Consider the following 72089-nt stretch of genomic DNA (forward strand, 5'->3'; position numbering starts at 1 on the left):
AATTGACTGAGTTAATTAAGGCAGAATCCTCTTTAATAATTTGAGATGCACTGTTCCAGATTATCTGCCATTTTGATTAAGCTTCAACTCACTGTTTTGCTGATTGTTTGCTTTCCAGTCTTTCCCACAAATTTCACAAACATTATCACAAGTTTTGTCCTTGTTTCCTTTGAGTGTTCATTTGCACCTCCTTTGTTCTTCAAGGCTCCAACCCTTCTGTTCTTCAGCAGAATCTCCTTTTCTTTCTCTAAGTGTTTACAACCTGTTTCCTATGCTAGGCCCCAAATCTATTTTGGAGCTTCAGCATTGAGAATACCTTTGATGTCCTTTATTTCTGATTGTCGCTCTCAATTACAGCATGCTCTTTTGAGTTAATTATATTTCCAAAGAAGGATTGCTTATATTGTCTGTTCCTGAGGCAATGGCAGTGTGGTCTAATTGTCACATCTCACAATGTGGCAGTTCACAATGTAAAGCTCATGAGATTTTCTGACCATGTTTAGGCAGATTTTTCTATTGGTAACATTCAATTCTGAAAAGTTAGCTATCTTTACAGAAGTAATAAATGTGTTATTCCTACATTTCAGGAAATTCTTTGGCTGAACATTCTTCAAGTTCAGAGAAAATAATGCATCTTTTTTAAAAAATATGTGAAAGATTCACTTGCCAATTTTCTAAGTTTATCTCTCTCATCTACATCTACATCTACATCTACATCATCTATATCTATATCATCTATATCTGTACTATATCTATCTATATCTGTACTATTATCTATCTATATTTTGATCATTATCTATCTATCTATCTATCTATCTATCTATCTATCTATCTATCTATCTATCTATCTATCTATCTATCTTCTATCTATCTATCATAATTTCTATTTATTAATTTCTAACTTCCCATTTTGTTAATTTTAAAATAATTTAATCTTATTATTAATTTAAATTTTTAACGTTTCTTTTTTTAAAATTATTGAAAGCTACCCAAAGTCTCTTCCAAGTGAGATAACTGACAGTGGAATAAATAAATAATCATTTTGTCATGCTTTGGCTATTTTTAACATAATATTTGCTTATGTTATTTTCAATATTTTCCTATGTTATAGGTTGCTCTAAATGTAGAGGTTAAACTCTAGAAAGTGGCTCATTCTAATTGTCTAATATTTTGTCTTTAGTCACTTTCAAGAAAATAGTTTGTTTGAATAAATCATTATTGGAAACATTGTTATATGGTGTGTTCAGATATTGTACACACATTTCCTTGAAATAAAAATCCATAAGCGCGTGCATGCACGCACACACACACACACACACACACACAGACACAAAACATGCATGCATGCATATATACATATGTCATGAAATTAACAGCAATTAATCCACATCAAATCATACATAGTCAGAAGTTTCAGATGTTTGGGGCACAATTTTTGGATAGTATTTCTTAAAGTTCTACTTTGGATTCAGGGATATGTATGAGTGCAGTTCAACAGGCATGTTTTCATCTGAAATATTGAATGTTTTTGCTATATTTTGCAACATATTTACATTCTTCATTCTTAATTGTATTCCACTTAATTGCACAGACACAAAAGTCTAAAGGAAAAGAAAAGATTGGATGGTGCATGAGATCATTGCTATACTTTAAAAAAGAATATATATTGAATTGACATTTCAAAAGCTGAATCAGGAAAACCAGACTCAACTCTTGAAATGTTGCCAAAAATGTTGAGTAATTTGTTATTTCTTGCTGTGAATGAATGAATTTTAAAATTAAAAAGATAAACATTTACATGGTGCCTGTTATGAACTAACTTAAACGTATTTAATAAAGCTTGACAACCTTGATAGAAAAGCAGGCTCGTAATCCTGCACTTTTGATTGGTCCATGAATAGCGAGCTGGGATTGGTCCTCACGGAGCAACCTGATTGGCTATTAGCGGAACGTCTCTCATTGGGTACCATTTAAACGTTTTAACGTAAGTCATTGGTTAATGGGACAGCAGCCAGCCCTATAAAAGAGCTGCTGCTGCCCAGGGTTTTTGCTCTGTTCCTGATCGTTAATAAAGAGTTGAAGTTCACTGTTCACTGCCTCGTCTCCGTTCCTTGCGCCCATGCTCAGAATATAACACTGGCGACGAGGATGGGATGCGGAGACATCAGAGCTGTCTGAACACTTACAGAGCAACGAACTGAGCACGTGGCTGAAGAAGCACCTACAAAGGCAAGATGTCCGGTGGTGCCATACCACCTGCTCCATTTGACCCGGCTAATGAAGACTGGGACTCGTATATGGACCGGTTCCAGATGTTTCTGGAGACCAACAACTTAAAGGACGCTACGACTGGCAAGAAGCGAGCAGTATTCCTAACCCTTTGTGGGCCTGCCATTTTTAAGATGGCGAAAGCACTTGCAAAACCGGCTGAGGTGAAGTCAATGGATTGGGACACCCTCGCGCCCATTCTACGGGCCCACTATGCACCCGCCGTGCCAACACTTGTTCGAAGACACGAGTTTTACCAGAGGGACCAACGGAAAGGCGAGAGCGTTGCAGATTTCATCGCTGACCTCTGGAACCTGGGAGGCCTCTGTGGGTTTTCAAACCTCGAGGAAGCCTTGCGAGACCGCATAGTTCTGGGATTAGATGACGACACGGTGCAGAGCAAGATCATGGCAAAAGGGGACATCGATCTTGCCGATGCCATCACAGACGCTACTGCAGCAGAAGCAACCAGGAAGTCGGCCGCTCGAATGCGCTGCACCAACGCACCGCTCCGTAAACTCGCAAATGATACCTCGCCTCGTCCAGAGAGGCACTCAATGACGGCACACCATGAGGACCTCGAATCCCCATCAGAAAGTGAAGATGAAGAGGTCAACCGGCTCCAGTCCGAACGTGACCAACGAGAACAACGAAACCAAAGATTCCCGTGCCAATGCGCTGGTTGCGGGGCAAACCACCCGCGATCAGGTTGCAAATTCCTTGACGTGCTCTGCCGTTCCTGTGGAAAGAGAGGCCACATCGTAAAGGTCTGTAGAAGCAAGCGAGGACCCAGTCCAAACCAGAGGGAGAACAACTACCGCCAGACCACAGGAAATCTTCCTGTGAGTCGGGATCGCCTGAACCACCAATGGAACAATCACTCCTACAGAAATAAAGCACCTGCCACTTCAACGAGACGAGAAGAGGCACACCAAACCATTACCATCGGCCACGCTTCATCCTTAGATGCAAGAAAGATCCGAGTAAGGGTCGCCATCGCGAACCAACCTTGCGTGATGGAAGTCGACTCAGGGTCGTCTCTCTCGATGGTTTCCTGGAAGACCCTCAAACAGCTAATCCCTTCCATCCGTCGTCAGGACCTCAGCCCCCAAAGAATCATGCTCAAAGATTACCAGGGCAACAGAATTCCAGTCGTCGGCTCCAGCCAAGTCCAAGTCTCCTTCAAAAATCGTACCGCATCACTACCGCTGACCATCGTCGATTGTGACCGGCCTAGTTTGCTAGGCCTACAATGGTTCACCCCGCTCGGGATCAAGGTAGCCGGCGTTCACCGAACCGAGAGCGACAACTGGGAGGAGTCTATCATCCAAGAATTCCAGGACATTTTTTCAGAAGAGCTAGGCAAGTACAAGGGGACCCCAATATCGTTTAGCCTTAATCCTGAAATAGCTCCCATCCGCCTTAAGCCTCGTCGGGTGCCGTTTGCTCTCAAACCAAAGATCAACGAGCAGCTCAATAAATTAATAGCCCAGGGTGTTTTAGAACCAACCGACCACGCCCGTTGGGAAACCCCAATAGTAACACCCACCAAACCGGATGGGTCGTTGAGAATTTGTGGGGATTATCGGGCTACCCTGAACCACGCACTTCAGCAGAGTGCTTACCCGGTGCCGGTGGTTCAACATCTTCTCCACTCCCTGGGTGGCGGGAAAATATTTGCAAAATTGGATTTAGCGCAGGCATACCAACAGTTACCCGTTGATGCGGAAACTGCGGAAGCACAAACTATCGTTACGCACAGAGGCGCTTTTAAATGCAATAGACTCCAATTCGGAGTGAGCGTAGCCCCGGGAATTTTTCAAAGTCTGATGGAGAGACTTTTACAAGGCATAAAAGGAGTCGTGCCATATTTTGATGATGTGTTAATTGCCGCCCCGAATAGAGAAGTTTTAGAAAGGTGTCTCAAAATGGTTCTCCAAAAATTCAAAGATGCCGGCCTCAAGGTTAAAAAAAATAAATGTCAACTGTGTACTGAGAGGGTGGAGTTCCTTGGATACCTTCTCGATAGTCAAGGAATCCATCCCTCTGATAACAAGCTAAAAGCAATAAAAAACGCCCCAACACCTAAGAATAGAACAGACCTCCAAGCCTTTCTGGGGCTCATTAACTTTTACAACATCTTCTTTCCCCAGAAGGCGACCGTAGCTGAGCCCCTACACAGACTTCTTGACAAAAGAGCAACCTGGGTCTGGGGACAGCGAGAGGAACGCGCTTTCCAACAAGTGAAAGACTTACTAACCTCTGACGCTGTATTAATGCAGTATAACGAGACTTTACCTTTGACTATTACATGCGACACTTCACCGTTTGGAGTAGGAGCAGTTTTAAGTCATGTATTACCAAACGGAAATGAAGCACCTGTTGCGTTTTTCTCACGTACATTATCAAGGGCCAAAAGGAACTATAGCCAACTCGATAAAGAGGTTCTTGCTGTTGTATCATCTGTAAAGTGTTTTCATGAGTACGTGTATGGACGACCATTTACTATAATTACGGATCACAAGCCATTGCTTGGTATTATAGCGGGAGACAAACCAACCCCCTATATATTATCGCCAAGAATGACTCGCTGGTCAGAGTTCCTAGCTGCCTACAATTATCTACTGCAACATCGCCCGGGGAAAGCCATTCCCCACGCTGACGCTTTAAGCCGTTCCCCACTTCCGAAAGCCGTTGACGACCCAGCTCCAACCCTCACGACACTCCAAATTGAAACGCTACACTTGCCGCCACTAACGGCAAGAGACATCGCCATCGAGACTAAACGGGACCCTGTCTTAGCATGAGTTCTCAGCTGGGTCGAACGAGGATGGCCACTCGACCAACTCCACGACAACTTCGCGCCGTTCAAAAACCGGCAGACAGAACTTTTCTCTCAGAAGGGCTGCATTCTCTGGGGAGATAGAGTCGTCGTCCCAGAGAGGCTACAACAGACAGTTTTACAAGTACTACACGATGGACATCCGGGCATTGTGCACATGAAGGCACTCGCACGGAGCTACGCATGGTGGCCGGGCATCGACAAACAAATTGAGGCCTAGGTAACCACGTGTCGGAAGTGCCAAGACGTCAGCAACGCCCCACCTAAAGCGACGCCAACCGAGTGGGAAACCCCTCGGGGTCCGTGGTCCCGCATCCACATTGATTTTGCGGGACCCACCAAAGGACACACTTTTCTACTAACAGTGGATGTCTATTCCAACTGGCTAGAAATACATAAAATGAAGACAACTACAACTGAGTCAGTCATTAACAAACTGAAAAATTGTTCGCAACGCATGGGTTACCGGACGTTTTAGTTTCTGATAAGGGGCCCCAGTTCACTGCCCTGGTATTTGAACAGTACCTAGCAGACCGGGGCATCCACCATGCGCTAACCTTGCCGGCACACCCTGCGGCCAACGGAAGGGCGGAACGAATGGTACAATTCGTCAAAAAAACACTACAAAAAATGGAGTCTGTAAACGACAAGCTGAGCCGAATCCTGCTTCTTCAACACATCACCCCACACAGCGTCACGAATAAAATGCCTGCCGAACTATTAATGGGACAGAAACTTCGCTCCCACCTCGACCGTCTACATCAGGGGAGTCCAACCTTTCACCTTCCCTGGGCCACATTAGAAGATGAAAATTTGGTTTGGGCCGCACATAATTAAATTAAATAATTAATTTAATTAAATTAAATAATTAAATTAAATTAAATAATTAAATTAAATTAAATTAAATTAAATTAAATTAAATTAAATTAAATTAAATTAAATTAAATTAAATTAAATTAAATTAAATTAAATTAAATTAAATTAAATTAAATTAAATTAAATTAAATTAAAAATAAAATAAAATAAAATAAAATTATTATTTATTATTTATTATTAATTATTTATTAAAAATTATTTATTTTTTATTTTATAATTTTCCGGCCAAATTTTGCGGGGTGGAGGGGGAAGCTCGCCCGCCTCACGCCTACCTCTCCTCCTGCAAATGCAGCAGCGGTGGCGGCGGGTGGGGCAGAAGCAGCAGCGGCGGCGGTGGTGGGGGCAGAAGCAGCAGCGGCAGCAGTGGGGGCAGAAGTAGCAGCGGCGGTGGCAGGGGCAGAAGCAGCAGCAGCGGCGGCGGTGGCAGGGGCAGAAGCAGCAGTGGTGGCGGCAGCGGCGGCAACAGCAGGAGGTGGCGGGGCGGGACTTTTGGGCTACGGCTGCCCGCCTTTTCTGTCGCTCACCTCGCCCGCCTCGCGCCTACCTCTCCTCCTGCAAATGCAGCAGCGGTGGCGGCGGGGGCAGAAGCAGCGGCGGCGGTGGCGGGGGGGGCAGAAGCAGCAGCGGCGGCGGGGGCAGAAGCAGCAGCGGTGGCGGCGGCGGCAACAGCAGGAGGTGGCGGGGCGGGACTTTTGGGCTGCGGCTGCCCGCCTTTTCTGTTGCTCGCCTCGCCCCGCCTCGCACCTGCCTCTCCTCCTCCTCCTTGCTGGATCTTTCATGAAGGTTGGGGTGGGCGTTGGGCCGCATTACGAGGTGACCTGGGCCGCATGGGCCCATAGGCCGTGGGTTGGACAAGCCTGGTCTACATCCTTCTTATTCACCAAAAAAACCCTTCAGGTCTAGCGGGAAGTGCCGCGAATTCAAGGTAGGTGACTTGGTGTTTGCTAAGAATTTTTCCGGCGACTCATTGTGGGTCCTTGCAACCATTACCCAACCCACCGGCCCCAGATCCTACCGCCTACAGACTAATGACAGGAGAGTTTGGAAACGCCATATAGATCAGCTTCGCTCCAGATTGCCACCCATCTCCCGCGACTCCCCTTATTCGCAAACTGAGGGGGGAGGGGATATCGAGGGGACCGAAAACGAAATAGATAATGATGTAAGCGGGGTAGCTTCGCCGCGGGGAAACACCACGAGGGAGGCAAGCCCACCGAACCCGGAAGTAACCCTTGGGGACTGGGATAACAACAACGGCAGCCGCGTCGAGTCCTCCCGCAACGAAACGGAACCACCCGTACCAGAAAGATATGGAAGCGTTCCACCAGAATCAGACTGCAGACAGAAACCGGTGGAACAGCGAAAATCAAACAGGCAGGTGAAATGACCTGCATATCTACGTGACTATATCACCACATCCCTCAAACAGAACCTAGGGGGGGAGGGGTGTTATGAACTAACTTAAACGTATTTAATAAAGCTTGACAACCTTGATAGAAAAGCAGGCTCGTAATCCTGCACTTTTGATTGGTCCGTGAATAGCGAGCTGGGATTGGTCCTCACGGAGCAACCTGATTGGCTATTAGCGGAACTTCTCTCATTGGGTACCATTTAAACGTTTTAACGTAAGCCATTGGTTAATGGGACAGCAGCCAGCCCTATAAAAGAGCTGCTGCTGCCCAGGGTTTTTTGCTCTGTTCCTGATCGTTAATAAAGAGTTGAAGTTCACTGTTCACTGCCTCGTCTCCGTTCCTTGCGCCCATGCCCAGAATATAACAGTGCCACATAGCTTTACTGTAAGTCATTTCAAAACAAATCTTCACAGTTATTTTTATTATCCTTACTGCTTTGGTTCTCATCTATATTTTGAAAAGCAAAGAAGTTTGCAAGGTTCTAAAATGAGTTTGCAGCAAACTAACAATTCATGCTAAGAGTCATTGAGAACTATCTGGAAGTTTTTAGTATTTTTATTGTCTTAAAATGTTTTTAGTATTTTTAGTAGTTACAAATACAGACACAAACACACACACACAATTGTAAATGCCCAGAATCATTGACTGAGATGTGCAGCTATAAAAATTAAAATAAATAAATAATCTGTGCATATCCTTTCCATTCTGCAAATGTTCCCAAGCCTGAAAGTCCTAAGAATATTCCTTTCCCTTTGCCTCTTACTTTCCCCCTGTTCATAACACACACACACACACACACACACACACACACACACACACACACACACGTAAATGGTCACTCATTTACTAGTCACCTGAGACATAAAAGTTCCACCCTTTGTTCCCAAGCAAACAATAACCAAATAGAAGTTTTCAGGGAAGACAGGCTTCAAGAATTGCAATTTATGTCTTTATACATCATTACTGGTTATATCATATTTTAATTAATGCATCATTTTGAGTTTCTGATTTATCGAGACAGCCATCATAAGGATATAATGATTAGGATCTTTTTAAAGAACAAATTAGCAGAATAAGATCACAGAGGTCTCCTATACAGTGGTATAAAACATACAAAATCTAAATAAGTTGTGAGGAGCCAAGGAAGTTGCAGGCCACTAGAGAGCAGAATGTACAATGAAAGACAGGACATTCATATATTTCTCTTGGCCATTTTGTAATTCCACAAATGCAAAAACACCATAAATCAAGTAAGGAACATGTGCCATTAATTGTAAGAATTTTATTTGTATTTATTGATGATTAAGGAATATACTTCTGATATGCATGCAGCATCATACAAAGGGCTTTGGTCTGGAATAATTTAATTGCTTGCGAGACAAAGTTGTTTCCACCACTAGCTAATTGATTGATTTGCTAAATACTTTTTGAACTTTCAGAGCTAACTCTATTTGATTACCTAAGCATGTAGAAGATTAAAATCTGATACCTATGAATTTAAATAATTTCACCTGTTCTGCCATTAGCTGTCTGGCTTTATAGAGTATCAGGGTGTCTTCTGGAAAAGACCAAAACTTTTGTTTTTTCATAGTTTATTTCAAGGCATTCTTTAGCACTACATTTTGAAAGCTGCTTAAGATCTCTGCCATGCAATCACGAGGTTAGAACTATGCTTCATCTCATTTGAGATCCGGGGAAGATTATGTCAGTTAAGGTTCTGGGAAAAATAAATTATATGGGAAATTTCATTGGTCCATTTAATTCCACATTCTACTCATTCATTCATCATCTACATGATATATTACTCTGAAAAAAATGAATATATCAGGATCTGAAACAGTCTGGACTGTCAATATCAGCCCTCCTCAGCTTTGACTTGGTAAAATCTTGGTAAAACTTAGCAAAGTATATGGCACTTAGAGTTTTAAGTAAACAGAGCCAAATTCTGTTATACATACATATCCGAGGCTAGAAAGTGGAAGACCATGGGTTCTGGTCTTGCCTTAACTATGAAAATCAGTTGGGTGATCTTTGGCCAGTCACTCTTTCTTAGCCAACTCCCTTAATAGGGGCCAACTCCCTTAATAGGGTTTCTGTTGTGATAATAACTCTATTATCTTATACTTAAAATGGGTTTCTTGACCCAAAGCACCACATCCTGCCAAAATGGTCAGGATCAGATACAACTAACTAATTTATCAGAAACCACAATGTTCTTTGCCATTTTCTTTCTTTATTTCCAAGTGTTTTACATCTTTTCCATTAAAAAAAATCTAAACACATTACAAAGATGGTATACAATATAAAATAATACATAAAATAATAAACCTATCATGATAATAATAACAGTAATATAAACTGTTATAATAAATCATAGTAATATAAACTGTTATGTTAACACTATTAAAAGTGCCCATATAAATTTTACTTCTCCCTAACTGCATCATATCAAAACATTTTTATAAAGATGTACTGGAATGAACAAACTAATTATGACTTTGCTATGAGGACTGGTAGGCCCAGACACTGTTTTGAAACAACAGTGCCAGAACCTAACTTATGGTTTTAAATACATTTTAAGATAAAATAAGGTAAAGGATCTAATATAGATCAAGTGAGGATCTATTAGGTGGATTAACTCTTTATAGCAACAAAACTGTTATATCCCATTTTCAATATACTTTACCAATGGCCATTGAGATGTTATATTATAAACCTCTTCTGTTGTATTTTCTAACAATACTTAGCTACAACAAGTAGAACAATAAATAGGTTTCCCACAATAGACAAACTGTATATAATTTTAAAAAAAACAGTATAAAGAGGAGTATTACAATTTGGGGAAGATTTCTGAATCCCAAAAGAATGAATGTTGTAATGTTGCCAGAAGATAACATTCAGTGGATGCTAAAAAAACAAAGAAGTAGTATTGTGTCATATACCCGTAGATAGATATAGTTTTATCCCCAGTTATAAAACTAGCCAGCATTCTGGAAAAGATGGTTGAAATGTAACATGTCTCCAAACAAGACAAATTCACAAGGAAGAAGTACATGGGAGTATGAAGATGTTGATTAGCTACAACAAGTAGAACAATAAGTAGGTTTCCCACAATAGACAAACTGTATATAATAAAAAACAGTGTAAAGAGCAGTATTCCCATTTGGGGAAGATTTAATCCCAAAAGAATGAATGTTGTAACACTTAACTGATTTATTTCCATTCTTTCCTGTTAATGACTATCAAGGTAATTCTGAAGAGCCATCTGAAGTACTTTAGTCATCTCATTTCCCTTTCTCTCTCTCTCTTTCTCTGATGATTAAGACAAATGTTGACATACATTCAGAGAACTGTTGGTTTACATATCTAGACTACAGAAAGAACAGAAAATGTTGCATTTATTAACATACTAACCATATCATAATAGAAAAAATCATATATTAATGTTTTGTGCTGTTGACAGTAACAAACAATATTCCAATAATGTTCAGTGCTTTCTTGGAATGTGTGCATTCCAGGAAAGGGAAGGTATGAAATTTAGTGGAAATCAACATTCATGGCAAAATGAGCAGCAATAAACCTTTGGAGCTACCTTTTTTTTTTTTTTTCACATATGGTATGTATTTCCTGAAAAATCAAACCCAGAAAACTGCATATATTTGTGGTAGTTGCTCTATCATACTTTAAAATGATACTTGGGCACATCTAAACAAATAAAATTGCATTTAAAAATAACATATTTTGCAAAGTTTAGTGAAAGTTCTATGTATTAGTAAAATGGATGCAATTATAGTGGGATTTCTTGCTGTTTGAATATTAGCGAGGACAAGAACTTTAGATACCTTCAGGCACTAATAACGATTATATTTGAATTGTTCCTATATCCCTGCTTTCAGGATATACCAATTGCAAATCTTTAAAATATAATTGTAGAGATAAAGCATAGGGAATATTTTGGTGGAATCGGATGAAGATTATATGAATGGTTGAATTTTTAGAGGACATTAACATTGCCAAATTTTATCCAGATGGCTTCAAAGATTTTAACCACAATAAATCATTTTTAATCTTTCCCAATACTTACTTCACAACTGAAAAAGGAAAGCTAAGAAAACAACAACATAAAAAGCCTTGAAATTCTATGTGTAATCAAAATTTGGCTGATCCAATGTGGTGTCTTACTTCAATTTAAAAATGCAAATTGTACAATTTTTTAAAATCCAGTCTATTTATAAAATTTAATTTTCCTATGTTTTTCTGGGGTGCCAAAAACTTTATTTTTGCCTTTCCTATTTGTTTTTCCTCAATTGTCAGGAGATCACAAAGGACCACATGAATACTGACTTTGGAAGGGGCTATCAAGCTGTGCAGGTATTTTGACTAAGTTTAGACGCAAGGCAGGACTTGACAAACTAATATCAACCTATTGTGTTGTATATCTTTTCTGTCTTAACCCTGATTTTTCAAGGGAGCACTTGAAATAGTGTGACTATTAGCATACACATAATCCTTGAAAATGATTTACTCAGTCTGTTTTATTGTTAATGTTCATTTTAGAAAAAAGTCAAACTGAAATCATTATTAATAATATCTGAATAATATGTGGGTTTCTAGTCTGAAGCCTTAAGCACTGTACCAAATTTCAATGCGTTCTTTAGCACTTTGAAAGTTCCTTAAGACTTCTACCATGCCATCACCTGATAAGAGCTATACAGCATTCAGATTTAGGTAGGCATAGCTAAACTTTCCCATATCACTTACAGATGAATTGCTCTCTCTCCTTGGATGCTCTTCAATTACTTTTATAAAATTCTATATGCCCCACATAAAAGAGTATTTTCATATAATGTACTTCTTACTAAGGTGATAATTGATCGATATTTCAAACTCCCATATGAAGATTGAGTATGTATTTGTTCAGATAAAGAGTTGAATTCCTTTCATACATCCTACTAAAGTGTGCACTGTACTCTCATTGCAATCAGAGCTAATGCAACCCCTCTTGGGTCTGATAGACTTCATTTATGAAGAGTAAATTGAGGTATTTACTTGGGAAAATGGAGACATTCCCATAGGAAGTTGGTTGGCAAGTTTGAAAACACTTCTGGATCTCTCAGCAGGGTTGAAAAGTTCTTCCAGAGCTTTTCAAACAAAATTTCAAAAAAATATTTCAGGAGAAGGCAAAATTAGTGGAGGGAATGGTGGTGACCCCTCCTAGAGAGAACTGGATCTAGGATAAAAAATACCCAATGACTCAGTTATGATAGAGATAAAAATATCTACGATTGAAAACATCTAGTGACAAATTTATGTTGCTTTCAGTCAATCAAATATGAGATTTGGGAATCATGGACAATGGATAGGTGTGATAGAATGTCTAGGGCTTAATTCAATTCTTAAATGAAATAAAATAACACAGTCCTAGAATAAGATTTAAAAGCAATAGCATTTTTTTAATCTACAACCTTAACTTATAGAAACTATTTGGTACATCTAATGACTCATTTTTATAGGATTTCATGTGTGTGTGTGTGTGTGTATGTATTATTACATAGGTAAGCATTACAGGTATGCTGTACTTTAAATTTTGTGATTTAGTTTGACTGTAAATAAATGAATACATAAAAATAATAATAATTATTATTTATTTATTAAATTCACATAGGTTTCCATCTTAAATGCATGCCTGAAATAAAGTTACATTTAAAATGGGCTTATAGATCCCAAACATTGCACGCCTTTTTAAAAGTGTAAATTGTACAGTAGAAATATACACAGACTTAAACCAGCAAGCATATTAGTAATTCTGTGAAAATATTTTAAGTACTTCATGAAAGTATTGCAATGAGAGAATGTGGTAGTTCATAAAATGGCTGCCAGAGTGGCTCGGATCAGATAGAGTCAACCAATTTACCAGAAACTGAAATCTTCCTTGATATTTTCTTCATTTATTTACAAGTGTTTTGTGTCATTTCCATCCAAAACCAAATTTAAACATTATAAAAGGAACATACAACATAAAATAATACAGAAAACAACAAAGCACTATCACAATAGTAGTAATAAAAATATAAACTGTTCAGAGGTGCTATTCAGCAGGTTCTGACCAATTCTTGAGAACCGGTAGCGGAAATTTTGAGTAGTTTGGAGAACCGGCAAATACCACCTCTGACTGCAGATTTTACAGTATCCTTCCACTGCCACGCCCACCAAGCCACGCCCACAGAACCGGCAGTAAAAAAAATTTGAATCCCACCACTGAAACTGTTACTACAATAACATGTGGCCAAATATTTTTAACACTCTCATAATGACCCTTATAAGGGCACTTTTGTAAGGATGGCTAGAATGGACATTTTTGAAACTAATTATCACATTTATATTAGGACTATGAAGGTCTGGGAACTGTTTTGAAAACAAGTGATGTCAGATATATTAAATATTAAAATAATATCTATGGTAAAGTAAGGTAAAGAATCATGTATGAAATGAGGGTACTTTGACGACATTAATCTCTGTAGCACCAAAGCTGTTATATATACCCCAACTTTAATTCTACTTTACCACTGTTGTGGAGCTGAGGTAGATACGAGGCAGACACAGAGCTAACAGCGAAAAAGCTTTATTCAGTGAATAAAGGGTTGCCGTGGCTGCTGGGGCTAACAGGCAGATCAGCTGGCGGCAACAGCTGATGCCGTTTGACAGCTCCTTTTATAGTTGGCTGTCAAACGGCATCAAACAATGGGAGCGATCGGCGCTCCCACCAGAAACGCGGACCAGATTGGGAACTGTCGTCAGTTCAGTGAATACAACACTCCTTTCCCCTGGCCAGGAGCATGCATAGTTCTTTAGATAGGCCGGCCGCCTGTGCTGGCGGTCGGATCGCCTTAGTCTGGGTGGATCTTCATCCGGGTAGGAGTCCTTTGCCTTTCAGGTCATGCTGGAGCTTGCAGGAGCTGGAGTCTCATCGGTGAGGGCCTCTGCCAGAGGACCTGGCGGCAGTCCACGTAGGCTCCTTCACTCAGCTCGCTCCGGGAAGGTCTCGATGCGCGGCGGGTAGACCGGTTCGCTTGGCAGGCAGTGGGGGTCGTCAGTGGCCACTCTCCAACGCCTTCTCAGCTGGTCAATGTGCCGGCGCCAGGTACGACCGTCGTCCAGGAGCACCCTGTAGGACTTATGCCCCATTATAGCCACAACTTGCCCTGGCACCCATAAGGGATGGCCAGAATAATTCCTGGCATAGACCAGGTCCTGCAGGGCGAACTCCCTGGCCTAGCTGTCAGATGCCAAACAGGTAACTGGGGTATAATGTGGGTGCAACCTATCCAGGGTGGTTCTAAGGCGTCTGCCCATTAGGAGCTCTGCAGGGGATTTATTGGTGGTGGTACAGGGGGTTGTGTGCTGGGTCAGTAGGTACCTGGAAAGTTTGGAGTGCCAGTCAATTGGGCCAAACCTTTCCAGGGCCTCCTTTACTGACCTGACTGCCCCTTCAGCCATCCCATTACTAGCAGGGTAAAAAGGGGCTGTGAGGGCGTGCCTGATGCCCAGGTTGGCTGCAAAGACCTCAAATTCGCAAGAGGTGAACTGGGGACCATTGTTGGATACAATGGTGTCTGGGAGGCCATGGGTGACAAATACTCTGGTTAGGGCTTTTGTGATAGCAAGAGTGGTTGTGGAGGGCAGCAGGGCCAGGTCAATCCACTTTGAAAACGAATCCACAATAACTAGGAAAGTTTGCCTGTTCACAGGGCCTGCCAGATCAATGTGCAGCCAGGACCAATGGGCCCCAGCGTCTTTCCACCTGGTAGGAGTAGATGATGGTGGAGCTGGCCTGGTAGCCTGGCAAGGTTGGCACGTGCTTACCCAGCTGGAGATCTGGGCATCCATGCCTGGCCACCATATGTAGCTGCGGGCCAGGGCCTTCATCCTGACGATGCCTGGATGGCCTTCATGCAGGACCTTTAAGACTGGCCCTTGTAGTTTAGCAGGGATGACCACCCTTGTCCCCCACAGTAAACAACCCTGTAGGGATGGCAGCTCTTGCTGGCGAGTCTTGAAAGGCAGGAATTCAGGGGTGTAATGAATTGCTGGCCACCCCCTCCCCACCCAGTCCAGAACTTGGGCGATTACCTTGTCCCTTGAGGAGTGAGCAGCAATGTCAAGGGCAGTAATGGGCAGGTTGAGATCGTTGACCTCGAAGATAGTGTGCATGGGTGCAGGATCTTCAACCGGAACAGGCAGAGGGAAATGACTGAGGGCATCAGCGTGGCACAGGTTCTTCCCCGGGTGATGAATCAGCGTGTAAGAATAAGCAGCCAGGAATAGGGTCCATCTGGTCATCCTTGGGGATAGAACCTGAGGGGTTTGTTTGTCCCCAGAAAAAAGGCCTAACAGTGGCTTGTGATCTGTTATTAGATCGAAATGGTGCCCATATAGAAATTCATGAAATTTTTTAACAGCAGCAACTGCAGCCAAAGCCTCTTTGTCAATTTGGCTGTAGTTTCGTTCTGCTGAAGAGAAGGTTCTTGAGAAAAAGACAATTGGTGCCTCGAAGCCAGTGGGCAGCCTGTGGCTCAGAACAGCCCCTACGCCAAAGGGGGAAGCGTCTGCAGCCAGGACTAAAGGTAGCTGCTGATTGAATTGAATTAATACTGCATTGGATGTGAGCAAGGACTTGACGGATTGGAAGGCATGGGCTTCCCTTGGTCCCCAATGCCAGGGGGATTGTTTGTCCAAAAGTCTGTGCAGAGGTTCTGCTATGGAGGCTTTATGTGGAAGGAATGCAGCGTAGAAATTTAGAAGCCCTAAGAAGACTTGAAGCTCAGTTTTGTTGGAAGGTGTGGGTGCCTCGTGGATAGCCTTGACTTTGGACTCAATTGGGTGTATACCAGAGGCGTCAATTCTATAACCTAAAAAGTCCACTTGCTTAGTGGCAATGGTGCACTTGTCCCTTTTAAGTTTAAGGCCATGCTGTCTGAAACGCTCAAGGACTGCTCTAACTATGTATTAGTTGTGGCTTGTCCATGGCTGAAACCAAAATGTCATCAAAATAGGGGACTACGCCTGGGAGTCCTTGGAGAAGTCTCTCCATTAGAGACTGAAAAATCCCAGGGGCTACACTTATGCCAAACTGGAGGCTCTTGCACTTAAATGCACCCCTATGGGTGACTATGGTTTGTAATTCTGCAGTTTGGTCATCTACAGGGAACTGTTGGTATGCCTGTGACATATCCAATTTTGCGAAAATAGTCCCAGGCTCGAAGGAATGTAAAAGATGTTGAATGACAGGGACAGGGTAGGCACTGATTTGTAGAAACCTATTCAGGGATGTCTTGTAATCAGCACAGATTCTCACGCTGCCATCTTTCTTAAGCGGGGTGACTATGGGGGTCTCCCATTTTGCAAAATCTACTGGTTCTAATACCCCTTGCTTTAGTAATTTATCTAGCTCCATATCTAATTTGGGGCAGATAGCAAAGGGTACCCTACGCGGTTTCAGACGGATGGGAGTTGCCTGTGGGTCTACATTGAATGAAATAGGGGTACCAGAGTAACACCCTAAATCTTCGCTGAATACATCAGAATAGTCTCTGAATAGGGTATCTACTTCAGAGGTTGAAACAGCGTGAATACCGGTTATGCTGAGACCAAGATCAGGGAACCAGTCTAATCCTAGCAAACTAGGGAGGGCACCATCTACCACTACTAAAGGCAAGTGGCCTTTGAAGTTGTTGAATTGGATTAAAAACTTGCCTTTCCCAAGGACTGGGATGGTCCTGCCTTGGTAATCACGCAGAGTCAGGTGGCAGTTCAGGAGCTTCTTCTTAGACATCGTTGGAAGTATCTTCTTTAGAGTTTCCCAGGAGATGATGGAAAGTGCAGAGCCCATGTCAACTTCCATATTGCAGGGCTTACCTTCTAAAAAGACAAAAATACTTATTTTGTTAGAGCCAGTGGTAGTGTGATCTGGTATAGCAGTCCTCAACTTGCCTTTGGAAAATAGGAGTAGGCTGAGGTCTTTGTGGAAAAGTTTTCCCAGCTTGGCAGACCCTAACTAGGTGGCCCTTTTTCTGACAGTTCAGGTAAATGGCATTCCTGAACCTGCAAGATGCCCTGAGATGGGTTCCCCCACAGCTTAGGCAAATGGGTTGCTGCCTGGGGGTAAAGTTGATTTTTTGTCTTGGTTCTTCTAGAGGGGGCTTCTGTTGTCTGAGGCGGTTTACCTTGATTGGGTCCTCAGAGTTCTCATCTAGGGAGACTTCATCAAAATGAATAGTTGAGCTGCCTTGTCTAATGGGGTTCCCCTGTATTTCTGCTGCTGATAGAGCAGATAGCTCAGCAGCTTGTGCTTCCTCGATGGCTATAGCTAGGGTTAAGTCTTTTTTGGCTAGCAACCATCTTTGAAGTCTCAGGTCCTTGACCCCATAGACAATTTGATCTAGGAGCATATCCTCTAGGTAATCTCTGAAGCCACATTGTAAGGCAGCTGACCTTAAGGCTGCCACATACTCACTAACTGACTCCCCTTCAGACTGCATTCTCCTCCTGAAAGAGTGTCTCCTAGCAATTTGGGATGGCTTATGGGAGTAGTGACTGGAGAGGATCTCCTGTAACTCCTCCCAGGGGACAGCGCTAACAGAACGTGGAGCGACCAGCGTCATGGTGGCTGTGACTAATCAGCTCTTGGTGGCTTCGGCTCCTTTTGTAGTGACTGAGCTCAGCTGTGTTATGTCCGGTCGCCTCTTGTTTGTATCCCGCCCAAGTCGCCAGTGTTGTGGAGCGGCGGTAGATACGAGGCAGACACAGAGCTAACAGCGAAAAGGCTTTATTCGGTGAATAAAGGGCTGCCGCGGCTGCCGGGGCTAACAGGCAGATCAGCTGGCAGCAACAGCTGATGCTGTTTGACAGCTCCTTTTATAGCCGGCTGTCAAACGGCATCAACCAATGGGAGCGATCAGTGCTCCCGCCAAAAACGCGGACCAGATTGGGAACTGTCGTCAGTTCAGTGAATACAACAACCACAGCAATTGAAAAGTGATGATGTTATAAAAAACTACTGATATATTTTCTAAAAGTTTTAAAGAAGGCTTCCTTCACTTCCCTGTTTCTTAAACTGTAGATGATGGGGTTGACCATTGGAGGCAGGACAGTGTAGAACAGGGAAAAGATCTTATGTAGCTCCTTCAGTCTTTCTGTTTCAGGGACAACATAGACAAGCAATAGTGAAAGGAAGAAAAATGAAACTACAGTGAGATGAGATGAACAGGTAGAGAAGGCCTTCTGTTGTGCTTTTTTAGATTTCATTTGGAACACAGTATAAATTATACAGATGTAGGAGGTCATTGTTAGGATAAATGTGGTCCCTATACCCATGGATCCTATAACAAATGTAGCAAGCTTCACAAAGTGTGTATTGCTGCAGGAAATATTTGCCACTGGATTCACATCACAAAAGAAATTGTCAATTTCACTGGGTCCACAAAAAGTTAACTGTACAAGAAAAGCTATTATGATAGTGTTGGTCAACAAACCATTCATCCAAGATGTGACAGCTAACTGGAGACAGAGTTTACCATTCATGACAGATGCATAATGCAGAGGTTTGCAGATTGCTAAATATCGATCATAAGACATCATTGCCAGAAGATAACATTCAGTGGATGCTAAAAAACCAAAGAAGTAGTATTGTGCCATACACCCGTAGATAGATATAGATTTATCCCCAGTTACAAAACTAGCCAGCATTCTGGGCAAGATGGTTGAAATGTAACATGTCTCCAAACAAGACAAATTCACAAGAAAGAAGTACATGGGGGTATGAAGATGTTGGTTAGCTACAACAAGTAAAACAATAAGTAGGTTTCCCACAATAGACAAACTGTATATAATAAAAAACAGTGTAAAGAGTAGTATTCCCATTTGGGGAAGATTAAATCCCAAAAGAATGAATGTTGTAACACTTGACTGATTTATTTCCATTCCTTTCTATGAAAGATTATCAAGGTGATTCTGAAAAGAATTTTAGTAGTCTCATTTCCCTTTTCTTTTCATCTCTCTGGTGATTAAGCCAAATGTTGAACAGAGGTGATCTCCCTCATGTGTTGGCAATACCCATGCAGAAATATATTATTCTGTTAGCAGAAGACAAAACAACACTGAAATTTTAGGCTAAAATTGCTAAAGTAAATGAACCTAAAAGTAAAAGTATTATTACCCCAACAGCTTTCAAACATGCAGAAAGTTTAGTGAAAACTTCAACTGACTACCTGGCTACTTATGTCTGTATCAGAGACCATACCATATCACTTCAATGCTTCCAGTGTTCTCCGTGTGTAGGATAAAAGTTTTAAGACTATACAGTTTTTAAAACTCACACTAAATTTTAGGTTTCCTTGCGTGCAGGTGAATGTAGAAAACTAAAATGTGTTTATCTCTTCAAAATTAATAGCTCTTCTCTTCTTTATCTTCTTAGATAAAAGAAAGACTACTAAAGTGATTAATGTTTCAAATAAGAAAGCCAGGCAGTGCTGCTAATTTTTTGAAATAAAACATCTAGAAAATTCATGTTATAATTTTATGTTACCTTGCATTTTCAGATTTCAGGAAATGGAATGTTCATGATCAATATTTTTTTTCTTTCATTTCTTAGTTGAAAAATTTGAGGATGTCTTGCACAAAACAGCTAAAGTTTTTCTGTTTTTCATAAATAGGTAGCCTGACTTCTCTTAATGGACATGATCATAATCTGTCATTTTTCATTTTTAATAGATTCATTTATTGCATTAGCAAACATTTCTTAACAACTATCAGGACGGACAATAAAATTGTATGTTTGAGTTGTGACCTGAGCTGTAGACCTCTGACTATTAACTTACACATAATGAATGCATTCTGTTTTGCACAAGAATATTTTATTTGACAATTAATATCTACATAATATAGATTACATAAAATTATTTTCTAAATTATCTTTTAGATTCCATAAGTATGTATTTTCTGAAAGAGGATGTTTTGGTAATTTAAATCTTAATTCATTTTAAAATGATAGATTCATTTATTGCATTAGCAAACATTTCTTAACAACTATCAGGACGGACAATAAAATTGTATGTCTGAGTTGTGACCTGAGCTGTGGACCTCTGACTATTAACTTACACATAATGAATGCATTCTGTTTTGCACAAGAATATTTTATTTGACAATTAATATCTACATAATATAGATTACATAAAATTATTTTCTAAATTATCTTTTAGATTCCATAAGCATGTATTTTCTGAAAGAGAATGTTTTGGTAATTTAAATCTTAATTCATTTTAAAATGACTTTAGTATTGTTGATCTTTGGACTATTTCTCATATTTCCCATAATTGCAGTATTTTTTTAAAAATCCTCATCAATAATATGGATAAATTCACACAACAGGGTTATTTTCAGCTCCATCATTATAAAGATATGTAAATCTCTCCAAAACCTACTAGTTTCTTCCTAAAACTTGCAATTGATTTTCAGTTAGATTGATTCTCTCACTTTCATAGCGATGATTTATCCAAAAAGAATTCATCAGATTTATGTAATCTGTATCTCATTTTTCAGTAACTAGTCCCCATAATATATTAAGCTAATGGTAATACATTTTTAATGAAATAAACATTCAATATGTCTTTCTGAGTACCAAACATAAAATAAAAATCTGAATGATACATGCAGAAATACTTACTCAAAAATTATGATGGTCCTAGTCAACATCTCTTTCATTTTTGTCCATGGAATACCTGCTTATTTTCTCTATCTTCCCCATGCTATGAGAGTATTGAGGAGTCTTCTTTAATCATGCAGTCTCTTAGCAAAAAACAATCTGCAAGGTTTATATGTACTCCAAAATATATATGAAGATGATATCTTTATCCTCATATATTCAAATTGGTTTGAATCTATATTAATCAGTTCAACTGTTTTTGCTTTCCTTATTGGTAACAAGTAAAATAATTAGTTGGGAAAAAACATGACCTTTTCATACTAGGGCCAGTCAAGGAGAGAAATGGGGTGGATAGGAAGAAAGCAGAAAAGCTGTAACCTTTGAGATTATATTATGATTACAGATGTCATATGTGGGACTTTTTAAAGGTTTTTTAAGTAATGATTTCAGCTTGTCTTTTTTCTAAAATGAACACAATAAAACAGATTGAGTAAATATTTTTCAAGGAAATATTTAGAAACAGTATTCTAATTATAAATTTTGACAAGGGACACTGCATTATAATTTTCTAGAGACTTGTCAATTATGATTGTTTTGGTCATTTTTTTTCTATAGAATAATAAAATCATGTATCAGTGCATGTCTTAGGCATCTCCTTATGTTAAATTTATATTGCTAATCAAGAGGTAGAACTTTAAAAAACAAAAACAAAATAAGTATTGGATAGATAGAAAGTTCATATATCTGCCTTAAAGATTATCACTAATCTTTAAATAAGATTGTGTGGAAAGAGTTCATAGTTTTAAATTTCTAGGAACTCATGTTTCTGACAAACTTACTTGGTCGGTTCACACGATGGTCACTGCAAAGATGGCCCAACAGCGCCTGCACTTTCTGAGGTTGCTGAAAAAGAGTGGTCTGGGTGAGAAGTTGCTGTTTACTTTTTTATTGTTCTACCATCGAGAGCATTTTGGCATACTGTGTAATGGTGTGGTATGCTGGATGCTCTGCAGTGGATAAGAAGATGCTCCAGAGAGTTATAAACACAACACAAAAATCATCAGTTGCTCTCTTTCTTCTCTGGAAGAGATTGCGAAGACCAGACTCCTCTCTAGAACTCTAAAAATCTCCACAGACCATTCTCATCCTGGACATTCATATTTCGAACTGTTACCATCAGAGAGGTGTTATAGGTATCTTAAAATGAGGACTAATAGATTGAGAAAAAGTTTCTTTTCCAAGGCAGTAATTGTCTTGAACCAAACAGTGCATTTGTGGTTCAGTTCTCTTATTATTATTATAATTATTTTATTTTTTAAATACTCTGTTGTGTGATTGTGATGTGGTGTTTGGGGCACTGTGCTGGAGTAGCTTTCAAATTTCATTGCATTTGTGGAATGCAATGACAATAAAGGTATTCTATTCTATTCTAAATAAACATTTTTTCAGCTTGCCCAAAATTCACAAAATACACTTCTCTTGAATATTTCATAATTTAATGGATGAAAAAAATACTATATACTATTTATGAGAACTTCATAGTAATACTCTTTTTCTGAAAGAAAGAATTATGACCATTCTTGTACAGTCATTATTAAGGATAAAAACAAAACATCGTATTTGTGAAATTAGCAGCTATGACAAACACCAGTCCCTTATCAAATGCACGATTCATTTTTTTGAGAATGGAACTTATTTCAACATAGAAAATTGTCCTATAAATAACTCAAAGAGGTGAATATACCTAATACTGTTCCCTCCTCCTATTTTCTCCACAATAACAACCCTATGAGATGGATTTAGAAAAAGTGACTAGCCCAAAGTCACCTATTTCATCCCAAAGGTAGGACCACAGTCTTCCAGTTTCTAGTCTGAACCTTAAGCACTACACCAGATTTCAATGATTCTTTATCATTGTAAAGAATCCATGCCATCAACAGATATATTTAGTATACTTTGAGTAAATAAATGTAAATCAAAGACAGTAAGGACTGTCAGTAGATCTTGGTAAAATGTAAGCAAAATATATGAAACTTAGACATTTAGGTAGGCATAGCCAAACTTTCCCATCTCACTTACAGATGAATTGCTCTCTCTCCTTGGATTACTTTTATAAATTTCTCTCCTTCAATTACTTTTATAAATTTCTATATGCCTACATAGAAAAGTCTTCTCATATAATGTACTCCTTACTAAGGGGATAGCTGATTGATACTCCACCTCTCATTTGAAGATCGAGTATGTATTTGCTCAAACATAGAGTTCTTTTTCATACATCCTTCTAAAGAGTGTATTGTACTCTCATGGCAATCAGAGCTAATGCACCCCCTCTTGGGTCTGACAGACTCCACTTATGAAGAGTAAATTGAGGTTTTTAGTTCCCATAGGAGGTTGTTTGGCAAGTTTGAAAACATTTCTCAGAATGGGATTGGGGGGTTGAAATGATTCTTTTCCCCCCAGGTTAGTCATATTGTAGGAGAAATTGCCTAAAGCTATTCAGGCAATGTAGTCTGACTTGTTATATAAAAATGATTGCACTACAAAGCAGGTATTATGATTCTTAAAAGAACATCTGCTTAAAGTTCTTCCAAAGCTTTTAAAACAAAATTTCAAAGTTATTTCGGGGGCAGGCAAAGTTAGTGGATGAAACAGTGGCAATCGTTCCCAGAGATGATTGAATCTAGGATGAAAAATACCCATTGACTCAGTCATGGAAAAGGAAAAAAAAATCTACAATGATTGAAAACATCCAGCAAGCAAATTTCTGTTGCTTTTATCCAATCAATGATGAGATTTGGGAATCATGGACAATAGATAGGTGTTGTTGTGTATTTAAATAGAGACTTCTAGGGTGATGTTCCTACTGGTTAACAGAAGCAACGATACGATTGGTTAGTAACGTTAGTACCTGATAGGCTGCCAATAGCGGCGGGAAGTTTAACTAAATGTCATTGGTTGCGAGCCATGGAGCAGCCGCTATAAAAAGGGCTGCTGCGGTTGAAGTTACTGTTATTATTAAAGAGCTGAATTCAACTCCGGTCTGTGAGTTTCTTTACTGGCGACAGAACAGGTGTGATAGAAAGTCTAGGGCTTTATACAATTTATAAATGAAGTAAAATAACACAGTTCTAAAATAATATCATTTATCCTTTTTTTAAAATGGCCAGTCACATGATAATGATTTAATAAATAAATACAATATTCTAAAATATTCCTATACTAGAAGCAATCATCAGCAATGAATTCAGATGGATGCTAACCAGTGGTGGGATTCAATTTTTTTTACTACTGATTCTGTGGGCATGGCTTGGTGGGCATGGCAGGGGAAAGATTCTGTAAAATCTCCAGTCAGAGGTGGTATTTGCTGGTTCTCCTAACTACTCAAAATTTCTGCTACTGGTTCTCCAGAACTGGTCAGAATGTGCTGAATACTAACCTGCCATATGATAATAAACAGAAGGATAGTTAAAGAAACTATTTAATCTTTATATTAGAATAATAGATCTCATTCATTTATTTTTCTACTGTTTTAGCTGCAAAATTCCCTGAGTCAATGACTAATATACAGGTATTTTGAAACCAATAGATTTTTTAATCTATAGTCTTAACTTATAACAACTATTTTGTACAACCCATGACTCGTTAATTTTATAGGGTTTCTTTCTCTTATATATATGTATTATTACATAGGTAAGTGATATAGGTATGCCGTACTTTAATTATTTTGATTTAGTGTGAACTGTAAATAAATGAATACATAGAAATAAAAATATTTTTTATAATTATTTATTTATTAAATTCAACAGGTCTCCATTTTAAATGCATGACTGTAATAAAGTTACATTTAAAATGGGCTTATTGATCCCAAACCTTACACATCTTTTTAGAAATGAAAATAGTATAATAGAAATATACACAGATTTGAACTAGCAAACATATTAGTAATTATGTGAAAATATTTTAAGTACATCATGAAATTATTGCAATGTGGGAATATGGTGGTTCATTAAATGGCTTTCAGGGTGGCTAGGATCAGATGGAGCCAACCAAGTTACCAGGGACCAAAATGTTCTTTATTCACAAGTGTTTTGTGTCGTGTCCAACAAAGACCAAATATAAACATATTACAAAAGGAACATACAATATAAAATCATACAGAAAATAATAAAGCAATAGGACAGTAGTAATAACAGTAATATAAACTTCAATTGCTTTTGCCCAAATATATTTAGCCCTCCCATGATGGGCCACATAATAGCACTTTGATAAGAACGGGTAGTAATGGACACTTTTGAAACATAAATTATGACGTTTATATTAAAACTATGCAGGTTAGAGCCCAGTTTGAAACAAAGTGATATCAGAAGCAGAAACATTATTTTAAATATTAAAACAATATCTAAGGTAAAATAAGGTAAAGAATCTATCATACATGACATGAGATACTTTGGCCACATTACTCTCTGTAGCACCAAAGCTGTTAAATATATTTATTTTTATTTATTTATTTTATTTTATTTTTATTTATTTGATTTGCCAATTGTTTACAAGATAATAAGTATAAGTGTATACATAGTTGTGAATACATGAAATGGGTACATATAAGAAAAATAAAAGAAGAATAAGAGAAACAATAGGACAGGGACGGTAGGCACGTTGGTGCACTTATGCACGCCCCCTACAGACCTCTTAGGAAAGGGGTGAGGTCAATAGTAGACAGTCTAAGGTTAAAGTTTTTGGGGTTTGGGGAAGAAACTACAGAGTCGGGTAGAGTATTCCAGACATTGACCACTCTATTGCTGAAGTCGTATTTCCTACAATCAAGTTTGGTGCGGTTAACTTTGAGTTTGTATCTATTGTGTGCTCTTGTGTTGTTATGGTTGAAGCTGAAGTATTCATTGACAGGTAGGACATTGCAATGTATGATTTTATATACCATGCTTAAATCAGACCGAAGACGGCGTAATTCAAGGTTTTCTTCAACAGTATTGCATCCAGTGAATAGAGATTGCCAATCAAGGGATGAGAGATCGTTGTCTATAAGATCATAGTTGCCTTTTTTGAAGTTACAATTGGGGATTACATCATTGTGGTGAATTTTGTTTGGGCGTATGTTGAGACAAAAGTCAATCATATTGTGGTCACTGCTGGAAAAGGGTTCTTTAGTTTGTATTCCGTAAATTAAATTCAAACTATTGCAGAAGATGAGATCGAGGCAGTTGTTTAGTCAAGTGTTGTTGGTTACTAGTTGTTCCAGTCCCAGATTTGTAATAGCATTGTAGAAGGTTGTGTGTATGATTTCAGTTGTACAATCATTTAGAGTCCAGTCAATATGAGGTAGATTGAAATCGCCAAGAAAGATAAAAGGGTATGGGCAGGATGCAGCCCATGTTAGTAATGTATTTAGCTTGTTTACATGATCGATGTCATAATCAGGTGCTCTGTAACATAGTAAGAATCGAATTGTGATATTTAAGGATAGTTCACAGATGATGGTCTCAGGAAGATCAAGCTCCTGGGTAACTTGGATATTTTTTTAGATGTAAGGACTTTTTATAGAAGATAGCAACACCACCTCCTCGACGAATTTCACGATCTGATCTGTAAACATGATAGTCTCTTACTGTGGTAATGGAGTCAGGGAGAGATGCATTGAGCCATGTTTCACAGACAAATATAATGTCGAATTTAGCCATATTTAGTAGGAGGAAAAATTCAGGTATTTTATTCACGAGGCTTCTTGCATTGAGTAGTTTGCATTTAAGGCCAGCAGTAGTTGGAATTGAGGTAGTTAGGGGCGTGCATGCCTAGTCTTGGGTGATGGTGGATCGGTTGAGGTAGAGTTGTGGTTGAGGGTTAAAGCTGAGTTGCGGGTTGTGTGGCTTACTTTTGATACAGTCAGCATGGTAGTCAATGTACAGGTCCTTCTCTCCATTGTCTAGACATTTTTTGAGTTCGGTGCGGAGTACACGGGAGCGGGCACGTTGCTGTATGGTTAGGTCAGGGCGACAACGGAGGTTCTTATGGTTGGTGTTGGTTTTGGCGTGTGAATTTATAGTGTAAATGAATTTATGTTTGCTTGATTCATTTTTGCAAATGACCCTGCACAAGTGTGGGGCCACAGAGCCGTCTCTGTTTTTGAGCTCTCGGCCAATGCGGGAAATGTCAAGTATTTCATCAGCGGAGATGGTTGATGCTTGATAATCACTGATGATGTTTCGGACAGTTGTGATGTCATCATTGTCATTGATGTCCTCTAGACCAAATAAGATGGCGTTTGGACGTTTCCGTTCACGTTCAACAGCTTCTCTGATGAGGATTGGGATATCAATATTTGTCTGGGTTGTGTTTATTTGTGGATTGGTTTTTGGATTGGGTTGTGGTTGTTGGGTAGAGATGTGGTTAGTAGCTATTGGATGTTCAGGTTTTTGCGTTGTGTCTTTTTTTCAAGGTTGGATATTCTTTCTTTTACGGCGTCCTCATCTTTAATTTTAATTTAATTTAATTTAATTTTAATTTAATTTAATTTTTAATTTAATATACCTCATCTTTAATTTTGCTTTACCAAAGTCATTGAAAAATTATGATACTATAAAACTCTACTGCTGTATTTTCTAAAAGTTTTAAAGAAGGCTTCTTTCACTTCTTTGTTTCTCAAACTGTAGATGATGGGATTCACCATTGGTGTTAGGATAGTATAGAATAGAGAAAAGACCTTATGTAGCTCCTTCAGTTTTTCTGTTTCAGGAACAACATACACAAGCAATAGTGAAAGGAAGAAAAATGAAACTACAGTGAGATGAGATGAACAAGTAGAGAAGGCCTTCTGTTGTGCTTTTTTAGATTTCATTTGCAATACAGTGTAAAGTATATAAATATAGAAGGTCATTGTTAGGATAAATGGGGTCCCTATAACCATGGATCCAAGAATAAAAGTAGCAACTTTCACTAAGTGTGTATTGCTACAGGAAAGATTTGCCACTGAATAAACATCACAAAAGAAATGGTCAATTTCATTGGGTCCACAAAAAGATAACTGTACTAGAAAAAAAGTTATGATAGCATTAGTCAACAAACTACTCATCCAAGATGTGACAGCTAACTGGAGACAGAGTTTACCATTCATGACAGATGCATAATGCAGAGGTTTGCAGATTGCTAAATATCGATCATAAGACATCATTGCCAGAAGATAACATTCAGTGGATGCTAAAAAAACAAAGAAGTAGTATTGTGTCATACACCCGTAGATAGATATAGTTTTATCCCCAGTTACAAAACTAGCCAGCATTCTGGGCAAGATGGTTGAAATGTAAGATGTCTCCAAAGAAGACAAATTCACAAGGAAGAAGTACATGGGAGTATGAAGATGTTGATTAGCTACAACAAGTAGAACAATAAGTAGGTTTCCCACAATAGACAAACTGTATATAATAAAAAACAGTGTAAAGAGCAGTATTCCCATTTGGGGAAGATTGAATCCCAAAAGAATGAATGTTGTAACAGTTAACTGATTTATTTCCATTCTTTCCTGTTAATGACTATCAAGGTAATTCTGAAGAACCATCTGAAGTACTTTAGTCATCTCATTTCCCTTTCTCTCTCTCTCTTTCTCTGATGATTAAGACAAATGTTGACATACATTCAGAGAACTGTTGGTTTACATATCTAGACAACAGAAAGAACAGAAAATGTTGCATTTATTAACATACTAACCATATCATAATAGAAAAAATCATATATTAATGTTTTGTGCTGTTGACAGTAACAAACAATATTCCAATAATGTTCAGTGCTTTCTTGGAATGTGTGCATTCCAGGAAAGGAAAGGTATGAAATTTAGTGGAAATCAACTTTCATGGCAAAATGAGCAGCAATAAACCTTTGGAGCTACTTTTTTTTTTTTTTTTTTTACATATGATATGTATTTCCTGAAAAATCAAACCCAGAAAACTGCATATATTTGTGGTAGTTGCTCTATCATACTTTAAAATGATACTTGGGCACATCTAAACAAATAAAATTGCATTTAAAAATAACATATTTTGCAAAGTTTAGTGAAAGTTCTATGTATTAGTAAAATGGATGCAATTATAGTGGGATTTCTTGCTGTTTGAATATTAGCGAGGACAAGAACTTTAGATACCTTCAGGCACTAATAACGATTATATTTGAATTGTTCCTATATCCCTGCTTTCAGGATATACCAATTGCAAATCTCTAAAATATAATTGTAGAGATAAAGCATAAGGAATATTTTGGTGGAATCGGATGAAGATTATATGAATGGTTAAATTTTTAGAGGACATTAACATTGCCAAATTTTATCCAGATGGCTTCAAAGATTTTATCCACAATAAATCATTTTTAATCTTTCCCAATACTTACTTCACAACTGAAAAAGGAAAGCTAAGAAAACAACAACATAAAAAGCCTTGTAATTCTATGTGTAATCAAAATTTGGCTGATCCAATGTGGTGTCTTACTTCAATTTAAAAATGCAAATTGTACAATTTTTTAAAATCCAGTCTATTTATAAAATTTAATTTTCCTATGTTTTTCTGGGGTGCCAAAAACTTTATTTTTGCCTTTCCTATTTGTTTTTCCTCAATTGTCAGGAGATCACAAAGGATCACCTGAATACTGATTTTGGAAGAGGGTATCAGGCTGTGCAGGTATTTTGACTAAGTTTAGACACAAGGCAGGACTTGACAAACTAATATCAACCTATTGTGTTGTATATCTTTTCTGTCTTAACCCTGATTTTTCAAGGGAGCACTTGAAATAGTGTGACTATTAGCATACACATAATCCTTGAAAATGATTTACTCAGCCTGTTTTATTGTTAATGTTCATTTTAGAAAAAAGTCAAACTGAAATCATTATTAATAATATCTGAATAATATGTGGGTTTCTAGTCTGAAGCCTTAAGCACTGTACCAAATTTCAATGCGTTCTTTAGCACCTTGAAAGTTCCTTAAGACTTCTACCATGCCATCACCTGATAAGAGCTATACAGCATTCAATTTCGGGGCAAGATTTAGGTAGGCATAGCTAAACTTTCCCATATCACTTACAGATGAATTGCTCTCTCTCCTTGGATGCTCTTCAATTACTTTTATAAAATTCTATATGCCCCACATAAAAGAGTATTTTCATGTAATGTACTTCTTACTAAGGTGATAATTGATCGATATTTCAAACTCCCATATGAAGATTGAGTATGTATTTGTTCAGATAAAGAGTTGAATTCCTTTCATACATCTTGCTAAAGTGTGCACTGTACTCTCATTGCAATCAGAGCTAATGCAACCCCTCTTGGGTCTGATTGACTTCATTTATGAAGAGTAAATTGAGGTATTTACTTGGGAAAATGGGGACATTCCCATAGGAAGTTGGTTGGCAAGTTTGAAAACATTTCTGGATCTCTCAGCAGGGTTGAAAAGTTCTTCCAGAGCTTTTTAAACAAAATTTCAAAAAAATATTTCAGGAGAAGGCAAAATTAGTGGAGGGAATGGTGGTGACCCCTCCTAGAGAGAACTGGATCTAGGATAAAAAATACCCAATGACTCAATGATAGAGATAAAAATATCTACGATTGAAAACATCTAGTGACAAATTTATGTTGCTTTCAGCCAATCAAAGATGCGATTTGGGAATCATGGACAACGGATAGGTGTGATAGAATGTCTAGGGCTTAATTCAATTCATAAATGAAATGAAATAACACAGTCCTAGAATAAGATTTAAAAGCAATAGCACTTTTTAATCTACAACCTTAACTTATAGAAACTATTTGGTATGTCTAATGACTCATTTTTATAGAATTTCATGTGTGTGTGTGTGTGTGTGTGTGTGTGTGTGTGTGTATTATTACATAGGTAACCATTACAGGTATGCTGTACTTTAAATTTTGTGATTTAGTTTGATTGTAAATAAATGAATACATAAAAATAATAATAATTATTATTTATTTATTAAATTCACACAGGTTTCCATCTTAAATGCATGCCTGAAATAAAGTTACATTTAAAATGGACTTATTGATCCCAAACATTACACACCTTTTTAAAAGTGTAAATTGTACAGTAGAAATATACACAGACTTAAACCTGCAAGCATATTAGTAATTCTGTGAAAATATTTTAAGTACTTCATGAAAGTATTGCAATGAGAGAATGTGGTAGTTCATAAAATGGCTGCCAGAGTGGCTCGGATCAAATAGAGTCAACCAATTTACCAGAAACTGAAATCTTCCTTGATATTTTCTTCATTTATTTACAAGTGTTTTGTGTCATTTCCATCCAAAACCAAATTTAAACATTATAAAAGGAATATACTTATTTTATTTATTTATTTATTTATTTATTTGATTTGCCAATTGTTTACAAGATAATAAGTATAAGTGTATACATAGTTGTGAATACATGAAATGGGTACATATAAGAAAAATAAAAGAATAAGAGAAACAATAGGACAGGGATGGTAGGCACGATGGTGCGCTTATGCACGCCCCCTACAGACCTCTTAGGAAAGGGGTGAGGTCAATAGTAGACAGTCTAAGGTTAAAGTTTTTGGGGTTTGGGGAAGAGACTATAGAGTCGGGTAGAGTATTCCAGACATTGACCACTCTATTGCTGAAGTCGTATTTCCTGCAATCAAGTTTGGTGCGGTTTACTTTGAGTTTGTATCTATTGTGTGTTCTTGTGTTGTTATGGTTGAAGCTGAAGTATTCATTGACAGGTAGGACATTGCAATGTATGATTTTATATACCATGCTTAAGTCAGACCGAAGACGGCGTAATTCAAGGTTTTCTAGTTTTAGAATTTCAAGTCTGGTGGCATAAGGTATTCTACAACGAGTAGAAGAGTGGAGAACTCTTCTTGTGAAATATTTCTGGACTTTCTCAATTGTGCTAATATCAGATACGTAATGAGGGTTCCAGACTGATGAACTGTATTCGAGTATTGGTCTAGCAAATGTTTTGTATGCTCTGGTTAGTAGTGTGATATTACCAGAGAAAAACTACGTAGGATTAGGTTAACAACTCTTAATGCCTTTTTGGCTATGTAGTTGCAGTGGGCTCTAGCACTTAGATCATTAGAGGTGAGTATTCCAAGGTCCTTTACAGAGCTTGGGTCATCAACAAGATCTTGACTATTCAGCTTGTATTTTATTTTCTGATTTTTTTTGCCAATATGTAAGACAGAGCATTTATTTGTTGAGATTTGAAGTTGCCATTTGTTTGACCATTCAGATACATAGTCAAGATCTTTTTGTAGGGTAGCAGTATTGTCTGTGGTATTGAACAGCTTTACATCATCAGCGAAGAGAACGCAATTGCTCTTAATATGATCACAGAGGTCGTTTATGTAGAGTATGAAGAGAGTTGGTCCTAGAACACTGCCCTACAACATAAAATGATACAGAAAACAACAAAGCAATATCACAATAGTAGTAATAAAAATATATTTATTTATTTATTTATTTATTTATTTATTTATTTATTTGATTTGCCAATTGTCTACAAGATAACAAGTATAAATGTATACATAGTTGTGAATACATGAAATGGGTACATATAAGAAAAACAAAAGAACAGGAGAAACAATAGGACAGGGACGGTAGGCACGTTGGTGCGCTTATGCACGCCCCCTACAGACCTCTTAGGAAAGGGGTGAGGTCAATAGTAGACAGTCTAAGGTTAAAGTTTTTGGGGTTTGGGGAAGAAACTACAGAGTCGGGTAGAGTATTCCAGACATTGACCACTCTATTGCTGAAGTCGTATTTCCTGCAATCAAGTTTGGTGCGGTTTACTTTGAGTTTGTATCTATTGTGTGCTCTTGTGTTGTTATGGTTGAAGCTGAAGTATTCATTGACAGGTAGGACATTGCAATGTATGATTTTATATACCATGCTTAAGTCAGACCGAAGACATAAACTGATCAGAGGTGCTATTCAGCAGGTTCTGACCAGTTCTGGAGAACTGCTAGAGGAAATTTTGAGTAGTTTGGAGAACTGGTAAATACCACCTCTTACTGCAGATTTTACAGTATCCTTCCCCTGCCACGCCCACCAAGCCATGCCCACAGAATCGGCAGTAAAAAAAAATTGAATCCCACCACTGAAACTGTTACTACAATAACATGTGGCCAAATATTTTTAACACTCTCATAATGACCCTTATGAGGGCACTTTTGTATGGATGGCTAGAATGGACATTTTTGAAACTAATTATCACATTTATATTAGGACTATGAAGGTCTTGGAACTGTTTTGAAAACAAGTGATGTCAGATATATTAAATATTAAAATAGTATCTACGGTAAAGTAAGGTAAAGAATCATGTATGAAATGAGGGTACTTTGACGACATTAATCTCTGTAGCACCAAAGCTGTTATATATACCCCATCTTTAATTCTACTTTACCACAGTAATTGAAAAGTTATGTTGTTATAAAAGACTACTGATATTTTTTCTAAAAGTTTTAAAGAAGGCTTCCTTCACTTCCCTGTTTCTTAAACTGTAGATGATGGGGTTGACCATTGGAGGCAGGACAGTGTAGAACAGGGAAAAGATCTTATGTAGCTCCTTCAGTCTTTCTGTTTCAGGGACAACATAGACAAGCAATAGTGAAAGGAAGAAAAATGAAACTACAGTGAGATGAGATGAACAGGTAGAGAAGGCCTTCTGTTGTGCTTTTTTAGATTTCATTTGGAACACAGTATAAATTATACAGATGTAGGAGATCATTGTTAGGATAAATGTGGTCCCTATACCCATGGATCCTGTAACAAATGTAACAAGCTTCACAAAGTGTGTATTGCTGCAGGAAATATTTGCCACTGGATTCACATCACAAAAGAAATGGTCAATTTCACTGGGTCCACAAAAAGTTAACTGTACAAGAAAAGCTATTATGATAGTGCTGGTCAACAAACCACTCATCCAAGATGTGAGAGCTAACTGGAGACAGAGTTTACCATTCATGACAGATGCATAATGCAGAGGTTTGCAGATTGCTAAATATCGATCATAAGACATCATTGCCAGAAGATAACATTCAGTGGATACTAAAAAACCAAAGAAGTAGTATTGTGTCATACACCCGTAGATAGATATAGATTTATCCCCAGTTACAAAACTAGCCAGCATTCTGGGCAAGATGGTTGAAATGTAACATGTCTCCAAACAAGACAAATTCACAAGAAAGAAGTACATGGGGGTATTAAGATGTTGGTTAGCTACAACAAGTAGAACAATAAGTAGGTTTCCCACAATAGACAAACTGTATATAATAAAAAACAGTGTAAAGAGTAGTATTCCCATTTGGGGAAGATTAAATCCCAAAAGAATGAATGTTGTAACACTTGACTGATTTATTTCCATTCCTTTCTATGAAAGATTATCAAGGTGATTCTGAAAAGAATTTTAGTAGTCTCATTTCCCTTTTCTTTTCATCTCTCTGGTGATTAAGCCAAATGTTGAACAGAGGTGATCTCCCTCATGTGTTGGCAATACCCATGCAGAAATATATTATTCTGTTAGCAGAAGACAAAACAACACTGAAATTTGATGCTAAAATTGCTAAAGTAAATGAACCTAAAAGTAAAAGTATTATTACCCCAACAGCTTTCAAACATGCAGAAAGTTTAGTGAAAACTTCAACTGACTACCTGGCTACTTATGTCTGTATCAGAGACCATACCATACCACTTCAATGCTTCCAGTGTCCTCCATGCGTAGGATAAAAGTTTTAAGACTATACAGTTTTTAAAACTTACACTAAATTTTAGGTTTCCTTGTGTGCAGGTGAATGGAGAAAACTAAAATGTGTTTATCTCTTCAAAATTAATAGCTCTTCTCTTCTTTATCTTCTTAGATAAAAGAAAGACTACTAAAGTGATTAATGTTTCAAATAAGAAAGCCAGACAGTGCTGCTAATTTTTTGAAATAAAACATCTAGAAAGTTCATGTTATAATTTTATGTTACCTTGCATTTCCAGATTTCAGGAAATGGAATGTTCATGATCAATATTTTTTTTCTTTCATTTCTTAGTTGAAAAAACTTGAGGATGTCTTGCCCAAAATAGCTAAAGTTTTTCTGTTTTTCATAAATAGCTAGCCTGACTTCTTCTCTTAATGGACATGATCATAATCTGTCATTTTTCATTTTTAATAGATTCATTTATTGCATTAGCAAACATTTCTTAACAACTATCAGGACAGACAATAAAATTGTATGTCTGAGTTGTGACCTGAGCTGTAGACCTCTGACTATTAACTTACACATAATGAATGCATTCTGTTTTGCACAAGAATATTTTATTTGACAATTAATATCTACATAACATAGATTACATAAAATTATTTTCTAAATTATCTTTTAGATTCCATAAGTATGTGTTTTTTGAAAGAGGATGTTTTGGTAATTTAAATCTTAATTCATTTTAAAATGACTTTAGCATTGTTGATCTTTGGACTATTTCTCATATTTCCCATAATTGCAGTATTTTTTTAAAAATCCTCATCAATAATATGGATAAATTCACACAACAGGGTTATTTTCAGCTCCATCATTATAAAGATATGTAAATCTCTCCAAAACCTACTAGTTTCTTCCTAAAACTTGCAATTGATTTTCAGTTAGATTGATTCTCTCACTTTCATAGCGATGATTTATCCAAAAAGAATCCATCAGATTTATGTAATCTGTATCTCATTTTTCAGTAACTAGTCCCCATAATATATTAAGCTAATGGTAATACATTTTTGATGAAGTAAACATTCAGTATGTCTTTCTGAGTACCAAACATAAAATAAAAATCTGAATGATACATGCAGAAATACTTACTCAAAAATTATGATGGTCCTAGTCAACATCTCTTTCATTTTTGTCCATGGAATACCTGTTTATTTTCTCTATCTTCCCCATGCTATGAGAGTATTGAGGAGTCTTCTTTAATCATGCAGTCCCTTAGCAAAAAACAATCTGCAAGGTTTATATGTACTCCAAAATATATATAAAGATGATATCTTTATCCTCATATATTCAAATTGGTTTGAATCTATATTAATCAATTCAACTGTTTTTGCTTTCCTTATTGGTAACAAGTAAAATAATTAGTTGGGAAAAAACATGACCTTTTCATACTAGGGCCAGTCAAGGAGAGAAATGGGGTGGATAGGAAGAAAGCAGAAAATCTGTAACCTTTGAGATTATATTATGATTACAGATGTCATATGCGGGACTTTTTTTAGGTTTTTTAAATAATGATTTCAGCTTGTCTTTTTTCTAAAATGAACACAATAAAACAGATTGAGTAAATATTTTTCAAGGAAATATTTAGAAACAGTATTCTAATTATAAAGTTTGACAAGGGACACTGCATTATAATTTTCTAGAGACTTGTCAATTATGATTGTTTTGGTCATTTTTTTTCTATAGAATAATAAAAGAATGTATCAGTGGATGTCTTAGGCATCTCCTTATGTTAAATCTGCCTTGTGTAGATTGTGTAGAAAGAGTTCATAGTTTTAAATTTCTAGGAATTCATGTTTCTGACAAACTTACTTGGTCAGTTCACACTATGGCCACTGCAAAGATGGCCCAACAGCGCCTGCACTTTCTGAGGTTGCTGAGGCAGTAATTGTCTTGAATCAAACAGTGCATTTGTGGTTTAGTTCTCTTATTATTATTATAATTATTTTATTTTTTAAATACTCTGTTGTGTGATTGTGATGTGGTGTTTGGGGCACTGTGCTGGAGTAGCTTTCAAATTTCATTGTATTTGTGGAATGCAATGACAATAAAGGTATTCTATTCTATTCTAAATAAACATTTTTTTCAGCTTGCCCAAAATTCACGAAATACACTTCTCTTGAATATTTCATAATTTAATGGATGAAAAAATACTATATACTACTTATGAGAACTTCATAGTAATACTCTTTTTCTGAAAGAAAGAATTATAACCTCTCTTGTACAGTCATTATTAAGGATAAAAACAAAACATCGTATTTGTGAAATTAGCAGCTATGACAAACACCAGTCCCTTATCAAATGCACGATTCATTTTTTTGAGAATGGAACTTATTTCAACATAGAAAATTGTCCTATAAATAACTCAAAGAGGTGAATATACCTGATACTGTTCCCTCCTCCTATTTTCTCCACAATAACAACCCTATGAGATGGATTTAGAAAAAGTGACTAGCCCAAAGTCACCTATTTCATCCCAAAGGTAGGACCACAGTCTCCCAGTTTCTAGTCTGAACCTTAAGCACTACACCAAATTTCAATGATTCTTTATCATTGTAAAGAATCCATGCCATCACCAGATATATTCAATATACTTTGAGTAAATAAATATAAATCAAAGACAGTAAGGACTGTCAATAGATCTTGGTAAAATGTAAGCAAAATATATGAAACTTAGACATTTAGGTAGGCATAGCCAAACTTTCCCATCTCTCTTACAGATGAATTGCTCTCTCTCCTTGGAAGCTCTTCAATTACTTTTATAAATTTCTATATGCCTACATAGAAAAGTCTTCTCATATAATGTACTCCTTACTAAGGGGATAGCTGATTGATACTCCACCTCTCATTTGAAGATCGAGTATGTATTTGCTCAAACATAGAGTTCTTTTTCATACATCCTTCTAAAGAGTGTATTGTACTCTCATGGCAATCAGAGCTAATGCACCCCCTCTTGGGTCTGACAGACTCCACTTATGAAGAGTAAATTGAGGTTTTTAGTTCCCATAGGAGGTTGTTTGGCAAGTTTGAAAACATTTCTCAGAATGGGATTGGGGGGTTGAAATGATTCTTTTCCCCCCAGGTTAGTCATATTGTAGGAGAAATTGCCTAAATCACTACAAAGCAGGTATTATGATTCTTAAAAGAACATCTGCTTAAAGTTCTTCCAAAGCTTTCAAAGTTATTTCGGGGGCCGGCAAAGTTAGTGGATGAAACAGTGGCAATCATTCCCAGAGATGATTGAATCTAGGATGAAAAATACCCATTGACTCAGTCATGGAAAAGGGAAAAAAATCTACAATGATTGAAAACATCCAGCGAGCAAATTTCTGTTGCTTTTATCCAATCAATGATGAGATTTGGGAATCATGGACAATAGATAGGTGTGATAGAAAGTCTAGGGCTTTATACAATTTATAAATGAAGTAAAATAACACAGTCCTAAAATAATATCATTTATCCTTTTTTTTTAATGGTTATATGATAATGATTTAATAAATAAATACAATATTCTAAAATATTCCTATACTAGAAACAATCATCAGCAATGAATTCAGATGGATGCTAACCAGTGGTGGGATTAATTTTTTTTTACTACTGATTCTGTGGGCATGGCTTGGTGGGCATGGCAGGGGAAAGATTCTGTAAAATCTCCAGTCAGAGGTGGTATTTGCTGGTTCTCCTAACTACTCAAAATTTCTGCTACTGGTTCTCCAGAACTGGTCAGAATGTGCTGAATACTAACCTGCCATATGATAATAAATAGAAGGATAGTTAAAGAAACTATTTAATCTTTATATTAGAATAATAGATCTCATTCATTTATTTTTCTACTGTTTTAGCTCCAAAATTTCCTGAGTCAATGACTAATATACAGGTATTTTGAAACCAATAGATTTTTTAATCTATAGTCTTAACTTATAACAACTATTTTGTACAACCCATGACTCGTTAATTTTATAGGGTTTCTTTCTCTTATATATATATGTATTATTACATAGGTAAGTGATATAGGTATGCCGTACTTTAATTATTTTGATTTAGTGTGAACTGTAAATAAAGGAATACATAGAAATAAAAATATTTTTTATAATTATTTATTTATTAAATTCAACAGGTCTCCATTTTAAATGCATGACTGTAATAAAGTTACATTTAAAATGGGCTTATTGATCCCAAACATTACACATCTTTTTAGAAATGAAAATAGTATAATAGAAATATACACAGATTTGAACTAGCAAACATATTAGTAATTATGTGAAAATATTTTAAGTACATCATGAAATTATTGCAATGAGGGAATATGGTGGTTCATTAAATGGCTTTCAGGGTGGCTAGGATCAGATGGAGCCAACTAATTTACCAGGAACCAAAATGTTCTTTATTCACAAGTGTTTTGTGTTGTTTCCAACAAAGACCAAATGTAAACATATTACAAAAAGGAACATACAATATAAAATCATACAGAAAATAATAAAGCAATAGGACAGTAGTAATAACAGTAATATAAACTTCAATTGCTTGTGCCCAAATATATTTAGCCCTCCCATGATGGGCCACATAATAGCACTTTGATAAGAACGGGTACTAATGGACACTTTTGAAATATAAATTATGACATTTATATTAAAACTATGCAGGTTAGGGCCCAGTTTGAAACAAAGTGATATCAGAAGCAGAAACATTATTTTAAATTTTACCTTAGATATTAAAACAATATCTAAGGCAAAATAAGGTAAAGAATCTATCATACATGACATGAGATACTTTGGCCACATTACTCTCTGTAGCACCAAAGCTGTTAAATATACCTCATCTTTAATTTTGCTTTACCATAGTCATTGAAAAATTATGATACTATAAAACTCTACTGCTGTATTTTCTAAAAGTTTTAAAGAAGGCTTCTTTCACTTCTTTGTTTCTCAAACTGTAGATGATGGGATTCACCATTGGTGTTAGGATAGTGTAGAATAGAGAAAAGACCTTATGTAGCTCCTTCAGTTTTTCTGTTTCAGGAACAACATACACAAGCAATAGTGTAACAAAGAAAAATGAAACTACAGTGAGATGAGATGAACAGGTAGAGAAGGCCTTCTGTTGCGCTTTTTTAGATTTCATTTGCAACACAGTGTAAAGTATATAAATGTAGGAGGTCATTGTTAGGATAAATGGGGTCCCTATAACCATGGATCCAAGAATAAAAGTAGCATGTTTCACTAAGTGTGTATTGCTACAGGAAAGATTTGCCACTGAATAAACATCACAAAAGAAATGGTCAATTTCATTGGGTCCAGAAAAAGTTAACTGTACTAGGAAAAAAGTTATGATAGCATTAGTCAACAAACCACTCATCCAAGATGTGACAGCTAACTGGAGACAGAGTTTACCATTCATGACAGATGCATAATGCAGAGGTTTGCAGATTGCTAAATATCGATCATAAGACATCATTGCCAGAAGATAACATTCAGTGGATGCTAAAAAACCAAAGAAGTAGTATTGTGTCATACACCCGTAGATAGATATAGATTTATCCCCAGTTACAAAACTAGCCAGCATTCTGGGCAAGATGGTTGAAATGTAACATGTCTCCAAACAAGACAAATTCACAAGGAAGAAGTACATGGGGGTATGAAGATGTTGATTAGCTACAACAAGTAGAACAATAAGTAGGTTTCCCACAATAGACAAACTGTATATAATAAAAAACAGTGTAAAGAGTAGTATTCCCATTTGGGGAAGATTGAATCCCAAAAGAATGAATGTTGTAACACTTGACTGATTTATTTCCATTCTTTCCTGTTAATGATTATTAAGATGGTTCTGAAAAATATTTTTGAAGAACTTTAGTAGTCTCATTTTCGGTTAATTTCTTCCATGTGCTGATTGTGGCCAATGTTGAAATACATTTCTTGAATACCTGCTTGGTCATATCTAAACAGCAGAAAGAACAGATGTTGTATTTCTAAGCATATTAATCACATCATGATAGACAATATCACTAATCTATGACATTAAAGGAAATAAACAATAATCTGATGTTAGGTGCTATAGACCAGGTCAACATGTGAAGACCCAATTAAACCAATTTGTTGCAAAATATCCTATGCACAGGAATATTCTCAACTAATCATTAGTACCTGGAGTTAGAGAATGGCCTAGGGGAGAAGTAGAGTCCACTTTGGCTACATAGAGGTTCGAGGTTATTTTGACTCTGCCATTTGGCTCTACTGCTCCTCCTACACCTGATAATGTTCATTGTTTTCATCTCAGAATGTGTGTCAGAGGGGGAGGAAGTTCTGGAGAACTGATAGCAAAAATTTTGAGTAGTTTGGTGAACCGGCAAATACCACCTCTGACTGGAGATTTTATAGTATCCCACCCCTGCCATGCCACAAAGCCACACCCACAGAACCGGTAGTAAAAAAAATTGAATCCCACCACAGGGGGAGGGGAGGGATATCAATGTATATATATTAATATATAAATTGATATATTATATCAATTAATATAATATATTATTATAGATTATCATAGACTAGTGGTTATTAATTAGTTTGGTTAACTATTTTGAATATTAGTATGATTAGTATGTTTTGTGCAAATTAATGATTAGGACAATTAATTGACTAGTGTGTTTATTGATTAGTGTAATTAATTATTAGGGTGATTATTGATTAGTTAAATTAATTGACTGGTGTGATTAGTATAATAGACTGTTTGGCATGATATTACTTTATTGATTACCATAATACCTTGTTTGATTGAACAACCTAATCAACAAACCATCTCAACAAACTCACCATGCCAGGAAAACAATTCAATGTCAAACCTCAACCTAAAAGGTAAGAAACCCCTACTAAAGAACCACAAGACTCTTGCTCTTGCCTTATTTGTGAAGAATATTTAAAGGAGAATGAAGATTACATCAACTGTTCTCTTTGTAACAACTATGCTCACTATAATTGCTTAGGATTACCCAAGCAAATGGCTCTATTCCTAAAAACATCTGCCAATGCTTTTCCATATTTCTGTCCACCATGCAGACCCAAACTAGAAAAATACATTACCATGTTTGAAAGAGTCGATACCATTGAAACATATATAACATTCCTTGACACCATTGTAGCATCCCTTGACACTATACAAACTAGATTGGCAAACCTTGAAAAAAAGAGACAGTACTAAAAAACGAACATCAAACATCGACAAACCACATCTCTACTCAACAACTGCAACCAAAACCCAATCCACAAAAAACAACAAATCCTACAAATATTGATATCCCCATCCTCATCAAAGAAGCCGTTGAGCGTGAATGGAAGTGACCAAATGCCATCTTATTTGGTCTAGAGGTCAATGACAATGATGACATCTATAACATTCAAAACATCATCAGAGAAAATCAAGCATCAACCATCTCCCCTGAAGAAATATTTGATATTACCCATGTTGGTCCTGAGCTTAAAAACAAAGATTGATGTGGGATGATCCCACACCTCTACAGGGTTGTTTGCAAAAATGAAAAAAGCAAACACAAATTCATTTTCTCAATAAATTCACTCACAAAGAGCAACAACACCATAAGAACCTTGATTCTCACCCTGATCTAACCTTACAGCAACATGTATAATCCCGGGAGCTACGTTCTGAGCTCAAAAGATTGCATGAATTAGGTAATACAAATCTATACATTGATTACAATGCTGACTGTATCAAAAGCAAGAGACACAACCCACATCACAATATCCATCACCCAAACATCCAATGTTAGGGATGCACACCCCTTACTTCCTCCAGACCCACTACTTCATATCTTAAATGCAAACTCAATGCAAGAAGCCTCGCAAATAAAATGCATGAATTCCTCATCCTTCTAAGCTCAGCTACATTTGACATCATATTTGTCTGTGAGACATAGTTAAATGCATCTTTCCCAGACTCCATTACCACTACAAGAGAATATCAAGTTTTTTGGCCAGATCACAAAATCCGTAGAGGTGGTGGAGTTGCTATATTCTATAAAAAGTCTCTAAATCTAAAAAAGATCCAAATTATACAAGAGCTTGCTCTTCCCGAGACCATCGTCTGTGAACTGTCCTTAAATCAATCTGCTTCTTACTTTTCTATCAAGCCCCTGACTATGATATAATTCATGCAAACAAGCTAACTTCACCACTGACATGGGCTGCCTCCTGCCCACACCCTTTCATTTTTCTTGGTGTCCTCAACTTACCTCTTATAAATTGGACACTAAATGAATGTACATCTGAACCCATTCATACAACCCTGTACAATGCCGTTACCACACTAGGACTGGAACAACTAATAACCAACAATACTAGACTTAACAACTGCCTCGATCTCATCTTCTACAATAGTTTGAATTCAATTTATGGAATACAAATTAAAGAACCCTTTTCCAACCATGATCACAACATGATTGACTTTTGTCTCAACATACGTCCACACAGAAATCATCATAATGACAGAATCCCCAATTATAACTTCAAAAAAGGCAACTATGATCTTATAAACAATGATCTCTGATCCCTTGATTGGCAATTTCTATTCACTGGATGAAATACTGTTGAAGACCATTACAACATATTTTTACTTGAAGTCAAAAGAGTCATCAAACTGTATGTACCAATAACAACTCACAAAACCAGAAAAAACAAATTACCCATAACAATAAGGAAGCTTCAATCCAAACAGAAATCACTTTGGTGGAAAACTAAAACTGGTCACATTGCCAACTTCAAAAGCCTATACAAAAAATTATGTCACCAGATAAAGACTGAATGTACCAATTATCACATTAAACAAGACAAAATCCTTCTATGCAACAATTCCACCTGCACTTTCTACAATTTTGTAAACAACAAACTAAAAGACTCAAGGTCCATCCCACCCCAGAGAGGACCGAATGGTAAAGACTGCAATGATGACACCATTAAAGCCAACCTCTTTAACACATTCTTTGGCTCAGTATTTGTAAACAGCAATGGATCATGCCCAGTATTTCCTAGTCGAACCACAGAGAACTACAATGATCTAATACATATCGATTTTACAGAAGATAATATTGAAAAAGCACTACGTAATCTAAAACCATCTCTATCTATTGGACCCCAGCCTAGTTGAAAATTACAGACCAATCTCTTTATGCTGCGTCACCTGTAAAGTCATGGAATCAATTATTAACCAATCCATTATCCTCCACTTAGAGACAAACAACCTACTCTCTAATAAAAAAAAATTGGTTTCAGAAAAAAAATCTATCCTGTAATCTGAAACTCTTACACTGCAAAAATATATGGACTACACAACTTTATCAGGGCAAAGCAATAGATGCAATCTACATAGACTTCTGTAAAGCCTTTGATTCAGTGGTACATGACAAACTACTCCTAAAACTAAAATCTTATGGTACCTCTGGACATCTGCATAACTGGGTAGAAGCATTCCTGTCAAACAGACAAATGTTCAAAATTGGGAGCATCCTATCAAATCCTGCACCTGTCAACAGTGGTGTCCCCCAAGGCAGTTCTAGGACCAACTCCCATCATACTCCACATAAATAACCTCTGTGGTCACAGTAAGAGCAATTGCGTTCTCTTCGCTGATGATGTAAAGCTATTCAACCCCACTGACAATACTGCTACCCTTCAAAAAGACCTTGACTATGTGTCAGAATGGTCAAACAAATGGCAACTTCAAATCTCAACAAATAAATGCTCTTTTGCTATTGGCAAAAAATATATATCAAAAAATAAAATACAAGCTGAATAGTCAAGACCTTGTTGATGATACAAACTCTGTCAATAGATACAAACTCAAGGTTAATTGCACCAAACTTGATTGCAGGAAATACGACTTCAGCAATGGTCAATGTCTGGAATACTCTACCTGACTCTGTGATTTCTTCCGCAAACCTCAAAAACTTATAAGTGCATAAGCGCACCAATGTAGGTTCCTGACCTATTGTTTCTTTTTATTTTTCTTATATGTATCCATTTCATGTATTCATAACTATGTTTATACTTATACCTGTTATCTTATAATAGGTTGAGAAAATAAAATTAATAAAAATAAATAAATTTAATGAGAATCAAATGTCCTGACAAAAGAACCCCTCTTGCCTAAAAAACCTGGCAAAATGGGCAGCAATAAACACTTGCAAATATCATTCTTTACACATGATCATATATTCCACAGGGGGAAAAAAACTAAACTGCACATATTTGGGAGAATTGTATCTATCATATTTTGTTTAAAAAAACTATACTTGGCCACAGCTACCAAAAGTAAAATTGTATTTAAAATAACATGTTTTGCAAAGTTTAATGATTCTTTTTCACTTTGTGTGCATTCCTCATTAATCAAATTAATGGCATGCCAAATCAGTCCTGCACCATAATAAGAATAAAATGTTTGGCAAATATGAAATGCCCTAATGGTTTTGGTTCAAATTACTAATTAAAAGTCCAGTCTCCCCCAATATCATCCTATGGAATTTTATCCTGTGCAGTCATTTCATTAATAAAGTTTGAGATGCAAAACTATTCTGTGGAGGGGATACAAAATCTCCACACCACAAGCCAGGCAAACACCTGGGCACAAACAGATCCCCCCCCTTATTACCTGCAGCTAAAACACACCCCAACCAGGCACCCAGATGAAACCTAGCTTCCTAATAAATGAAAGCCGTCCGTTTTCTTGGAGCCAAGCCGCACAAAAAGCCTCCAATACAGGAAACACAATGTTGCCAGCCAATCAAGGCAAAAAAAAGCTACAAAACAGACAGAAGATATTAGAAACATCAATCAGGCAGAACACAGCAAACTCCAAGACCAATAAACACAGACCAGACTCCCAACCAATCAAGATGAAGTAAAAACCATTCTGGCACAGCGTAGGCTAGCACCAAATTTAAAACAGAAACGGCTGTGAAAGTCTGACTCACAGACAAACACAATACAGAAGCCTGATGATGGCAGATGAGATTCTGCCGAAACGTTGCTACAACTTTAAAAGCACAACTATAATGACGTGGGAAAATACCCGAACAAAGCTGAATAATTAATATATATGTATGTATGTATGTATGTATGTATGTATACACATAAACACACACGCACACACATACACAAATGTGTGACAAGGAGAAGGTGTAAGTGAGTAAATCAATCAATTGGATATAAAGATAATTTCTTTCTAGTAATAGACTAATATTCTACAAAGTCCTGCTCTGGAAAAGATCATGCCTATTTCTTATATTTCCTGACTTATATGTGTTTGTAGAAAAATATTTCTGATCTGAAACAACAACAGTTTTAGTCAGTATACTTCTGGAAACAATTCAATGATACCCCGAAGGTGCTAAATAGCCTACGGATAAATAGCCTGCTAAATAGCCTACGGATCATCACCTACTAACCCTTTTTAAAAGATTTTTTTTTAAGAATACAGTATATTCTCTCTATGTTGCCTGTTCCTAAGAAAAACTGTTTGTGCTGCAGAGAAAGAGAAAACTATTTTTGATGGTCACATATTAAGAATGTACATCTTTCCCTTTGAAAGGCTTTCTTTGTTATTTTATTTACTGAAGTTAAATTTAGAATTATTTCATCTGTTATTTCTTTCTTTTAATTGTTGCCCTAAGTAAAAAGAAATGCATTAAAAGAAAGGCTTCAAGTTCTTAAAAATTAATTCTGCAATCAGTCCCATGACTTGTAATTACTGAAATATTAATGCCACTGAATTCAATGGAATTGTAAACTTAAAAGGTATACACACAATAAACCTTTAAAATTACAATTTAAATTATATGTCCATCTTTTCTAAATCTATAATTATTGGGGTGAGGGAATAACAGTGGTTGCAAAAAAAATAACATGAATCTGGTAGCATTTTTTTCAACAAACAAATTTATGATGCATTTAATGAAGAAAGCTGCAACTCATGAAAACTTAAGCTTTTTGAAATTTAATATTATAGCTTGTAAAAAATGCTGAATAATTACCATTGTACTTTGAAAAAATGACTCCAACTATTACTGAGCACCATATATAAAAGTGGCATAAAATAAATATGAAATATGGCAATCAAATATAGATGTATAGTTTCTCAAAGATAAAGATAAGTGTTGAAATTTGGAAAAAAGGTGAAAATGTGAGTTTTGTTTTTTAATGGAAATAGCGTGGTGAATATGTGGTACTAAGACAGACACCATTTCCAGCCCAGGCCAAAATTATTACACTGTTGAAACAATTGTTTCTAGTTAGCATAGGATGACTATCTTGGAGACAGTGAAAGCCAATATATGAGATAAGGTCTTACCTGTAGTTGTTCCATGTTATATCAGAATTGTTCTAAAGTGCGCTATTAACAACAAAAGATGCAGGAGTGGAATATAGTAGTAAGCCATTCTCAGAATGTTGTGTCCAAGTGCTGTTACATCGTCCTTTTTACACTAATTGGTGATGCAGGGTAATAATATTTCAGCTGGCATGTGCAGTATGTTATATTATATTTTTTAAATTATTGGATAATTAAAATATATTACATGAGCCAAGGGATTTGTTGCTGATTGGAGCTTGGACAAACTGTTCTGATATAATGCACTCTTAATCTTCAAGAACATGCTAAAATCCATTCTTTTTATGTGGGATTACTTTATTTTTTAGATAAAACCTAGCATAGATTTTTGCCATGTTGATTTTTCTACATACTACTATTCCCTTCTAGGGACAAAATATTATTCAGATCCCAAAACAATAAGCAATAAACAGTAAGCCAAAGAAAGGAAAACATAAAAAGGATGAAAATGTACATGTACATATGTGTATATAGAGTATGTGTATGTGTGTCTATCTATCTATCTGTATCTATATCTATCTATCTATCTATCTATCTATCTATCTATCTATCTATCTATCTATCTATCTATCTATCTATCTATCATCTATCTATCTATCTATCTATCTATCTATCTTATCTATCTTATCTATCTATCTGTCTATCATATATCTATCTTTTATCATATATCTATCGTCTATCTAGTTATCTTTGCAAATCATCCAAATCTTCATCACGTCCATAATAATGTCCGTAAAGATTTTTATACTATTTTTTATTTTATTTATTTATTTTATTTTGTCAAGTGATTATTAGATAACAGGTATAAGTATAAACATGTCAACAGTGGTGTCCCCCAAGGCAGTGTTCTAGGACCAACTCTCTTCATACTCTACATAAATGACCTCTGTGATCATATCAAGAGAAACTGTGTTCTCTTCGCTGATTATGTAAAGCTATTCAACACCACAGACAATGCTGTTATCCTTCAAAAAGACCTCAACTATGTATAAGAATGGTCAAACAAATGGCAACTTCAAATCTCAACAAACAAATGTTCTGTCTTACATATTGGCAAAAAAAAAATCAGAAAATAAAATACAGGCTGAATAGTCACGACCTTGCTGATGATCCAAACTCTGTCAAAGATCTTGGAGTACTCATCTCTAATGATCTAAGTGCTAGAGTCCACTGTAACTACATACCCAAAAGGCATTAAGAGTTGTTAACCTAATCTTATGTAGCTTTTTCTCTGGTAATATTACACTACAAACTAGAGCATACAAAACATTTGCTAGACAAATACTCGAATACAGCTCATCAGTCTGGAACCCACATTATCTATCTGATATTAACACAGTTGAGAAAGTCCACAAATATTTCACAAGAAGAGTTCTCCACTCCTCTACTGTTGCAGAATACCTTATGCCACCAGACTTAATATTCTAGACCTAGAAAACTAGAACTACGCTGCCTTTGGTCCGATCGAAGTATAGTATATAAAATCATGCATTGCAATGTCCTACCTGTCAATGAATACTTCAGCTTCAACCATGACAATACAAGAGCAAACAATAGATATAAACTCAAGGGTAATCACACCAAACTTGATAGCAGGAAATATGACTTCAGCAACAGAGTGATCAATGTCTGGAATACTCTACCTGACTCAGTGGTTTCTTCCCCAAACCCCAAAAACTTTAACCTTAGACTTTCTACTATTGACCTCACCCCTTTCCTAAGAGGTCTGTAGGGGGCATGCATAAGTGCACCAACGTGCCTATTGTCCCTGTCCTATTGTTTCTTTTATTTTTCTTATATGTATCCATGTATTAATAACTATATTTTTACTTATACCCATTATCTTATAAGCAATTGACAAACCAAATAAAATAAAATAAATAAAATGAATACATGAAATGGATATGAATAAAAAAAAAAGAAACAATAGGTCAGGAACGGTAGGCACATTGGTGCACTTATGCAGGCCTCCTACAGACCTCTTAGGAAAGGGCTGAGGTCAATAGTAGACAGTCTGAGGTTAAAGTTTTTGGGGTTTGGGGAAGAAACCACAGAATCAGGTAGAGTATTCCAGACATCAACCTCTCTGTTGCTGAAGTTGTATTTCCTGCAATCAAGTTTGGTGCAATTAACCTTGAGTTTGTATCTATTGTGTGCTCCTGTATTGTTATGGCTGAAGCTGAAGTATTCATTGACAGGTAGGACATTGCAATATATAATTTTATGTTCTATACTTAGATTGAACTGAGGTAGTTCTAGGTTGTCTAGGTCTAAAATTTCAAGTCTGGTGGCATAAGGTATTCTGCTATGAATAGAGTGGAGAATTCTTCTCATAAAATATTTCTGGACTGTCTCAATTGTATTAATATCAGATACGTAATGCAGATTCCAGACTGATGAGCTGTATTCAAGTATTGGTCTAGCAAATGTTTTGTATGCTCTAGTTAGTAGAGTGATATTATCGGAGAAAAAGCTATGCAGGATTAGGTTTACAACTCTTAATGTCTTTTTGGCTATGTAGTTACAGTGGGCTCTAACACTTAGATCATTTGAGATGAGTACTCCAAGGTCCTTGACAAAGTCTGTGTCATCAACAAGGTCTTGACTATTCAGCTTGTATTTTATTTTCTCATTTTTTTTGCCATTATGTAAGACTTGAGATTTGAAGTTGCCATTTGTTTGATCATTCTGATACATAGTCGAGGTCTTTTTGAAGGGTAGCAGTATTGTCAGTGGTGTTGAATAGCTTAACATCATCAGTGAAAAGAATGCAGTTGCTCTTGATATGATCACAGAGGTCATTAATCTAGAGTATGAAGAGAGTTGGTCCTAGAACACTGCCTTGGGGGACACCACTGTTGACAGATACAGGATTTGATAGGACGCTCTCAATTTTGACCATTTGTTGCCTGTTTGACAGGAATGCTTCTATCCAGTTATGCAGGTGTCCAGAGATACCATAAGATTTTAATTTTAGGAGTAGTTTGTCATGTACCACTGAATCAAAGGCTTTACCGAAGTCTATGTAAATTGCATCAATTGCTTTGCCCTGATCAAGTTGTGTAGTCCATATGTTTTTGCAGTGTAAGAGTTGCAGATTACAGGATAGTTCTTTTCTGAAACCAAATTGTTTGTTAAAGAGTAGGTTATTTGTCTCTAAATGGAGGATAATGGATTGGTTAATAATTGATTCCATGATTTTACAGGTGATGCAGCATAAAGAGATTGGTCTGTAATTTTCAACAAGGCTGGGGTTTCTATCTTCATTACATTACATAAACTTTATATAAGTTTGTGTAATGTAATGAAGATAGTATAAAAATCTTTATATAACTTCTCCATTTTCTCTTTTGGAGAATTTCAACAGCTCCATTGTGTTCTCCATCCTGTTGACTCACTCATTCTTCCCTATGTGAAAAATGAATCTAGATCAATTCTTCATTCTCAAAATAAAGACAACATATTACTGGTAATTACAGGTTATGTTTGGTAACTGCTCTCCAAATTTTTGCATTCACTATCTATATCAAATATATAGTGATATTTAGTCTGAGATTTTATTAAATACTAATACTTGTTGGAAGAATCATGCAAAGTATAAATTTAATTCACTTGATAAAACTAATTACAATCTGCCAACCAAAGGAAACTTCTAAATGGGAATATTTTAGTTTGTAAATTCAGTGATAATATATAGTTTTATTGATGAAAAAATACACTGAATCACGGACCTGAAAGGTTACCAGATTGCAGCATCACTATTCTAGGAAAGATCCACTCCATCTATATGGAATGGAATGGAATGGAATGGAATGGAATGGAATGGAATAGAATAGAATAGAATAGAATAGAATAGAATAGAATAGAATAGAATAGAATAACAGACTTGGAAGGGACCTTGTAGGTCTAATCTAATCCAGGGGTCACCAAGCTTTTGGACCTGAGGGACCACCAAACTCATAATTTTAAATCCCGTAGACCATTAATATAAATCCAGCATGCTGCTCACTGAAGCGCCTCGTCTCCCACTGATGGGATGAGGTCCTTCAGGCACTTAGCTTGGCTGCCTGTTTCTGCAACCTTAAACACTCAGAGTCATTTGGACCTGTTTCCCACAGAAAACAAAACACTGGGATTTCTCCCTTCGCTCTCCCCTCTGTCCCTGTGTGGAGGTGTGGGGAAGGAACCTCTGAACTGGTGCTGGGTGATGGGAATCTGATGTTCAGAGGCCAACGAGTCACATGCTGAAGACCAGATGCTCGGGGGAGGTGGAGCAACAGGGGTGATACCGGCGATGAATGGACTGATGCACATGGGAGATTGTGGCATCGGAGCCCTTCCCAGGTGTTCTCTGGCCTGTGAGGGGGTGGGGATGGGGAGAAAGGAACCTCTGAACTGGTGTTGCTTCCTGCCTCCACACATCGAGGTCGCTGAGTAGCTGCCAGCAATGACCTCAGCTGAAGATGTTGCAAGGGGGAGGCTCTACCCCTCCCCTCAGGAGCCGTAAAGTGGTCACTGCCTCTCCTGCAGCCACCAAGCCTATTCCTTTCCATTGGGTGTGTGAGTGCTTCTTGCGAGGAAGAAGGGAAACTTGGTGGGAGGAGGCTTGGCAGCTGGCAGAGATGGTGAGCACTTTGCAGCTCCTGAGGGGAGGGGTTGAGCCTCCCCCTCGCAACATCTTCACCTGAAGGCATTGCTGCAACCGCTAGGCCTCCTTGATGTGTGGAGGTAGGATGCAACACCAGTTCAGAGGTTCCTTCCCCCCCACCCCGTCACAAGCCAGGGAACACCCGGAAAGGACTCTGATGCCATGATCTCCTGTGCACTAGCCTCCCTCTCCACGTGCATCAGTCCATCCACCATCAATATCACCCCTGTTGCAGACACGGGTGTGCTGCAGACCACCAAAATTTTCTCATGGACCAGCAGTGATCCACGGACCACCAGTGATCCGCGACCACCAGTTGGCAATCTCTGATCTAGTCCAACCCCTTGCTTAAGCAGGAGACCCTATACCATTTCTGACAGATGGCTGTTCAGTCTCTTCTTGAAACCTTCCAGTGATGAAGCACCCACAATCTCTCAAGACAAACTGTTCCATTGGTTGCTTATTCTCACTGTCAGAAAAATTTTCCTTATTTTTAAGTTGAATTTCTTCTGTATCACTTACCATCCATTATTCCTTGTCTGGCCTTCAGATGCTTTTGAAAATAGGTTGACTCCCCCTCCTCTTTTGGAACACTGGTATCATGTCACCCATGATCCTTCTCTTCACTAGACTAGCCATGCCCAATTCTTGCAACTGTTCTTCATATATTTTACCCTCCAGTCCTCTAATCATCTTTATTGCTCTTCTCTGCACTAATCACAAAAGCTTCAGGGAACAACAAAGAAAGCAATTTGATTGGGTCATGGAGTTTAATTGGATGACATGGATTTTCTCAAGTAGTACAATAAATTTTAAGAATTATAATATAAAATATCAATTAATTGTAATAATGATGTCTACAACCAAATATTTTACAATATTGTTTTACAATATTTTTGTCAATAGCAATACGGAGGGAAAAAGCATGTTATGTAAATCAGATGAAGTATTACAGAAGATATACTCTTTAATATGATACTTAGTACAACAGTTATTAAAGGTTTTTAGTGTAAAATGGGATTTGAAAGAAAATCTTGCATAATTGAATGTTAGGTCATTCAGGCACAATATTTTTCTGTTGATGAAGAAAAAGTGCCACAGTTCAGCATATAGGCAGAATAAAAGGAGGAAATAATTGTTTAATGTTATGTTATGATCATATGTTAATTTGCATTTTTGCAATATGTATTGCTTTGATTTTAATTCTCATTAGGGCCTTGTGGACTTCTTGATTTCTTAAACTATAAATCAAAGGGTTGATCAGAGGAGTCAAGACAGTGTAGAAAATGGAAAAAACTTTATTCAGTTCCCTCAGACTAGGTGTATCTGGCAAAAGGTAGACAATTATTAATGTTCCATAAAAAAGACAAACTGCCAAAAGATGAGAAGAACAGGTTGAAAAGGCCTTTTGCTTTCCAGTAACAGAAGCTATTTTTAGAATTGTGACAATGATGCAAATATAGGATATTAGTGTTAGTAAAAATGGGATGATAATGAAAATGAAACTAATGCAAAGGGTTACAAATTCAATCAGGTTTGTGTCACTACATGAAAGTTTTTCAAGTGGAATCAAATCACAAAAGTAGTGATTTATGACATTGGAGCTACAGAATGATAACTGAGCCAAAAGAGACACTGTTAGGCAACTAGCTAGAAAAGAAGCAATCCACAATCCCATCATGATCCGGACACCTATATTTCCATGAATGATGGAAGCATAATGCAGAGGTCTACATATTGCCAGATATCGGTCATAGGACATGACAGCCAGGAGGTAAGTCTCTGTACCAGCACAAGAACTAAAGAAATAGAATTGGATCATGCATCCAGTAAAAGAAATAGATTGTTGACCAGTAAACAAATTGGCCAACATTTTTGGTAAAATGATTGAACTATAACAGGTCTCCAGGCAGGACAGATTCCCCAGGAAAAAGTACATAGGGGAGTGAAGATGGTGGTCAGATATCACTAAGAATATAATGAGGAGATTTCCAGTTATTGTTGCAAGATATATTATCAAGAAGAAAAGGAAAAAAAGAGGCTGCAACTCAGGGAGAATTGCCAATCCTACAAGGATGAATTCTGACATTATTGTCTGGTTTCCTTTCTTGATAGTGAACATTTCTTCATTACCATAATTGGCATAGACTTATTTACATTACTCAGATTCATTGAAGGCAAAATAGGTCCTGAAACATAACAAGAATTAAAAAGATTGCATGAATGAATTACAGATATATAGTTTTGAATTATGCTGTCCAATTAGAACATGGCTACTCTAACACCCATGTATTCAGGCTAGAAATTGAATTGAAGCAGTTTTGTTAAAGCCATTCCATGGCCAAAAACTGTGCTACAGAAGTTGATTTATGTCATTTTGTGAAGGAGATAGTCTGATTTGGTTGATCTATAAGCATTGGTTGAGGAAATTGAAGCCCCATTCTTGTCAGATGATTTTCTCTGTAGGCTTACCAAGATCACTTTTATTTAATGTATGCTAATGATTAACAAACATTTTTACTTATCACACAACTAAGATGTGTCCCTTCCATGATTTCTCTAGTCAGAGCACTTGTGAATATCTGAATCCCTAAAAATACTAAATCTGAGTTGGGGCTAATGAAGTGAGGTGAATGGATGTTTGTTGACATTCATACATACTTGCCTGTTGGACTAAAATGGAGTGAATGAAGGAATTCTGTTTAGAGAGATAAATGAAGAAAGCAAATTCATCAACTTTATCCTCATATTTATTCATGCAAAAATTAAATTAATGATTTGCAATGGATGGAATGACTAAGGAATAATGCAATTAAAAATAACCAGGCATTAAAGAAAAAATAGGAATCTATGTGTAATGTACAAAGAGAAAAGATTGAAATGAAGAAATAGAAAAAGTAGATTTAAAATTAACTCAGGATCATGTGAGAGTATATATGTATGCATGTGTGAATGTATGCATGTGTGCTATACACACAAACTCTTAAATACACACTCAGACATAAACACACATTACACACAGACACACATCTTTATTGACAATTATGGGCACTGAAATTCTTGCTCTGCTAAATTTGGGACCATTTATTAATAAGTCAAGTATAAAAAATAATATGCATATTATATACAACCTTCATAATGTCTAAGTCCTCTACTAGAACACAAATCGTAAAGAGGAAAAGTGGCTAGCTATGACACAAAATTAGTGAGACTGAACATAAATAATGTAGATATAGTGAACACCAGTTATTACAACACTACAAGGAATAAATACTACAATTAAGTGTACATTATAATATTTATTTAAAAAAAGATATTCTAGGGAGTTTGAATATATACTAATTAATTATGTCCATACCAAAGTTTGGCATACTTAAACATTTTTTCTTGGTTTAGAAATAAGGCTATTTTGTAGATGAAGAAAACAGACCTAGCAACTAGATTAGGTCTTACCTGCAGCTATTCTCTATTCTATCAGGTGATGGTGCAAGATTACCATTGCTCTAAATTTGTGAAATTAAAACAATGGGTACTCAGCACACTGAAAAAGTTTTGGAGAATTGTAATGTTCCACATGTGCCAGGAGACTTGCTGATTTGGTTTTGAAAAAAAACATGTATGATGCAATCAGCCTCATAATCCTCAAGGATCTGCTAATTTATTCTTTCTCATGTGACTTCTTGCAGTCTGCCTAAAAAAAAACACCATAGCTCTTTGTTATGTTAGGTCAGAAGTTTTCAAAGAAACAGGAGCAATTTTTTTCCTGCCAAATTCTTACAAAAATAATTGAGATTCTAAACAAGTGAAAAAAAAAGGGACAAAAACAGTGGTTGGGGGGGGTCAAAATAACCCACTACAATATCTTGTGTACCCACTTCAAAGAACTTCATAGTGTGATGGGCCACATGCTTCACACAATGACCAGAATATTTTTATTTGATTGAGAATGTGGAAAATCACTTATTTAAAGGAAACACTAAAGACTAAAGCTCAAGGAACTTAACTGAAGCTTCCAAGAAGTCAAAGGAAGTCATGAGATTCCTTCAAGTTCACTAATAAAATTAGCTTCAAATGATATTTATAATACATTAATAGCACTGTGCAGTATTCCAGATTTCTTGAATGTTCAAAAACTATTTGGCCTGGAATGAAAGGTAAGTAGGTAGTCAGATAGATGATAGATAAATAGATAGATAGATGATAGATAGATAGATAGATAGATAGATAGATAGATAGATAGATAGATAGATATCCTCATTTAAAATTTTGAATTCTTTATATATTTCTAATGTCAATGTCTTCTCATTAATTGTATTAGTCTTCTTTCTTCTGATTTTGGGCAATTAGTGTAATTTTCAGACAAGTCTATAAAAGTTAACATTTGAATATCATGAGGCCCAATGGTAAACAGTCTGTTGCTGTGTGATAGATGCATTCCATATATCTCTCCCAATGTTAATATATAAATATGCTATGGAGCATGTTGCCTATAAAAGTATTTGTCTGTTCTTCTTCTTCCTTAGTTCTTATTATTCAGCAGTTGGCTGAACAACAAAGATGGCGGCACCCAACTAGGAAGGTGAGGTTCTCGCTCCTGGAGCACTATCTCCCTATAAAGCCACCGCCTGCACCAGAAATCACCTTTAAATCTACCGCCTGAGCCAGTAACTGTGAGTAAACTGTAGCCCAAAAAACAAGCCCAAAAAATGCTGGATTCCGAAGCCCCGGAGCCCTAATCACTCCAGCAGAGCTCCTGCTAACCAATCCGGAGCCCTCCTCTCTTTCCCCAGAGAAGTGAAGCTCTTTCCATCGAGCCCTATTAATCACACCGGTGGAGCTCTTGAACTGGATCACTTGGAGCCAGCGGAGTGCAAAAAACGCACCTTCATTTAAATCCCCCACACAGCTGATTGAAATATCTTCCACGCCAGACAACGTGTTTCCATTAATATCCTCCACACAATTTCCCAGGAGCCACATTGGACAGCTGGCAGGGAGAAACAAGGAGGGAAGATACAGAGACCAAGTCCTTAAGGAGTTTTTCAGTCCTTTCTTGATCAGAGTCAGCTGCGTATTTTGCTCTTATTTCGGCGTGTTCAAAACCTACAGTTTTTACAACGAGTGTCCCCAGTGGATCAGATAACAGCAGCAATAAATCAAAGCAAGGTTATAAGTAATCAGATTGCCCGAATTCTCTCCCTGAATTATTTTCTCTTTCTGAGCCACAAACTTTTTTAAATTCAAAGAGAAGGGCCAGAGATCCTCCCCCTTCAGCATCTTTGCAACTTTGCTATCTCAAAAACTCAAACTACAAAACAAGAAAGCGAGTGTAAACCCTTGCTCACTGATTGTTTTGAAGAGGAAAGAGGAAAACAGTTTGAGTAGGACTTGGAAATGTTTCCTCTGTTCATGTTTTAAAACCTGTTTGACACAAAGAAACTACTGTTTCTCCAGCCCAGGAAAAGAGATCTCCAGCCAGTTTATTAGGGGTTATAAACCTTTTCTCAGATATCAACAAAAACTAGCAAAGCAATAACCCTTTACTTGCTGACTCTCAATACTACTTCATTACTTTCATTATCTCAAAATTTATAACTTTCTACCTCAAGATCTATATCAAAGATTAGATAATGATGTCTCCAAATCAATTTCTTTAAAATAATTATTTTTATCAAATGATTAATTGATTTATTGTTTTTATTGATTAGTGTGATTAGAGTGTTTAGTGCACATAGTGTGATTACTGAATATCTGATTAGTAAAATCAGTAATTTAGTGAATTTAATTGACCAGTGTGATTAGTGATTAATGTAATTAATTAGGCTGTTGCTTAGCAAAATTATTTGATTAGAGTGATCTGAATAATTGATTGATGGATTGATTAATTTTTAGTAATAAATAACATTACTTTTGATTTGTTCTCTAACATATCAATTAACATTTATTAATTACCAACATTCATTAAGTAACTGTCTACCTATCACATTAACTGGCTATTGTAGTTGTTTTTTTTTAAATAAAGTTTTTTATTTTTAAACACAAACATACACATACAAAAACATAAAATCCTCTTGCATTTTATATACATACAGTGTGTCAGTTGGTTACGTATCTTTTGTGCTATACTTTTGTAGTCATCTACTCACAATTTATATCAGTCTTCCCATTGTCAAACTAACATATGTTTATATATTTATCAGTTATTAATCATCCATGACTAAACTATTTATTCCATCATTTTATACGAGATGTTCCAAGTTTTATCTTAAAATTCATGTTGTACTTTCAACCAGTGGTTATATATATCTATATTATGTTTTATATCAATCTGTTAGATTTCTATCACAAAATTATCTAGCCTATTATATTACCATGCCTTTTTATCCAACCATTGATAAAAACAAATCCCATATCATACAAAATTGCTTATCTTCTTGTTCTCTAATTTCAAATGTCAGTTTACTCATTTCAGCACAGTCTATAATTTTTTTGATAACTTCCTCCTGCATAGGTATTTTGTCATTTTTCCAGTTCTTCACAAATACAGTTCTAGCCACTGTTAAAACATTTACAATCAAATATTTCAATTCTTTATTGTATATGTCCGGTATGATTCCCAACAAAAATATCTCTGGTTTAAAGTCTATATGTTGTTTTATCATTTTTTCCAACCGTGTGTGGATTTTAGTCCAATATTTCTTTGCGTCTGAACACGTCCACCACATATGGTAATATGAACAAGGTATCTGATGACATTTCCAGCATTTATCTGATTTATTCTTAAACATTCTCGCAAGTCTCGTCAGGGTTATGTTCCACCTGTAAAACATCTTATACAAATTTTCTTTATATGCAGTTCACATTGTCATTTTATAATTTTGAAACCACAATTTTTGCCATTTTTCCAAATCAATCCCATATCCAAAATTTCCCCCCCAAGCAATCATCGTTTCTTTAACTTGCTTCTCCTCCAATTTAAATTCTAATAGATATCCATAAAGCTTTTAAATTATCATTCAACCATATCTAACTGTTTGTTCCTTTTTATATATCATTGGATAAGACAAGCTTCAATAGTTGATATCCATGTTGGAATTTTTAAATAATATTGTCTTTTTATCTTCTCCCAGCTCAAAAACAATGCCTCGTGAATATAATGTCTTCTAAAATACCCCTGTGTTCTAGTTCCCTTATACCAGAGAAAGGCATGCCATCCCAGCAACAAGTCATGGCCTTCTAAAGTCCATAATCTACTGTTCCTTAGTGTTATCTATTCCCTTACCGACATCAAACTTGTCACCTGGTAACATAGCTCCCAATTGGGCAATGCAAACCCTCCTCTTATTCTTCCATCTTTTAACAGCTTTAATTTTATTCTTGCTTTCTTACCCTGCCAAATATATTTCAACACAATTCTATTTAAATCTTCAAAAAACTCTTTCCCTAATCGAATAGGAATTGTCTGGAATAAATATAAAACTCTAGGCAATATATTCATCTTAATTGTGGATATTCTCCCAATCAATGATAGTTGCAATTTTTCCCATTTCATAAAGTCTGTCGCAATCTGCTGTTTGAATTTAACATAGTTGTCTTCTTCCAGTGTACTACATCTTGGTGTAATATAAATCCCTAAGTATTTAACCTTGTTCATGACCTGTATTTTTAAAGTTTCTTCCAACTCTTTCTTTTGTCTTGTTAACATATTCTTTGTTAATATCTTTGTTTTGTCTTTACTTATTCTCAAACCTGCTACTTTTCCATATTCTTCTATTTTTTTCTATTAATTTGGGTGCTGTTTCCATTGGGTCTTCTAATATAAATACCAGGTAATCTGCAGTTTATACTCCTCCTTTTTAATGTTCATTCCTTTTATTTCTTTTTCTTCTCTGATATTCCTGTTCAACACTTCCAATGTTAACATAAACAGCAGAGGCGACAATGGGCAGCCTTGCCTTGTCCCTTTTCTTATATCTGTGGATTCTGTTAATTCTCCATTTACCATCACCTTTGCAGTTTGTTCATGATATATTGTTTCAATGGCTTGGATAAATTTCTTACCAAAGCCCATTTGTATCAGCTGCAGTAAAATAAATCGCCAACTCACATTGTCAAGGGCTTTTTGAGCATCTAGAAACATCAAAGCCATTTGCTTGTCAGGTTGTGCTTCATAATATTCCAGAGAACCCAAAATGATTCTCACATTATCTTTGATTTGTCTCTTTGGCAGAAATCCATTTTGATCAGTATGAATAAAATTATTTAAGTATCTTTTTAGTCTTTCTGCCAAAATTGAAGCAAAGATTTTATAGTGTGAGTTCAATAAAGATATAGGTCTATAATTTTTAACTTGCTGCAGGTCTGTACCTTCCTTTGGTATAAGTGTAATGTACGCTTCTGACCATGTTTTTTGGTATTCTTTTCTTTAACATAACTTCATTCATAAATTCTAGAAGATGAAAATTCAATATTTTTTGAAAAGTCTTATAGAATTCCGCTGACAACCCATCTGGAGCTTTCCCAGCATTCTGTTTTTTTAAGGCTTCTGTTACTTCCATCATTGTTATACTTCCTTCTAACATTGTTTCAATATTTTTGGGTATCTGAGGTAGATTTGCTTTCTGAAGATATTGCTTGATTTTTTCTTCTTGAATATTCTCTTGAAAGTATAGTTTTCCCTAGTAATCTTGTATAATTTTTTTTCTTCTGCTCATTTCCATAACAAACCTGACCTTCTTTATTTATTAATTGGCTAATTCTTCTTGCTTCTCTTTCCTTTCTCAGTTTATAAGCTAGCCATCTGCCTGGTTTATTTGCATCTTCAAAGTAATTCTGTTTCGTACTTTTAATTTTTTGTGCTAATTCCTTTTTTTCCATTAATCTCATTTTATGTTTAATTATATCCATTTTATTTTTAATGTCTTTTTTTGTGGGGACTTCTGTAAGTCTTTTTCCAGTCTTTTATAGTCATCCTCTAATACCTTAAATATCTTTTTTTGTTTTATGTTTCTTCTCCTAGTATAATCTATTATTAAGCCTCTTGTGTAGGCCTTCATCGTGTCCCAGAGATTCTGTAAAGAGTATCTTCTTTTTTATTTTCTTTGAAGAAGAAAACAAGTTCCTTCTCTATTTTCTGTTTAAAATCTTTTTCTTTCAGAATCATATTATTTAGAGTCCATGTAGATCTCCTCTTGTATCCTTTCCAAATAACTGATACTGGATTATGATCGTACATTAGTCAATAATTCTGCTGACATCCATATCATATCTATTCTAGACCAGGATGTGTGTCTATTTGAATAGAAAGTATATTGCTTACTTTCCGCATTTCTCTCTCTCCATGCATCTTTTAAATTAAATTCTTCCGTTATTCGAAGGAAGGATTTTGGTAGTATCTTTCTAACGTTTTTGTTGTTTTTTGTGTTTTATAGTCCAACCAGTAATTAATTATTCCATTAAAATCACCCAACATACAGATATTAACATAGTCCAAATCAATTATTTTTGTATGTAATTTCCTATAGAATTCTTCTTGTTTATCATTCGGGGCATCAATTGCAATTAAAAGTGTTTTAACGCTGTTATCCGTTATCTCCACCATCAAAATCCTTCCATCATCTTCTGTATAAATTAATTTTGCCAAAATTGTTTCTTTAATAAATAATGCCACACCTCTTTTTTTTGATTGTGCCAGCGATGTAAATAATTTCCCTAATTTTCCTTGTTTTAGTATATATTCATGTTGCTTTTTAATATGTACCTCTTGTAAGCAGATTATGTCAAATTTCAATTTTTCTAGTTTGTGAAATGCTTTCCTTCTTTTAGTAGACAAATTAAGTCCATTTATGTTAATTGAAATAAATTTTCTTCCATCCATGTTAAGCTTTATAAGAGGGTTTTATTGCTCTAGTAGATCTCAATTCTCATTGTTCTCTGGGTTCACCGCCTATTGCACCTTCTTCTTTTTCTTTTTCAGTTACTGCTATATGCTCCGCTTGGAATTCAATTAGTGACTCTTCCTTTCTTTCTTCTTCCTCCTTTCCTCTAAAGTATTCTAAGTAGAATAACTCAGCTTTTTCAACTGTGTCAATTCTGTGTCTTTGTTCCTGTCAAGTGAACAAGAGGCCTCCTGGCATCAACCATCTGTAGTTTACTCCTCTTTTAAATAGCTCTTTAGTCAAGAATAAATATTCTCTTCTCATCTCTCTTACTCTTCTTGGTATCTGTTTCAGCACCACAATTTCTTTATTTTTATATTTTAGTGTTTTCTCTCTTGCCACTTGGCTATTGTAATTGTTTAGTGTACTATTGCCATTGAACATGCCAGCCAAAAACTCCAAACCAAAACAAAAGAAAAATATCTCTACCAATGACCTCCCAGACTCCTACACATGTTACAAATGTCTTGAAAGCATCAATGAAAGCGAAATTAACATCAAATGCCGCTTATATGACAATCAAGCCCACACTCCCTGCTTAAATGCAAACAAAAGCCTAGCTGATATTAAAAATTCAAATACATTCTTTTGTCTATGTCCATCATGTTTTCCTAAGCTAAACAAACTGAGTACCCTGCCTGACAGAGTTGAAATCATAGAATCACTCATTCACTCAATAAAAGAATGCTTAGCAACACATTTTGAAACAACTATTCAAGCAAGCCTAATCTCTCTTGAAAAAAAAATACAGCACAGATAAGTGATTTCCTATCAGCTCAAAATCAAATCCCACAACTACCACAACCACTACCTCAACTACAATCACAACTACAACCAAAAATAACCACCAAACCACAGCCACAAATAATTATTATCCCATCAAATAATTCCAGAAATAATATCTCCTTACTCATCAGAGACATCATGGAACATGAACAGAAACATCCAAATGCCATCTTATTTGGTCTTGAAGACACCAACGGATCAGTCGACATCACCAAAGTTCGCAATATCATAAGCAACTCAAATACAACAAACATCTCTCCTGAAGATATCATTGAAATAACCAGAGATGGCCCTGAGTACAAATACAATCATGGCTCTGTGGTCCCAAGATTTTGTAGAGTTGTTTGCAAAAATGAGTCGAGCAAATGTATATTCATTCATACAATTAACGCCATTGCAAAATCCACCCATAAAAAACTTCGCTCAAGACCAGACTTATCTATATTGCAAAGAATCCACTCCTGTGAACTCCGTGCAGAACTCAAAAACCATCTAGACAATGGAGAAAAAGACCTATACTTTGACTACAGAGCTGATTGCATCAAAAGAAAGTCACACAACCCACAACTCCACATCCAACCCCACCCCATCCAATCCAACATCACTCAAAACTAGGTACGCACACCCCTAACTACCTCTATTCCAACCATAAATGGCCTTAAATGCAAACAACTCAATGCAAGAAGCCTTGTAAATAAAATACCTGAATTTCTCCTCTTACTAAATACAGCTAAATTCGACATTATATTTGTCTGTGAAACATGGCTCAACGCATCTCTCCTTGCTCCATTACCACAGTAAGAAACTATCATGTTTACCAATCAGATCGTGAAATCCGTAGAGGAGGTGTTGTTGCTATCTTCTATAAAAACTCCCTACATCTAAAAAACATCCAAGTTACCCAGGAGCTTGCTATTCCTGAGACCATAGTCTGTGAACTGTCCTAAAATATCACATTTCGGTTCTTACTATGTTACAGAGTCCCTGATTATGACATCGAACATGCAAACAAGCTAAATAAACTACTAACATGGGCAGCATCCTGCCCACACACTTTTATCTTTCTTGGTGACTTCAATCTACCTCATATTAACTGGACCCTTAATGAATGTAAAACTGAACTCACACATACAACCTTCTACAATGCAGTAACAAATCTGGGACTAGAACAATGAGTAACCAACAACACTAGACTTAACAACTGCCTCAATCTCATCTTCTACAATAGTTTGAATTCAATTTACAAATACAAATTAAAGAACCCTTTTCCAACAGTGACCACAACATGTTTGACTTTTGTCTCAACATAAGTACACACAAAAGTCAACATAACGATGTGATCCCCAATTATAACTTCAAAAAAGGCAACTATGATCTTATAAACAATGATCTCTCATCCCTTGATTGGCAATTTCTATTCACTGGATGCAATACTGTTGAAGACCATTACAACATATTCTTACTAGAAATCAAAAGAGACATCAAACTATATGTGCCAATAACAACTCCCAAAACCAGGAAAAAGAGATTACCCATAACAATAAGGAAGCTTCAATCCAAACAGAAATCACTTTGGTGGAAAAATAAAACTGGTCACATTGCCAACTTCAAAAGCCTATACAAAAAATTATGTCACCAGATAAAGACTGAATGTACCAATTATCACATTAAACAAGAGGAAATCCTTCTATGCAACAATTCCACCTGCGCTTTCTACAATTTTGTAAACAACAAACTAAAAGGCTCAAGGTCAATCCCACCCCAGAGAGGACCTAATGGTAAAGACTGCAACAATGACACCATTAAAGCCAACCTCTTTGACACATTCTTTGGCTCAGTATTTGTAAACAGCAATGGATCATGCCCAGTATTTTCTAGCTGAACCACAGACAACTACAATGATCTAATACATATCGATTTTATAGAAGACAATGTTGAAAAAGTACTACACAATCTAAAACCATCTCTATCTATTGGACCGGGCGGAATTTGTGCCTACCTCTTAAAAAAGCTGTCCACTGCCATAGCTGAACCTCTAAGCATAATCTTTGAAAAATCTTTCAGGACCAGTTCCTTGCCAAAACTCTGGTGACAAGCCACAGTCATCCCCATCATCAAAAAGGGAGACCCCAGCCTAGTTGAAAATTTCAGACCAATCTCTATGCTGCATCACCTGTAAAGTCATGGAATCAATTATTAACCAATCCATCATCCTCCACTTAGAGACAAGCAACCTACTCTCTAATAAACAATTTGGTTTCAGAAAAAAACTATCCTGTAATCTGCAACTCTTACACTGGAAAAACATATGGACTACACAACTTGATCAGGGCAAAGCAATCGACACAATCTACTTAGACGTCTGTAAAGCCTTTGATTCAGTGGTACACGACAAACTACTCCTAAAACTAAAATCTTATGGTATCTCAGGACACCTGCATAACTGAATAGAAGCATTCCTGTCAAACAGACAACAAATGGTCAAAATTGAGAGCGTCCTATCAAATCCTGTACCTGTCAACAGTGGCGTCCCCCAAGGCAGTGTTGCTCTGTCTTACATATTGGCCAAAAAAAAAAAATCAGAAAATAAAATACAAGCTGAATAGTCAAGACCTTGTTGATGATCCAAACTCTTTCAAGGACCTTGGAGTACTCATTTCTAATGATCTAAGTGCTAGAGCCCACTGTAACTTCATAGCCAAAAAGGCTTTAAGAGTTGTTAACCTAATCCTGCATAGCTTTTTCTCTGGTAATATCATACTACTAACTAGAGCATACAAAACATTTGCTAGACCAATACTTGAATACAGCTCATCAGTCTGGAACCTGCATTATGTATCTGATATTAACACAGTTGAGAAAGTCCAGAAATATTTCACAAGAAGAATTCTTGTTGCAGAATTCCTTATGCCACCAGACTTGAAATTCTAGACCTAGACAACCTAGAATTACGCCGCCTTCGGTCCGATCTAAGTATAGTATTTAAAATCATACATTGCAATGTCCTACCTGTCAATGAATACTTCAGCTTCAACCATAACAATACAAGACCACACAATAGATACAAACTCAAGGTTAATTGCATCAAACTTGATTGCAGGAAATACGACTTCAGCAACAGAATGGCCAATGTCTGGAATACTCTACCTGACTCTGTAGTTTCTTCCCCAAACCTCAAAATCTTTAATCTTAAATTTTCTACTATTGACCTCACCCCTTTCCTAAGAGGCCTGTAGGGGGCATGCATAAGCGCATCAATGTGCCTACTGTTCCTGACCTATTGTTTCTTTTTATTTTTCTTATATGTATCCATTTCATGTATTCATAACTATGTTTATACTTATACCTGTTATCTTATAATCGGTTGAGAAAATAAAATAAATAAAAATAAATAAATTTAATGAGAATCAAATGTCCTGAGAAAAGAACCCCTCTTGCCTAAAAAACCTGGCAAAATGGGCAGCAATAAACATTTGCAAATATCATTCTTTATACATGATCATATATTCCACAGGGAAAAAAAAAAACTGCACATATTTGGGAGAATTGTATCTATCATATTTTGTTTAAAAAAGCTATACTTGGCCACAGCTACCAAAAGTAAAATTGCATTTAAAATAACATGTTTTGCAAAGTTTAATGATTCTTTTTCACTTTGTGTGCATTCCTCATTAATCAAATTAATGGCATGCCAAATCAGTCCTGCAACATAATAAGAATAAAATGTTTGGCAAATATGAAATGCCCTAATAGTTTTGGATCAAATTACTAATTAAAAATCCAGTCTCCCCCAATATCATCCTATGGAATTTTATCCTGTGCAGTCATTTCATTAATAAAGTTTGAGATGCAAAATTATTATGTGGAGGGGATACAAAATCTTGACCAGAAGCATTTAGTGAAGCAATCTAGAGTCCAAAGGTTTTTCCATGTAAACTTGGTGAGATCACTTTCTCTGCATCACCAAGATTCAAGCAATCTTTTCTGCTACAATACAATTGATATGTGTCCAACAGGTGATTATTCCTGTCTCACCAGATAGCATATTTATGAATTTCTAATACAAAAATCATTGAGTAAGATGATCTAATGAGATTAATAGATGTTGTTTGCTATACTAGTAATAAACATTCTGATATAATTTAGACACAAGTAGTGAATTTTTATTGTAAATAAAAAAACAGGAGAAAGAGATATATATCAATTTCTTCCCCAAATTTATTCCTAAAATTGTGTCTAAAAATTATTGATATGGAATCCTTAAAGAAACTGCAACTAAAAATGGCGTTTGGCACTCGTTACGGCCATTTCGAGTACACCGTCATGCCATTTGGTCTGACCAATGCTCCCACGGTATTCCAGCATTTGATGAACGACATTTTTCAGGACATGCTGGATAGGTTTGTGGTGGTGTATCTGGACAACATTTTGATCTACTCTCGGTCCAGGGATCACAACCTTCATCATGTCCGTCAAGTGCTTCAGCATCTTCAGGAGCATAAACTCTATGCGAAACTGGAGAAGTGTTTCTTTTTTCAGTCTTCAATAGAGTTTTTAGGGCATATCATCTCTCCCAAGGGCATTGCTATGGACCCTAAAAAAGTCGAGGCCTTGTGTAGTTGGGAAGCCCCTCGTCGAGTAAAGGACGTGCAATGTCTCCTGGGGTTCGCCAATTACTATAGGACCTTCATTCCGGATTTTGCTAAGCTAATGGATCCCATCACTCAGCTCCTTCGTAAGAAGGTCCCGTTCCGGTGGGAGTCCCCACAACAACAGGCTTTTGAAACTCTAAAGAAAGCTTTTGTGGCCGAGCCGATATTGAGGCATCCTGATCCGAATTGTCCATTTGTGGTCGAGACAGATGCCTTTAATGTCGCTATCGGGGCGGTATTGTTGCAAGCTTCGAAGGATGGATCACCTCTTTTCCCCTGCTCATATTATTCTAGGAAGCTCACAGCTTCTGAGCGCAAATATACTATCTGGGAAAAGGAGTTGTTGGCTATCAAAACATTTGCTAGACCAATACTTGAATACAGCTCATCAGTCTGGAACCTTTCCTAAGAGGCCTGTAGAGGCGTGCATAAGCGCACCAATGTGCCTTCCATCCCTGTCCTATTGTTTTTTTTTCTTATATGTATCCATGTATTCATAACTATGTTTTTACTTATACCTATTATCTTGTAAGCAATTGACAAAACAAACAAATAAATGAATGAATGAATGAATGAATGAATGAATGAATGAATGAATGAATGAATAAATAAATAAATAAATAAATTTTAAAAAAACGTGTTTTGTTGCATTAAGACTAAATAAATAGGATTTTTTTTGTAATTGTAATATGCTTAAGACAAATATGTACATGTTTAGTCTGAAAGAGATTCTACTGAACACTAATAACTGTGAGGACAATGTTTAATAACCTAAGTTGGATATGTTTATAATTACATAAACAAAAGATAAGTGATATCAATTTATGATAGATAAATAAACTAGACAACATTATAATTGGAAGGGATCTTGGAGGTCTTCTAGTCCTACCCACTGCTCAAACAGGAGACCCTATACCATCTCAGACAAATGGCTGTCCAGTCTCTTTTAAAAATCTTTAGTGATGGTATACTCACAACTTCTGAAGGGAAACGACTCCATTGTTTTATTGTTCTCACCATTAGGAAATTTCTCATCAGTTCTGAGTTGCTTCTCTCCTTGGTTAGTTTCCATCCATAGTTTATTGTCTTGCCTTGTGGTCTTTTGGAAAATAGTTTGACCACCTCATCTTTGAGGGAGCCCTTCAAATATTGGAATACTGCTATCATGTCTCCCCAGTCCATCTTTTCATTAGAGTAGACAATTCCTCCAGCTGCCTAATCATTCTTGTTGCTCTTTTCTGCACTCTTTCCAAAGTATCAACATTTTTAATACTGTGGTAACCAGAACTGGATGGAATATTCTAAGTGTCGTCTTACTAAGGCTTTGTAAATAATTTCATGTGATCTTGATTCTATCCCTCTATTAATGCAGTCTAGGATTTTTGACAGCTACTGCACACTGTTGGGTCACATTTAAGTGATTGCCCACTAGGACTCCAAGATCCCTTTTAGCATTAAGCCAATTGTCACCTAGTCTATACCTATATAGCTGCTTTTTCTTGCCTGACTGTACAATCTTACTTTTATCTTCATTTTGTTAAGATATGGTTCAGTGTTCAAGTCCAAACTTGGATTTTGAGCCTGTCTTCTGGGGTTTTGGCTATTCTGGAAATCAATGGATATTTATCAAAATCAAGATATCTTTTAAGTTTTTGATAAACTATAAATTTATCTTTATTTATTTTAATTATATGAAAATAGAGCACAATTATACTAAAAAAAATTAAACTAACCTTTTCTATTTAGTTAGTTTAGAAACAAATAAAAATAAAAACAAATAAAATTAAACTGTTCTTCCCACTGAATCTAGTGGGGTTAATAGATTAATATATCACCACTTTAAGAAGTATCCTACAGGTTTCACTATATCTTAGTCGGAAAGGTTGTAGGAAACAACAATGAAATTTGAACAATTTATTATAATAATTGATTGAATACAATACCAACAGCTGAGTCTTCCAATTCATAATACGGATTTCCAAGTAATTTAATAATAAAATTTTAAACATGTAACTAAGAAAGATCAGTTAATTATATTCATGAGGCCCACAACACAAAGATTCACTACTATTTGTACAAACATTTTCTAAATATAAAAATGGAACAAAAGAAACAAGTTGCCTTTAGAAAAACATATTTCAGGTGAGATCCTATAGAGAGTATTAATTTTGATATGATAGTTTAATTACAAATTTTAAAAAGGGAGCTATATGTAAGAGCCAAGGTGGCACAGTGGTTAGACTGCAGTACTGCAGACTATTTCTGCTGCCTGCCGGCTGCCTGCAATTTGATGGTTTGAAGCTCACCAGGCTCAAGGTTGACTCAGCCTTCCATCCTTCTGAGATTGGTAAAATGTGGACTCAGATTGTTGGGGACTATATGCTGACTCTATAAACTGCTTAGAGAAGGCTATAAAGCACTGTGAAGCAGTATATAAGTAAGTACTATCTATCTGTCTGTCTGTCTGTCTGTCTGTCTGTCTGTCTGTCTGTCTGTCTGTCATTTATCTATCACCCTTTTTAAAATTTGTACAATTAAAACATATAATATATATGATAATATTCAAATTATAATACATAATAACTACAATATCTTATTGGATTAAGATTAGATCTACCACCTCCCTGTGTACATCTTGATCCCTTCCTCCCCATTCTTGTCAATTTGAATTCAAATTTAATGATACTATTTATTGTTTGATGTTTTAAATTGGTTTTCAATCAACTGTTTATAAACTGCCTAGAGTCTCCTTTGACAAGATGAGTGGCAATAAATATAATAATATTGTTAAATATATAATAAATATAGAAATAAAAATAAGAAGAAACAAATGATTTTAGACATCTATGATAATGTATTGGCTTGCATTCTTGCAAAAAAATAAATGTTGCCTCTAACTCTCCTCAAGGCCTTGTGGACTTCTTGATTTCTTAAACTATAAATCAAAGGGTTGATCAGAGGAGTCAAGACAGTGTAGAAAATGGAAAAAACTTTATTCAGTTCCCTCAGACTGGGTGTATCTGGCAAAATGTAGACAATTATTAGTGTACCATAAAAAATACAAACCACCATGAGATGAGACGAACAAGTTGAAAAGGCTTTTTGCCTTCCGGTAGCAGAAGGTATCTTTAGAATTGTGGCAATAATAGCAATATAAGACATTAGTGTAAGTAGAAATGGAGTGATAGTGAAAATGACAGTCAGAAGGAAGGTAACAAGCTGAACTATTGTTGTGTCACTACATGAAAGTTTTTCAAGTGGAATCAAGTCACAAAAATAATGATTTATAATATTAGGGCCACAGAATGATAACTGAACCAGCAGTGCTATTGTTAGGCAATTTGCTAAGAATGAACCAATCCACAATCCAATCATAATCTGAACACCCACCATAACATTCATGATGGAAGTGTAATGTAGAGGTCTACATATTGCCAGATATCGGTCATAGGACATGGCTGCCAAGAGGTATGTTTCTATGCAAACACAAGAACCAAACAAATAAAATTGGACCAGGCATCCAGTAAAAGAAATAGACTGTTGACCAGTAAACAAATTGCCAAACATTTTTGGTAAAATGATTGAACTATAGCAAGTCTCCAGGCAGGACAGATTCCCTAGGAAAAAGTACATGGGGGTATGAAGATAGCGGTCAACTATAACTAGCAATATAATGAGGAGGTTCCCAGTTATTGTTGCAAGATATATCATTAAGAAGAAAAGGGAAAGAAGAGGCTGCAACTCAGGGAGAGTTGCAAATCCCACAAGAATGAATTCTGAGATTGTAGTCTGGTTTCCTGTTTTTATGTTGAACATTTCTTCCACTTGGAAATTCTCATATTTTCCTTTTTTATATCTCTCATTGATGGAACCCATGGCAGGTCTGTTGAATTGCAGAATAAAAAAAATGAAATGGATTTAAAAATGTAAATGCACATATAATTTTGTGTTATATTATCCAATACTTTCCCCTACCCCTATCCTCTTAGGTTGCAGAAGAATTGCTGAAGTCACTGTGAAGCCACAGCAATATTTATGACATCTTCTGTTTCAAAAATAGCTTTGTGTCATTTCATGGAAGAAATAATATTTTGTGATTTGATTCTAATTAGAAATTTATATTTAGGAATATGAAATTCTACTTTTGCCAAAGAGTGTTCAATAAATTTTTGCTGAATTCACTTTTATTGTACCACAAAGTTACAAGCAGTATTTTAACCTTTCAATTTAATTTAGGTTTGTTCTTATAATGACAATTTTCAATTTCTCTAGATGAGAGACATGTAAATCTGAATAATGGAATACGATGTAAGGTTAATTGTTGAAAGACTGCAAAGAATAACTTGTGCAATTAAGCTCTAAGTTTTGCTCTTTTTTAAATATAAAGGACAAGAGAACATTTGGATATTATAGAAACAGAACAAGATGAGAAATTGCTTTGGAAATATGAATTATGCTCACACAAAGTTTTGGTTTGTTGAAACAATGGTTTCTCATTTAGGTGAGGTTTAACAGTTCACATTTTTTCAGATAAAGAAAATCAACAATAGATTAGCACTTACCTGCAATCACTCTTTGTTCAGGGGATTTTGATCAATAACTAAGAATTGTTTTAAATTTGAATGGCAAAACTAGATGTTCAGCACACTAAAAATGTTTCAAACAATTATATTAGTTTACATAAGCCAAGGGATTTGCTGATTTGCTCTTTGGGGGGAAAAGTATGATGCAGTCAGACTTGTAAACCTCAAGGATCTGCTAATTTATTATTTCCCATGGACCACTTTTCTTCAAACATAGACATTAGACTAGTTCAC

The 72089-nt window shown here is 36.3% G+C and overlaps 6 protein-coding genes across 7 annotated transcripts; all 6 read right to left on the reverse strand.

Annotated features, from left to right (window-relative positions):
• Positions 1-18441: 18441 nt before the first annotated feature.
• On the reverse strand, positions 18442-19580 carry LOC148129051 (olfactory receptor 2AP1-like). Its single transcript, XM_087945903.1, has one exon. It carries the CDS (start codon positions 19375-19377, stop codon positions 18442-18444), a length of 936 nt encoding a protein of 311 aa, XP_087802029.1. The 5' UTR covers positions 19378-19580.
• An 8056-nt stretch (positions 19581-27636) lies between these two features.
• Positions 27637-28622, reverse strand: LOC148129052 (olfactory receptor 11L1-like). The gene has a single exon (XM_087945468.1). It carries the CDS (start codon positions 28620-28622, stop codon positions 27687-27689), a length of 936 nt encoding a protein of 311 aa, XP_087801594.1. The 3' UTR covers positions 27637-27686.
• A 4930-nt stretch (positions 28623-33552) lies between these two features.
• Positions 33553-34691, reverse strand: LOC113432104 (olfactory receptor 10A7-like). The gene has a single exon (XM_026694313.2). The coding sequence runs from the start codon at positions 34486-34488 to the stop codon at positions 33553-33555; it is 936 nt and encodes a 311-aa protein (XP_026550098.2). The 5' UTR covers positions 34489-34691.
• Positions 34692-38950: 4259 nt separating this feature from the next.
• Positions 38951-57282, reverse strand: LOC148129053 (olfactory receptor 10A7-like). Of its 2 annotated transcripts, XM_087944908.1 has the most exons (3): positions 56780-57282; positions 55350-55587; positions 38951-40798 (listed from the first exon to the last, which is right to left on the reverse strand). In XM_087944908.1, exon 3 carries the CDS (start codon positions 40655-40657, stop codon positions 39722-39724), a length of 936 nt encoding a protein of 311 aa, XP_087801034.1. In that variant the 5' UTR covers positions 40658-40798; positions 55350-55587; positions 56780-57282; the 3' UTR covers positions 38951-39721. The 2 variants fall into 2 exon arrangements, with proteins under 2 accessions (XP_087801034.1, XP_087801033.1); XM_087944907.1 differs by lacking the exon at positions 55350-55587.
• On the reverse strand, positions 40720-54081 carry LOC113426286 (olfactory receptor 1f45-like). The gene is made up of 3 exons (XM_026688649.2): positions 53107-54081; positions 52861-52973; positions 40720-40798 (listed from the first exon to the last, which is right to left on the reverse strand). The coding sequence occupies exons 1-3, from the start codon at positions 54016-54018 to the stop codon at positions 40720-40722; spliced, it is 1104 nt and encodes a 367-aa protein (XP_026544434.2). The 5' UTR covers positions 54019-54081.
• A 12834-nt stretch (positions 57283-70116) lies between the features above and the next one.
• Positions 70117-71088, reverse strand: LOC113426285 (olfactory receptor 6F1-like). Its single transcript, XM_026688648.2, has one exon. It carries the CDS (start codon positions 71086-71088, stop codon positions 70117-70119), a length of 972 nt encoding a protein of 323 aa, XP_026544433.2.
• Between the last annotated feature and the right edge of the window lie 1001 nt (positions 71089-72089).

This window comes from Notechis scutatus, chromosome Z (genome assembly GCF_049901735.1).
Source record: "Notechis scutatus isolate UNSWTSFEM ecotype Mainland chromosome Z, rNotScu1.2, whole genome shotgun sequence".
NCBI lineage: Eukaryota > Metazoa > Chordata > Lepidosauria > Squamata > Elapidae > Notechis > Notechis scutatus.

Bases quoted from the DNA above. Each gene is read 5' to 3' on its own strand.
- LOC148129051 (XM_087945903.1), bottom strand. From the start codon at position 19,377: ATGGAAATAAATCAGTCAAGTGTTACAACATTCATTCTTTTGGGATTT.
- LOC148129052 (XM_087945468.1), bottom strand. From the start codon at position 28,622: ATGGAAATAAATCAGTTAACTGTTACAACATTCATTCTTTTGGGATTC.
- LOC113432104 (XM_026694313.2), bottom strand. From the start codon at position 34,488: ATGGAAATAAATCAGTCAAGTGTTACAACATTCATTCTTTTGGGATTT.
- LOC148129053 (XM_087944907.1), bottom strand. From the start codon at position 40,657: ATGGAAATAAATCAGTCAAGTGTTACAACATTCATTCTTTTGGGATTC.
- LOC113426286 (XM_026688649.2), bottom strand. From the start codon at position 54,018: ATGTTCACTATCAAGAAAGGAAACCAGACAATAATGTCAGAATTCATC. The intron at 52,974-53,106 runs ATGAGAATTAAA...TTCTTCATCAAC, and splicing joins AAGAAGTCCACAAGGCCCTA to AGAAAAATATTGTGCCTGAA. The intron at 40,799-52,860 runs GTATATCTTCTG...TCTGCTGTTTAG, and splicing joins ACTAAGTATCATATTAAAGA to ATATGACCAAGCAGGTATTC.
- LOC113426285 (XM_026688648.2), bottom strand. From the start codon at position 71,088: ATGTTCAACATAAAAACAGGAAACCAGACTACAATCTCAGAATTCATT.